We start from the raw sequence: 67,216 nt of genomic DNA on the forward strand, positions 1-67,216 counted from the left end.
TTCCTGTCTACCTCGAGTTAATGTGTTGGCCGTGTTGGACCAAGAAATAAAGCATTCAGAAAACTTAATTTACCGATTGGACATTCAATTACTGCTCTACTCACTACCTTCACCCCTAGACATCACATAGAGGTAACTTAATACGCCAATCCCAAATCAATCAGCGGCTCCTGATGCGGTAGCGCTACACAAGTTCTGCTTCATCCAGCCGACCCACTTTAATTTTGCAAACACGCACAAAAACAGTATATAAACTATACGCAATTGCGCAAAAATCATAGTAAAAACATTCCACTATTGGGCATAGGACAGGGCATAGCCACACCAGCGCTCATTAATGCAGCCTCACCAGTGCCCATTAATGCAGCCTGATCAGTGCCCATCAGTGCAGCCACACCAGTGCCCATTAATTCAGACTGATCAGTGCCCATTAGTGCAGCCCCACCAATGCCCATTAATGCAGCCTGATCAGTGCCCATCAGCGCAGCCACACCAGTGTCCATGAGTGCAGCCATACCAGTGATCATTAATGCAGCCTGATCAGTGCCCATCAGCACAGCCACACCAGTGCCAATTAATGCAGCCTCACCAGTGCCTATTAATGCAGCCTGATCAGTGTCCATCAGCGCAGCCACACCAGTGCCCATTAATGCAGCCTGATCAGCACCCATCAGTGCAGCCACACCAGTGCCCATTATTGCAGCCACACCAGTGCCCATTATTGCAGCCTCACCAGTGCCCATTAATGCAGCCCGATCAGTGCCCATCAGCGCAGCCACACCAGTTCCCATTAATGCAGCCACACCAGTGCACTTTAATTCAAATTGATCAGTGCCCATCAGCGCAGCCTCATAAGTGCCCATCAATGTTAGTCCCCTCCAGTACCTGATCTGCACAGCTTCTTCTGCCTAGGTCCAAGTGCAGTGCTTGTCCTGCAGGTGGTTCCTCTGGAGCTGGTCCTCTCCCTTCCTCCTAGGCACCACAGAGCTGGGTAACTAGGGCTGGAGGAAACTGGGGGGGGGGGTGAGAAGCACACCTGGCCGGCTACAGTCTACTAATATAGTACAGGCAGGCCTTCAACTGTATAGTCCACTGCTGTTTATTAATCCGCCTAAAGCCGAAAGTGATGAAATAGTCCGCCTTCTGTCTAAACAGCTGCACATCGGGAGATTAGCTTATTGGTGGACAGGGTTTGGGAGTCCGGGCTCTACCTCCGCTGTCGCTGAAACCGGCCCACTGAGCCATCGGCCCACCGGGAAACTCCTGGTAGTCCCAATGGCCAGTACATGCTTGCCTGCCACTGCTGATTCTACTGCAGGAAGGACAGAAATCAGGCTGTGATTTCTGGCTGTGATTTCTGACAGGGGTTCCTGGAAAACAAAACTAACTGAACATACTTACAAATGCTTTTACTGATACCCTATTTCCTATATATGGACTGCAACATTATTTTTGGCTGCCTGTCTGCAGTTTACCTTAAGAAATAGCCAGCATAGTTCAAATATAATCACAAATTGTCAAGACCTGCTCAAAGGTAGCCCAATTAATAGAAATGTTGTTTTAAAAAAAAATCCAAATAAAATAAAATAAAATATATTTGATTTTACTTATTTATTTAGTCAATAAAAAATGGCTATCGACTAGTGGATCTGACTACCTTCTCAAGATATAAACTTTGGGCCAGATTCACGTAGAATTCCGGCGGCGTAACGTATTGCATTTACGTTACACCGCCGCAAGTTTTACGGGCAAGTGCTTGATTCACAAAGCACTTGCCTGTAAACTTGCGGCGGCGTAGCGTAAATCCGTCCGGCGCAAGCCCGCCTAATTCAAATGAGGCGTGGATCATTTAAATTAGGCGCGTTCCCGCGCCGAACGTACAGCGCATGCTCCGTTTTGAGATTTCCCGCCGTGCTTTGCGCGAAATGACGTCGCACCGACGTGATTTTTTGAACGGCGACGTGCGTTACGTCCTTTCCTATTCACGGACGACTTACGCAAAAAAAAAAAACGCAAATTTGACGCGGGAACGGCGGCCACACTTTAACATGGCAAGTCTAAATATAAGCCAAGAAAAAGCAGGTTTAACTATACGCCGGGAAAAGCCGACTAGCGACGACGTAAGAGAATGCGACGACCGCGCGTACCTTCGTGGATCGCCGTAAACAGCTAATTAGCATACCGACGCGGAAAACGACGCAAACTCCACCCAGCGGGCGCCGAAGTATTACACCTACGATCCGAAGGCGTACGCCTGTCGGATCGAAGCCAAAAGCCGTCGTATCTTGGTTTGAGGATTCAAACTAAAGATACGACGCAGCAAATTTGAAAATACGCCGGAGTATCAGCAGATACTCCGGCGTATTTCTTCTGTGAATCTGGCCCTTTATCCCAGCGGAGCCCTGGAGAGATTTACAGGAAGTTGTTAAATCAAGGCCAACATTCATGACCTACAAAATGCTAAGTAACCTCAGATGATGAATGATAGACATGGCTCTGTATTTAGAATCCTGATATTAGGCCAACTTCTTTCTTTTTTTAATATTAAAACAAGTCATAACAAATGTTAGCAGCTGAACTGACTTGGGTCGTCTAATTGGAACCATGCGTGTATAGTTTGAAATGAAAGCGTTTTCCTCTACTAGCATCCTTCCTAATATGGGCATTACAATGAAAATATGATACATCAAAGTTTGGCTCCCTAAATGAGAAAAATGCACACATGCTGTCTAGCGGTTTTTAGGAATACATTATTTATAGTTTTGCATGGAACTTTAGACAGTTGTGTGGGACAAACAAGATAAACAGAATGGGATAAACCAATGCTTTTAAGACTGACTCAGTTTTAAACAAAATTGTGCAATCCATTGTGAAGGATTTACTCTAAAATGAGCAACAATCATTTTTTATATATTAAACCCTCTGTTGTAGGCCACTACTAGCCTCTTCTCAAAATATTACCCAAAACATCCTTTCTGCAACTCCCAAGACCTGTGGTTCTCTCGCTCCCTCATCATCTCCTTGAATGCTCACCTCCTGGACTTCTTTAGAGCCTCTCCCTTCCTTTGGAACTTCCTACCTCAATCTGTCCAACTATTTCACACTATTTCCTACTATGTCTGCCTTTAAGCAATCCCTGAAAACAAATTTCTCTGGGAAGCCTATAACGCTTCCACCTAAAAACTGTGGGCCAGATTCACATAGAATTCCGGCGGCGTAACGTATGTCATTTACGTTACACCGCCGCAAGTTTTAAGCGCAAGTGCTTGATTCACAAAGCACTTGCCTGTAAACTTGCGGCGGCGTAGCGTAAATCCATCCGGCGCAAGCCTGTGTATCATTTAAATTAGGCGCGTTCCCGCGCCGAAAGTACTGTGCATGCTGCGTTTTGAAATTTACCGCCGTGCTTTGCGCGAAATGACGTCGCACCGACGTAATTTTTTGAACGGCGACGTGCGTTACGTCCTTTCCTATTCCTGGACGACTTCCACAAAAAAAATTGTTTTAATTCGACGCGGGAACGACGGCCATACTTTAACATGGCTGGTCTAAATATAATCTCAAAAATATTACAATTTCACACCTTCCTGGAAAATGGCTGATAAGAAAAGAGGGTTCTGAAGCGATTACCAGCTGGGAACTGGAAAGGAAATCATGTAGACATATTCGCCAGCACACCGAGGATCATTTAGAAAAATGTCCAAAAAATAGTCCAATGGGGAACTTGTTCTGTTAACAACTTTCAAAGGTGGGATTCCTCCTAAATCTGATCTCATTGAGACACAGGTAGCAATAAAAATCTGAAACGGGTTTACCCTTCACCACGCTGAAGTTATCTGTTATTTTAAAATTGGCAACCATAGATTGGCAGATATCACTTTGAGAGCAGTAACAACATTAGGCCACATCCTGTAATTATCTTATTTGTGGAATAGGTGCTTCTGCAAAATCCAGTACTGGTAAATGCATATTCCACCTTTAAAAAATAATAAATGTATCTATACTGAATATTTCAGCCTGTAAAACATTACACCTGCAATCAATGGTTTAAAAGTGCAATGCACAGGCTCCTGCGGACTACTGTAGGCTTTAAAGTGATATTAAAGGCTCATATAGCCGGATTCAGAAAGACTTACGCCGACGTATTTACAGATACGCAGCGTAAGTGCACTGATGCGCCGTCGTATCTATGTGCCTGATGCTTGAAATAAGATACGCCTGAATTTTGGCTCCATCCGACCGACGTAAGTCTCCTACGCCGTCGTATCTTGGGCGCATATTTACGCTGGCCGCAAGGGGCGCTTCCATTGATTTACGCGTTGAATATGCAAATGACCAAGATACGCCGATTCATGAACGTACTTTCGCCCGTCGCATGAGTATATGCCGTTTACGTAAGGCGTACGTCCGGTGTAAAGATAAACCACCAAATAGGAGGCGCAGCCCATGCAAAGGTATGGACCTTGGAACAGCCGTTGTATTTTACGTAGTTTACGTAAGTCGTACGTGAATGGGGCTGGGTGTAGGTTACGTTCACGTCGTAGGCATTGAGCCGTCGCATCTTAGGGCGTAAATTCGACATGATTCTGAGCATGCGCGCGCATGCGCCGTTCGTTTGGCCCTTCATTTACATGGGGTCACGCTTCATTTTAATAGATCACGCCCACTACCTTCCTACTTTGAATTAGGCGGGCTTACGCCGGCCAATTTACGTTACGCCGGCGCAAGTTTGGGAGCGAGTGCTTTGTGAATACTGTTCTTGCCTCACTGATTTACGTTGGCGTAGCGCATATGAGATGCGCTACGCCGGTTTAAAAATGCGCCGTTCTACGTGAATCCTGGCCATAGTTTATTTTAAAAAAAAAATGTTGGGCCAGATTCACATATAATTGGGCTGCGCTGCAGCGTAACGTATCCCATTTACGTTACACCGACGCAAGTTTTCAGCGTAAGTGCTTGATTCACAAAGCACTTGCCTGTAAACTTGCGGTGGCGTAGCGTAAATCCGCCCGGCGCAAGCCCTCCTAATTCAAATGGGGCGGGGACCATTTAAATTAAGCGCGTTCCCGCGCCGAACGTACTGCGCATGCTCCGTCCCTAAAATTACCCGACGTGCATTGCGCTAAATGACGTCGCAAGGACGTCATTGGTTTCGACGTTAACGTAAATGGCGTCCAGCGCCATTCACGGACGACTTACGCAAACGACGTGAAATTTCAAATTTCGACGCGGAAACGACGGCCATACTTAACTTTGGCTAGGCCACCTAGAGGGCACCCTTAGTTTTACGCCGCGTATCTCTACGGAAACAACGTAAATTTACAGCGACGGGCAAAGCGGACGTTCGTGGATCGGCGTAACGAGTCATTTGCATATTCTACGCCGACCGCAATGGAATCGCCACCTAGCGGCCGGCCTAGAATTGCAGCCTAAGATCCGACGGTGTAAGTCAATTACACCTGTCGGATCTTTGTGAGATCTATGCGTAACCTGATTCTATGAATCAGGCGCATAGTTACAACGGACGGATCTCAGAGATACGACGGCGTATCAGGAGATACGCCGTCGTATCTCTTTTGTGAATCTGGCCCGTTATACTTACCTGCTTTGTATAATGGTTTTGCACAGAGCAGCTCAGATCACCTTCCTCACCTTCCTCTTTTTGGGTCCCCCTGCTGGTGCTCCTGGCTCCTCTTCCTTGTCGAGTGCCCCTATAGCTGCTTGCCATGAGGGCACTCGTGCATAAACCCTTCAGAGCCACCTGTTGCCCCTCGCTCTCTCCTAACTGGCTCTAATTGACAACAACAAAAACCAATGGCTCCCAATGCTGTGTCTCAGCCAATGAGGAGGGAGAGATACGGTAGAGCCTCTGCTCTTGTGCACATCACTGGATCGAGATGGGGCTTGGGTAAATAGGGCGGGGGGGGGGGGAAGCTGCACACAGAAGGTTTTTAACCTTTGTGCATAAAGTAAAAAACCTACAGCCTTTACAACCACTTTCAGGCTAAGAACTTCTAAGAGGGGTACTGCAGCAGCATGTGTGATGTGATGAAGAGCTTGCTGCTAGCCCCCCCCAGTCATGACCTGTCTGCATTGCATAGAAAAGCACAAAAACCAAGTGGTGACATCACTGGGTCTAAAATAAGGTATGTAATTAAAATGTAAAGGTTTTATTGAAAATTTTCATTAGCATGATGATGAAGAGTGCAATGGAGGAACCAAGGAAAGCAAACAGTTTAAACTTCAATTTAAAATCAATGATCAAAGCTAAAGCCAACATTGAATTGGAAATCTTTAAAGGGGTTGTAAAGGTACATGTTTTTTCACCTTAATGCATTCGACGATTAGCGGCCCCCCAGCCCCTTGTTTACTTACCTGAGCCCTGGAAAGTCCTGCGTCGCGAAATCGCTCGATCGTTGCCCGGGCTTCACGGCTCTTCATTGGATAGATTGATAGCAGCGCAGCCATTGGCTCACGCTGCTTTCAATCAAATCCAATGATGCGCCACTTTGGGGGGGCGGGGCCGAGTCATACACTTGGCGGCTATAGCCGCCGACTGTATCATACGGGAGCGCGCCCGCAAGCTAACCCCCTCGGGAAAGAGCTTCCCAGAGGGGGTTAGCTGTTGCGGGGAGAAGCCGCGAGAGCCGCCGTTGGACCCCAAAAGAGGACGTTCGGGCCATTCTGAGCAAAACAAACTGCACAGTGGAGGTAAGTATGATATGTTTGTTATTTTTTTGTTTTAAAACACAAACCTTTCACTTTAAGTCTGAGGAGTGCTTAAAGCCCAGGCCATGAGTATGCTAACAGCAAACAAAAACAATCACTGTACATCATCGTTATCCCATGGGAAAACTGTATTGGGGAGAGAACAACAGATAGCCAAATAGGCCCAATGCTGTTTATCTAAACCTAGAACTGCAATGTATAGGTCATATTTTGAAGTGTTCCCATAAGAAAGTCCTCTACATAAAGTTATGGCTTCTTCACCATAAAAGATACAAGCTCTTAAAATAGATTTTCTCATCTGAAAGCCCTAAGTAAGAAATGTTGCCTAGACATTGTACATTTATAGAATTGTTTGTATTAGATTCATGTACTTTCACTGAAATTCTAAATCTATACAACATTATATCATAGAAAATTACTGATGTCAATGGCAGTAACAAAAGTATAGCTCCTTTAGTAAATATCAGTAGTCTCAAATATAACATGCTATATTCATTTTTTATTTATTTATTGGCAATATCCCATAGATGTAAATAATTGAAATGTTCTTTTATTCTTTGCAAACCCCAGAAATGAATGAGTACTCTTGTATGCAAATAACATCAACTAGTATGTCACCAGTTTTTTCTACTTAATGGGGCAGATCCAGGTAGATCGGCGCATTCCTCCGTCCGGCGTAGCGTATCTATGATACGCTACGCCGTCGTAACTTTTTTTTTTGGTATCCTGAAAGGATTTCCACCGTAAGTTATGGCGGCGTAGCGTAACTTAGACGGCGTAAGGGCGCGGAATTCAAATGTATGTGATGGGGGCGTGTTTTATGTAAATACGTCTTGACCCGACGTAAATGACGTGTTTTTTTAACTGCGTATGCGCCGTCCGTGGGGGTATCCCAGTGCGCATGCTCGAAATTAAACCGGAACAAGCCAATGCTTACGACGGTGACGTCATTCTACGCAAATCCCTATTTGTGAACGACTTACGCAAACAACGTAAACAATTCAAAATTGGACACGGGAACGACGGCCATACTTAACATTGAGTACGCCTCATAATAGCAGCTATAACTATACGCCGGAAAAAGTAGAACGCAAACGATGTAAAAAAAAGCGCCGGCCGGACGTGCGTTCGTGGATCGCCGTATCTAGCTAATTTGCATACTCGGCCGGCGGAAAAATGCACCTATGATCCGACGGCGTACTATAACGTACGCCTGTCAGATCGAGCCCAGATGCAGTCGTATCTTGTTTTGAAGATACAAAACAAAGATATGACGCTGTAAATTTGAAATTGCGCGGCGTATCAATAGATACGCCGGCGTAATTCTTCTGTGGATCTGGCCCACTATGTCTAATTATTGGCCCATAAAAGTGATAGGTGGCTTCACTAATCTATAAAAAGATGCGGAAGAGAGTATAGTTCAAAACAGATTTCCGAGTTGAAGTATTTGAATAATAGAGTGCCTCGAGTTTTGGAATGTAGGGTCCCTCTATATTGTTTAGACAATGTGCAGACACATGTTGTGCCAGTAATGTTCTTCTAGAGACAGCTTTATGTGACTATATAGACCACAGGTAGACTTTTTTTGTGTAGTATTTAGTTCAAAGATGTTAACCTGCCTGGCGGTCTTCCCGAGTCTGACACGGGGTTAGATTTTCCTGCTGCGAGCGGAAACCCCGTGTCAGACTCGGGCTTGCCTCGCTAGATCCACAGGCAAAGTTACTTACCTTGTCCCTGGATCCAGCGATGCCACCGCGCTGTGTGAGCGAGCAGGACCTCGCTCGATTCACACAGTGCCTCCGTGTGACGCCGATCTCCGTTCCCTGCGACGTTACGACGCACGGGGACGGAGAACGGCGCCAAATTCAAAAAAGTAAACAAACACCTTACATACAGTATACTGTAATCTTATAGATTACAGTACTGTATGTAAAAAAAACACACCCCCCCTGTCCCTAGTGGTCTGTCCTGTGTCATGCATGTCATTTTATATAATAAAAACGTTTCTTTCTCCCTGCAAACTGTAGATTGTCCATAGCAACCAAAAGTGTCCCTTTATGTCAAAAATAGTTTTAGATCAGCTAAAAAACAGCGATAATAAATTATAATCACTTGCAGAATTGTGCGATAGCGATTTGTGGGGAAATTCGTCATAAAAAAAAAAAAATAATGACAGCAACAATTCTGCAACTGAGCAAATTTCAGTGATTTTGATTTGATTACATTATTGAATAATTTTTATTATAATTATATTATTATTTGTTATAATTATTTATAATTATTTATTATATTATAATTTATAATTTTGTTTTTAAAAAAATGTCATACCCGGGATGCCTATTAGAAGCTTGTTTGGTCAGATTTAAGTGAGTTATTTCTAAAAATGACAGACCTACAATATAAAACGCCAAATTTCCTTGCAAATAATGGTACCGCTTTTAGCATGTTTTTTCTGACAGAATCATACCGCCAGGGAGGTTAAAAAAAAATTATAACAGGGCTGCTATAATAAGCTGCTTTTAAAAAAAGTAGTATAATTTTATAACAAATGTTACTCAGAAAAAGTATTACCGTATTTATCGGCGTATAACACGCACTTTTTTCCCCTTAAAATCAGGGGAAAATTGTGGGTGCGTGTTATACGCCGATCCCTGCTGTCTGAGGGAAGAGGAGCGAGCGCCGCTGAATTACATAGAGCCGTGATCTCCTTCCTGTGTATCCGGCGCTCCGTCACGCACAGCCATGCCTCCTGGCCCCCGCATTGGACTACTGTACTATCTATCATATGAGCAGGGGCAGGAGGCGTGGCTGTGAGTGACGGAGCGCCGGGTACACAGGAAGGAGTTTGTGGCTCTATGTAATTCAGTTGCGCTCTCACTCCCCCTCTTCCCTCGGTGACAACAGAGATGATCTAACATTGAAAGGTAAAAACTGCAGATTGGCACTGAACAGGCAGAGCATTTTGATAAATTTATGGGCACTAATCAAACTGCATTGAAGATCAATGCTGCAGATGGGCACAGATCAGGCTGCACTGAAGCTGCAGATGGGCACAGATCAGGCTGCACTGAAGCTGCAGATGGGCACAGATCAGGCTGCATTGAGGATGCAGATGGGCACAGATCAGGCTGCATTGAGGATGCAGATGGGCACAGATCAGGCTGCATTGAGGATGCAGATGGGCACAGATCAGGCTGCATTGATGCTCAGATACCATTATTTTGCTTCTAAGTGGTTCATCTAAAAAAAAAAATCCTGAAACTTCCCTCTTAAAGTGGGGTGCGTGTTATACATCGGTGCGTGTTACACACCGATAAATACGGTAGTTATTGGACTTTTGAGGTACCCAGAAAAAAGGTCACACCGTACAAAGTTGAAAACACAGGAGAATGAACACCCCTATTTACATTTTATTAACCCACAGTTTTGTTTAAAAACATATATATATATATATATATATATATATATATATATATATATATATATATATATATATATATATATAAACCACTGACCATAGAGCGATTATAAATTTTACAAATACATATATGTATATACTCTATATTTTTAAAAGTATTGGGGCACCTGCCTTTACACACACATGAACTTTAATGGCATCCCAGTTTTAGTCTATAGGGTTCAATATTAGGTTGGCCCACCCTTTGAAGCTATAACTCGCTCATCCATGTCTTTATGGACCTTGCTTTGTGCACTGGTGTGCAGTCATTTAGGAACAAGAAGGGGCCATTCTTAAACTGTTCCCGCAAAGTTGGGAGCATGAAATTGTCCAAAATGGTATGCTGACACCTTAAGATTTCCCTTTACTGGAACTAAGGGGCCAAGCCCAACCCCTAAAAACATCCCCACACCATAATCCCCCTCCACCAAATGATTTGGACCAGTACATACAGCAAGGTCCATAAACACATGGATGGGTGAGTTTAGGGTAGAGGAACTTGACTGGCCTGCACAGAATCCTGACCTGTAATATCTAAAACCTATATACAAGGACCCAAGTATTGCAATTAGTGCCCAGTATCACTAGTACCTGCCATATTGATGTTATTAGAGACCACCCACTCAGGGAAATCACTGGATATTTGTAAAGTTGTTAACCAGATACATATGATATAATGAGTAACCTTCCTCGCAGTCTCCCGCACTAAAAGGCCAGAATGGGCTGCACATAAGAAAAAGAGGGGGAGGGTGAAATCAGGACATGGGAATTCCCATGCCCTGCAAAAGGTTTTGTCTATGGCTCAATTGCTCTAATGAAAGTGATTTCATTGAGCAAGCTCAACAGTTAATTGGCATGTGGATATAGTAAATCTTACCTCAAGAAGGCCTACCCTGGGGCCAAGGGACAAAATAGGACTCACCTTATTTATGGGCAAAAAAAAAAAAATCAAGAAACTACATAATTGATCATATTGTATTCCCAGCAACATCATACCTTTCTCTCCTCCCCTGTGGGGTCCCTCTCTATCTGCTCCGTTGCGCCTGCATGTGGAGGGTGCCTGGTGGTGTGCTCTTTGGGTGCCTTTATACCAGTGGCGGCTGGTGCTGAAAAAAAATTGGGGAGGCACAAACAAACTAACAAAAATTGAAAAAAAAAACATCAATTGCTGTCACTGTGCCATCAAATGTAGCCACTGTGCCCATTAAACGCTGCCACTGTGCCATCAAATGCTGCCACTGTGCCATCAATTGCATCCACTGTGCCATCAAATGCAGCCACTGTGCCATCAAACGCTTTCACTGTGCCATCAAACTCTGCGACTGTGCCATCAAATGCTGCCACTGTGCCATCAAACGCTGCCACTGTGCCTATCAAACGCTGCCACTGTGCCATCAAATGCTGCCACTGTGCTCCTCCAGGCATTCCCGGCCAGGACAAGTACTGCAGTGATGTGGCGGCCTTTTTTGGGGGCATTAGTTTGGCTTGAGGGGTAGCTGTGTCAGTTTCATTCCGGGACACTGTATTGTCCTGGAATGAATGTGCCCGGGACAGACCTGCAAAATGCGGGACTGTCCCGGGCAATCCAGGACACGTGGTCACCCTCCTGGCATGGAGGCGGTCAGCTTATGGCACTGCTGAGATGTTTTGGTGGCCCAGGTCGCTTTGATAGCGGCCATCAGCTCTTCTGCATTGTTGGGTCTGGTTTCTCTCATCTTCTTCTTGACAAAACCACACAGAATCCCTATGGGGTTTAGATCAGGCAAGTTTGCTGGCCAATCAAGAACGGCGTCGGTGATACCATGATCACCATCATGACCAGGCATTGGTACTTTTTTCCTGGCAGTGGACCAACACCAGCAGATGACATGGCTCCCCAAATCATCTTTTTGCATTTCATTTGGGAATCAAGGTCCCACAGTCTGGAGGAAGAGTGGAGAGGCACAGAATCCAAGTTGCATGAGGTCCAGTGTGAAGTTTTTACAGATCCGTGATAATTTGGGGAGACATGTCATCTGCTGGTGTTGGTCCACTGTGTTTTATCAAGTTCAAAGTCAGCGCAGCCTTCTACCAGGAAATTCTAGAGCAGGTCATGCTTCGCTCTGCTGACCAGCTTTATGGACATGCTGATTTAATTTTCTAGCATGACTTGGCACCTGTCCACACTGCCAAAAGTACCAATACCTGGTTTAATGATCATCATATCATTGTGCTTGATTGACCAGCAAACTCGCCTGACCTAAACCCCATAGAGAATCTGTGGGGTATTGTCAAGAGGAAGATGAGAGTCACCAGACCCAACAATGCAGACAAGCTGAAGGCCGCTATTAAAGCAACCTGGGCCACCATAAAACCTCAGCAGTGCCACAGGCTAATTTCCTCCATGCCACCTCACATTGATGCAGTAATTCATGCAACATCTCAAGGAGGAATCCTGTCCAGTGGCTCGGGGGTAGGTGTGAGGACAGCAGGAGCCAGTGAGCACATCTAGGAGATCTCCAAGGAGAAGACAGCCATGTGGACTGGTGAATGTTACTGTCAGGGAGGACTGAGAGGCAGTCTGAGGCCCCGTACACACGGCCGAGGAACTCGACGTGCCAAGCACGTCGAGTTCCTCGTCGAGTTCTGGGATGAAGCCGCCGAGGAGCTCGGCGGGCCGCCTTCTCCCATAGAACAACGAGAAAATAGAGAACATGTTCTCTATTTTCTCGTCGAGCTCCTCGGCGGCTCCATCGAGCCAAAACTGTACAGACGACAGAGTTTCTCGGCAGAATCCGGGTTTTGACCGAGTTTCTCTGTGAATTCTGCCGAGAAACTCTGTCGTGTGTACAGGGCCTGAGAGGACTGGGTGGGAGCAGTCTGTGATGGATGCAGAGTCAGTCTAGAAGGACTGTAGAAGCTTAGGGCTAGAGAAAGAGGCAGCTTCAGCCAGGTGGGCTGGCAGTGCCTGAAGAGGTGGTTCTGGGATCATTAGTCACAGAAGGACAGCTGGGCATTAGAATTTTGCTACTTTACCAAAGGGGCTTGTGGTCCCTGCCTGTAAAGGGCATTTGCTGATGTCTGACTCTATTGTCTATTGTCAGAACACCTAACAATGTGCCAGCTGATCCTGGGAGTTGTTGTGCTTCAAGTGTTGTGCAGCAGGAAGCTGAGGAGTGTATAGATAGACTGTATAAATAAGGTGTCCCTGGAAAGTTCTACTAAAGTCAATTGGACATCACATAATACCCTTAACCCCATACAAGTTCAATACCCTTAATTAAAAATACAAAAACCAAGCTGCAAAGACTGTTTCCTGAGTGCTGTGGAAAATTCTGTGTGCCTGGCTGTGCAGGGTGGGGGAACCCCTTATTCACAAGCGGCTCCTGTGGGGGTAGCGCTACATATATGTTATTTCATTTATTTATTTTTTCATTTCTTGCAGTAATTCATGCTCAGTACTGGGAAAATCTTTCTAAATACGCAGATCATTCTCAAGAAATTCTACTGTACTGTAAACAGCCCTAAGTACCAAATCTAAATGGATTCCTGAGACTTAAACATATGTAAACCATTACTGTACGCGTAGGGTTCTAGATAAAAGTCAGCTGCCTTAAGAAGAGTTTTCCTATCAACAAATCACATACTGTGAGCAAATATCTCTAAGGCAATTATTTGAACACAAATCTTAGATGGATTGGGTTTTTTTTAATTTTGGGTTTAACAAACAAGCATAACAAATTCAAAGCAGAATGTGTTAGTAGTGGGAATTGAGATCAGTGTTGTAAGGCAATAGTCCTATCTCCACTATGTTTTCCTGCTTGATTTTACATACATTTTCATATATCAGTAATTTACACGTGACTAGGGTAAAACAGATGTCAACCTCCCCCAACCCCGTGACAACCGCTACAATCCTGTAGCCCCATTACCAACTCTGAAATAATTAGACCCAACAATGTTTATTAACATAAAACCAATACAAGAGCATTCCTTTAAAACAGAAACATAATAATAACCCTGAAAATCACTTATCAAGGTTGCTGTTCTTTGAAGACACTAATGCCGCGTACACACGATCGGAATTTCTGACAAGAAAGTTCTACGGGAGCTTTTGGTCGGAAATTACAACCGTGTTTAGGCTCCATCGGACATTTTCTGTCGGAATTTCCGACAGCAAAAATTTGAGAGCTGGTTCTCAAATTTCCCGACAGGAAAAGTTCTTGTCGGAAATTCCGATCGTCTGTATGCAATTCCTACGCACAAAAAAACATGCATTCCCTGAATCAATTCGACGCATGCTCGGAATCATTGAACTTCATTTTTCTCTGCTTGTTGTAATGTTGTACATCACCGCATTTTTGACGGTCGGAATTTCAGACATTTGTGTGACCGTGTGTATGCAACACAAGTTTGAGCCAAAATTCCGTCTGAAAAAAATCCACAGTTTTCTTGTCGGAATTTCCGATTGTGTGTACGCGGCATAAAGCATCAAAAAAATTTTTTGTACCTGTGTAACCACTTAAAGGTCCCCAACCGCAACACACCAACTCAGGGACAATCCCAACACTCTACATTCACCGCAGATACCTCCATGTCCCAAACTCCCAGGATACCCAACATTAACTGGACTTTTACAGAGGACACCATGCCATGGATGGGTCCCCACTATTCAGTAACACTGTTACATTTTGAAGGCCTCCAAAGATCCCAACAGCCACACCACTACGACACCAATGCACATAAATCTAAACTTTGAGGGCGAGAGAGTGATAAGTTTCTTCTTTGTCCCTTGGATTCCAATCTTGGTACATAACCTCCTATCTCCTGATATGCTGTTACCCTCTCTCTGCTTGTCTCCGTTTACTCAGTCATGCCAGCCCTAAGCTTATTTTAATTTTTTTTGCTTCTGGCCTATCTGATTAAATACTTATATGGGGCATGTTTACAGTACCTGTCAAATGATTTGCATTTCATTTCATCCAGGCCTGTGATTTATACAGCTCTGTCACACAGCAGCCCTGTCTGGCAGGGCAGGAGGCCTTATATTCTCTGTTGCAGTTTAGTAACAGACACAGGTCTTGTCCCTCACCCACCATGTGAATGAACAGTAAAAAGAGAAGCAACTGACTGATAACATGGTGATAGTTACATTCAACTGGACTTGTTTTGTAATATTGAAGACATTTCTTAGCTTTTCTAATGTACTTCTCCATGTCTAATGCGTGTCAGGAGGGTATTCCAGCATTTATATCCACACAGGTAGCATAGACACCTCAATCCAGTCAATATGAAATGTGTAGATGTTGACAGTCCAAAAATATGAGGCTGAAAGCTGTGGAACATCGGGGCCTGGATTCAGAAACAACTTACGACGGCGTATCTCCAGATACGCCGTCGTAAGTCTGATTTCAGGCCGTCGTATCTTGGCACCTGATTCAAAGAATCAGATACATCAGAATTTGTCTAAAATACGACTGACGTAAGTCTCTTACGCCGTCGTATCTTAGGTGCATATTTACGCTGGCCGCTAGGGGCGCTTCCGTATATTTCCGCATCGAATAGGCAAATGAGGTAGATACGCCGATTCAGAAACGTACTTGCGCCCGTCGGATTTAGCTACGCCGTTTACGTAAGGCGTCGGTCCGACGTAACTTTACCCCTCATAAAGCAGGGGTAAGTCATGTTAGGTATGGACGTCAAAAACGTCGAAACAGCGTCGTATTTTACGTTGTTTGCGTAAGTCGTATGTGAATGGGGATGGGCGTAGGTTACGTTCACGTCGACTAAGAGAAAATTCGACGTGATACTGAGCATGCGCGCGCATGCGCCGTTCGTTAGGCGCGTCATTTACGTGGGGTCACGATTCATTTCCATACAACACGCCCCCTACCAACCTACTTTGAATTACGCAAGCTTACGCCGGCCAATTTACGCTACGCCGCCGCAACTTACGGAGCAAGTGCTTTGTGAATACTGCACTTGCCTGTCTAAGTTGCGGTGGCGTAGCGTAAATAGGATACGCTACGCCCGCACAAAGATGCGCCCAGATACGTGAATCTGGCCCGAGGTGAGAAAGTTGTGGAAGTGCCCTGTTCTAGTTACATAAACTGATATTTGTATTGCACAATGGCCACATTCACTTCTCCCAACTTCCTTCTCCCCACTTTCTATTCATTTTACCTCCATATTCTTCACTTTTTTGTACTTTTATGTTTGCTGTTACACGTTTGTCACCGTGTGATTAGTAGGGTGTGGGTCCTCTGGCCTACCCTGAAAGTCTTGGGAGGGGGTGCACATGGCCTTCTGGCTTAGTTTGCCCTCTCTCATGGGGTCTCACTTCGGGGGAGCTCCACCGAGTACTTGAGTGGGTCTGTTTCGGCAGACCCTTCAGAGAAAGGGGTCCGTCTGGTTTCGGCCAGATGGGCCTAGTGAGTACCTCAGTCCCCATCTGGAGCCTAACGCCGGGAATCAGGGTAAGGTCCTACCTAGGGAGGATTGATCGTGTAACACCCATTGCATGTTGTGTGTCACTCTTTATGTGTGTGCACTTTTTTGGCACCCATTGGAGTTTTTTTGGGTGTGTTTCACGCACCAATGGCTTTTAAATTTTTTATTTAAAATTAACTGATCTTTGTTGTCAGGAAGACCTCATAAATATTAATTCCTTCATAATACATCATTTTTTTAAGGTCATTAGTATTTTGATGAAAGAGTAAAAGAGAAATCAGGGAAGTGGTTTAAAAATATAAACATATTAAGCTTTAAAGGGGTTGTAAAGGAAATTATTTGTTTTCATAATAAGCATCCTTTACCTGCAGACATTCCTCTTTTCACTTCCTCATTGTTAGTTTTTGCTCAGAAGTTGCTCTATTTCTTCTCTGTTCTGTTCACTTCCTGCTTGTCTGATTGTTACTGACCACCGTGAAGGGAGGCTTTACTACGGTGGTCAGTAACGTGCTCACCCCCTCCTGGGAACTACATCTGTGCGGCAGGATGCTCTCTACATGTTAGAGACTTCAAAGGAGGTGTGGATTACTGGGCGTGCCGCAATGCATACTGGGAATGTAGTTCTTACATGAACGAGCGCTGCAAACCAGAAAGGGAATGAGAGAACAGAAACTAGAACGCCGGAGGTGATATAGATGAAGGAATTTAATAGGTATTTACTTGTTTTTTAACAGAATCATTACACTATTCTGTCTGTCTACCTTGCAGACATTAATTTTAGCCAAAAAAATTGTTTTCATTTACAACTCCTTTAATGATGTATTAATGAATATTGAAATGCATTTATTTGAGCCTGGAGTTCAGCTTTAAGTTAATTTCCATAATATAATCTCAGGTATTTTGTGGTGGGTGGCATAAATTCAAGAAAGTGGTGTCAGGAATAGGCTTGGCTTCCAGAAGTGCGCTAATTCGTAGAATATAGACCAAGGAAGAGGCACTCATGGTTTTCGTGGAACAGATTAGTATTGCAATGTTTGGATTTCTTACCTAATATGCCTAGAAGGTTTTTTCCTTCATACCTGGAAGATTGGTCCTGAACTTTATGACGCACACTATTTTGGTATTTCTTGTAATTGCTAATCATATGGCTCCACATACTCAGGGAAACATTGTTGTGTCTTTGGCTCAAGAAAAAACTTATATTTTTGGCATTTTGGAAAAATGCTAAAGTGTTCGGACAAGCTATTGTATGAACACCTTTTCCTGTTTGTTTGGCAGACATAGCAGAAAGTTCTAAGGTTTGCTTTTGAAAGTCAATATTATACAGTGGGTGTAGAAAAGAATCACCCCCTTTAAAATAATCACATTTTGTTGCTTTGCAGCCTGAAATGAAGACAAGCACAGTTTTTTGTTTTATCCAGCTATATTTACTCCAACATCCAACATAAAATAAATATATATAGAATCACTGAGTTGGAAAAAGGATCACCCCCCTATTGTCAGTATTTTGCTGGACCACCTTTTTCTTTAATTACAACCTTTAGTCTGCTGGGATATGTCTCTACTAACTTTGCACATCTAGAATTTTCAATATCTGCCCACTCTTCTTTGCAGAACTGCTCAAGTTCAGTTAAATGCAATAGGGACTATTTGTGGACTGCAAATCATTCCACAGATTTTCAATGGGGTTTAAGTTAGGGCTCTGACTAGGCCATTAACCTGTTCCGGACCGCCGCACGCACTTTTACGTTGACAGAATGACACGGCTGCTCAAATGGGTGTATATATACGTCCCCTTTAATTTGCAAGCCGTGTGGTCGTGCGCACGCCGCCGGTAGCGCGCTTGCGACCCTGTCGCGAGTTCCATTACCGTGCCCACGAAACCCGCGGACTCGATGTCCACTGGTGTCCCGCAATCAGGTCACAGAACTGAAGAACGGGGAGATGTCAGTGTAAACAAAACATCTACATCGTCCTTTCCGTGACATGTCACTGATCGTCTGTTCCCTGTCATCAGGAACAGCAATCAGTGACGTGTCACTGCAAGCCATGCCCCCTAACAGTTAGAATACACTTAAACTCAGGTCGGCGCAGATTCCGAGTTAGGTCGGCATATCTACTGATACGCCGGCCTAACTCCTACTGAATCTAGCTAATTGTTTGGTGTTAAGGCCAAATAATTACATTTTAGTCTCATCTGATCACCTTAAATGCACCTTGAAGGTTCTGAGACTACATGGAAAAATGTGTTATGGTCAGATGAGCCAAAAAATTAATTATCTGGCCTCAACACCAAAACTATATGTCTGGCAGAAGTCCAATACAGCTCACCATCCAATAACACCATTACAAAGAAGCACTCCCTAAGTCACACTTAACCCCTTCAGCGCCCCCTACAGGTTAACCCCTTCACTGCCAGTGTAATTTTTACAGTAATTAGTGCATTTTTATAGCACTGATCGCTGTAAAAATGACAATGGTCCAAAATGGTGTCAAAAGTGTCCGATGTGTCCGCCATAATTTCACAGTCACGATAAAAATCGCTGATCGCCGCGATTACTAGTAAAAAAATATATTAATAAAAATGCTATAAAACTATCCCCTATTTTGTAGACGCTATAACTTTTGCGCAAACCGATCAATAATAATATTTTTTTTTTACCAAAAATATGTAGAAGAATACGTATCGGCCTAAACTGAGGAAAATAAAAAAAATGTATATATTTTTTGGGGATATTTATTATAGCAAAAAGTAAAAAATATTGAATTTTTTTCAAAATTGTCACTCTATTTTTGTTTATAGCGCAAAAAACTGCAGAGGTGATCAAATACCACCATAAGAAAGCTCTATTTGTGGGAAAAAAGGACGTCAATTTTGTTTGGAAGCCAAGTCGCACGACCGCGCAATTGTCAGTTAAAGTGACGCAGTGCCGAATCGCAAAAAGTAACCTGGTCTTTGGCCAGCGAAATGGTCCAGGGCTTAAGTGGTTAAAGGACATTCACTTCTTTCTCCTTCAAACACTGTGCGGTCATTTTTGCTGGGGGCTTTTGGTCATTGTATCGTTGGAAGGTAAACATTCTTCCCATTGACAACTTTCTGGCAGAGGGCAGCAGATTTTCCTCAGGAGTTTGACAGTATTTTGCCCCATCCATTTTTCCTTCTATCCTGACAAATGCTCCAGTCAATGCCGCAGAGAAACACCCCCATAACAGGATATTACCACCTACATATTTTACTGTAGGATTGATTTTATTTGGATGATGAGCTGTGTTGGATTACCACCAGACATATTTAGCTTGATTCCGGTAGGTGGGCGCATCGTTGCGGCGGCGTAGCGTATCGTATTTACACTACGCCGCCGTAAGTTAGCTAGGCAAGTACTGTATTCACAAAGTACTTGCCTGCTAAGTTACGGCGGCGTAGCGTAAATGCGGCGGGCGTAAGCGCACCTAATTCAAATTAGGCTGAGGGGGCGTGTTTTATGTTAATGGGGGGTGACCTGACGTGATTGACGTTTTTTACGAACGGCGCATGCGCCGTCCGTGTACATATCCCAGTGTGCATTGCGGCAAAGTACGCCGCAAGGACGTATTGGTTTCGACGTGTACGTAAATTACGTCCAGCCCTATTCACGGACGACTTACGCAAACGATGTAAAATTTTCACATTTTGACACGGGAACGACGGCCATACTTAACATTGGCTACGCCACCTAGGGGGCATGTTTATCTTTAGGCGGCCTATCTCTTACGGAAACGGCGTATCTTTACTGCGACGGGCGGACATACGTTTGTGAATAGGCGTATCTAGTGATTTACATATTCTACGCCGAACGCAATGGGAGCGCCACCTAGCGGCCAGCCTAAATATTGCACCCTAAGATAGGACGGCGCAAGCCGTCGTATCTTAGATAGGTTTAAGTGTATCTCAGTTTAAGAATACACTTAAACTTAGGTCGGCGCAGATTCCGAGTTAGGTCGGCGTATCTACTGATACGCCGGCCTAACTCTTACTGAATCTAGCTAATTGTTTGGTGTTAAGGCCAAATAATTAAATTTTAGTCTCATCTGATCACCTTAGATGCACCTTGAAGGTTCTGAGACTACATGGAAAAATGTGTTATGGTCAGATGAGCCAAAAAATTAATTATCTGGCCTCAACACCAAAACTATATGTCTGGCAGAAGTCCAATACAGCTCACCATCCAATAACACCATTCCAAAGTCTAGATGTCCTAGTCAGAGCCCAGACTAAGGTTACTTTCACAATGAGGCGCTTTGCAGGCACTATAGCGCTAAAAAAACGCCTGCAAAGCACCCTGAAAAAGAGCCTCCTCTTTCACTCCAGTGTGAAAGCCCAAGGGATTTTACACTGGAGCGGTGAGCTGGCATGATGCTCAAAAAAGTCCTGTATAAACCGCTCCTAAAGCACCCCTGCCTATTGAAATCAATGGGCAGCGCCACAGAACCGCCGGCAAAGCGGCGCTGCAGCAACGCTTTGCGGGCGGTTTTAACCCTTTTCAGGCCGCTAGCGGGGACTAAAAGCGCCCTGCTAGCAGCCGAACAGCGAAGCAAAAACGACAGTAAAGTGCCGCTAAAAATAGTGGCGCTTTACCGCCAATTGCGCACCGCTCCAGTGTGAAAGTAGCCTTAAACTCCATTGAAAATCTGTGGAATGACTAGAAGAACTTGAGCAGTTCTGCAAAGAAGAGTGGGCAAATATAGCAAAGTCTAGATGTGCAAAGTTAGTAGAGACTAGGGATGAGCCGAACACCACCCTGTTCGGTTCGCACCAGAACTTGCGAACACACCAAATGTTCGTGTGAACTTTAGAACCCCATTAAAGTCTATGGGACTCGAACATTTGAAATCTAAAGTGCTAATTTTAAAGGCTAATATGAAAGTTATTGCCCTAAAAAGTGTTTGGGGACCTGGGTCTTGTCCCAGGAAACATGTATCAATGCAAAAAAAAGTTTTAAAAACGGCCGTTTTTTCGGGAGCAGGGAATTTTATAATGCTAAAAGTGAAACAATAAAAGTGAAATATTCCTTTAAATTTCGTACCTAGGGGGGGTGTAAAGTTAGCATGTGAAATAGTGCATGTTTCCCGTACTTAGAACTGTCTCTGCACAAAGTGTAATTTCTGAAAGGAAAAAAAGTCTTTTAAAACTGACTTGCGGCTATAATGAATTGTCGGCTCTGGCAATTCAGAGAGAATTCATTCATAAAAAATAAAAAAAATAGCATGGGGGTCCCCCCAAATTCCATTACCAGGCCCTTCAGGTCTGGAATGGATATTAAGGGAAACCCCACCGTCAATTTAAAAAAAAATGACGTGGGGTTCCCCAAAAATATCCATTCTAGACCCTTCAGGTCTGGTGTGGATTTTAAGGGGAACTCCACACCAAATTTAAAAATGGCGTGGAGTTTCCCCAAAAATTCACACCAGACCCCTTATCCGAGCACGTTAACCTGGCCGGCCGCTGAAAAGAGGGGGGGACAGAGTGGACCCCCCCGTCTCCTGAGACATACCAGGCCACATGCCCTCAACATGGGGAGGATGTTCCCATGTTGATGGGGACAAGGGCCTCATCCCCACAACCCTTGCCCGGTGGTTGTGGGGGTCTGCGGGCGGGGGGCTTATCAGAATCTGGAAGACCCCTTTAACAAAGGGGACCCCCAGATCCTGCCCCCCCATGTGAATTGGTAATGGGGTACATTGTACCCCTACCATTTCACAAAGGAAGTGTAAATAGTTGGAAAAAACACACACACACACACACACCGTAGAAAAAAGTCCTTTATTAATAAAAAAAATCCAGCGGTGGTAATCTACTCGGTCCCAGCTCCCTGCTCCAACGTTGTCTGTATCCAGCGATGGGTGATCTCCGGTCCAGCGATGAGAAGATCCATCCATAGCACAGCCACGCCGACCTCCTCTGTCCGCTGGACACAGCCCAGCGAATGACGCGGCTGAAGCTGTGACATTTCTTATATAGGGGAGCCCGGGCCACCCGTCACGTGACCACGCCCCCTCTGACGCAACCTCTGCTACGTCACTGGGGAAGCCCAGCCTTTCCCCTTGCGTCAGAGGGGGCGGGGTCACGTGATGGGTGGCCCCGCCTCCCCTATATAAGAAATGTCACAGCTTCAGCCGGGTCATTCGCTGGGCTGTGTCCAGTGGAGAGAGGAGGTCGGCGTGGCTGCGCTCTGGATGGATGGATATTCCCATCGCTGGACCAAAGATCACCCATCTCTGGATACAGACAACGTTGGAGCAGGGAGCTGGGACCGAGTAGATTGCCACCGCTGGATTTTTTTTTATTAATAAAGACTTTTTTCTACCGTGTGTGTGTTTTTTCCAACTATTTACACTTCCTTCGTGAAATGGTAGGGGTACAATGTACCCCATTACCCATTCACATAGGGGGGGCAGGATCTGGGGGTCCCCTTTGTTAAAGGGGTCTTCCAGATTCTGATAAGCTCCCCGCCCGCAGACCCCCACAACCACCGGGCAAGGGTTGTGGGGATGAGGCCCTTGTCCCCATCAACATGGGGACATCCTCCCCATGTTGAGGGCATGTGGCCTGGTACGGTTCAGGAGAGGGGGGGCGCACTCTGTCCCCCCCTCTTTTCTGCGGCCGGCCAGGTTAACGTGCTCGGATAAGGGGTCTGGTGTGAATTTTTGGGGGAACTCCATGCCATTTTTTTTTTAAATTTGGGGTGGAGTTCCCCTTAAAATCCACACCAGACCTGAAGGGTCTGGAATGGATATTTGGGGGGAACCACAGGTCATTTTTTTTTTAATTTACGGCGGGGTTCCCCTTAATATCTATTCCAGACCTGAAGGGCCTGGTAATGGAATTTGGGGGGACCCCCACGCTATTTTTTTTATTTTTTATGAATGAATTCTCTCTGAATTGCCAGAGCCGACAATTCATTATAGCCGCAAGTCCGGTTTTAAAATACTTTTTTTCCTTTCAGAAATGACACTTTGTGCAGGGACAGTTCTATGTACGGGAAACATGCGCTATTTCACATGCTAACTTTACACCCCCCCAGGTACGAAATTTAAAGTAATATTTCACTTTTATTATTTCACTTTTAGCATTATTAAATTCACTGCTCCTGAAAAAAATGCAGTTTTTAAAACTTTTTTTTGCATTGATACATGTCTCCTTGGACAGGACCCAGGTCCCCAAACACTTTTTAGGACAATAACTTGCATATTAGCCTTTAAAATTAGCACTTTAGATTTCTCCCATAGACTTTAACAGGGTGTTCCGCGGCTTTTCGAATTTGCCGCGAACACCCCTAATTGTTCGTTGTTCGGCGAACAGGCATTGTTCGAGTCGAACATGAGTTCGACTCGAACTCGAAGCTCATCCCTAGTAGAGACATATCCAAGCAGACTAAAGGCTGTAATTAAAGCTAAAGGTGGCCCAAATAAATACTGACATAAGAGGGGTGATCCTTTTTCCAGCTGGGATTCTGTTTTTGATTTTCCTTTTTCTGACATGTTGGTGTTATATGTTTCACTTGGATGTTATAAGTTGCATTAGAAAATACAGCTTGATAAAACAAAAACAGTGTCTTCACCGTCTTCATTTCTGGTTGCAAAGCAACAAAATTCGATTATTTAAAATTTTCATGAGACAACACTGAATAAATGACACTTTGCTACAATGTAAAGTAGTGAGTGTACAGCTTGTATAACAGTGTACATTTGCTGTCCCCTCAAAATAACTCAACATGTCTAAACTACTGGCAACAAAAGTGAGTACACCCCTAAGTGAAAATGTCCAAATTGGGCCCGATTAGCCATTTTCCCTCCCCGATGTCATGTGACTCGTTAGTGTTATAGGTCTCAGGTGTAAATGGGGAGAAGGTGTGTTAAATTTGGTGTTATCGCTCTCACTCTCTCATACTGATCACTGGAAGTTCAACATGGCACCTCATGGCAAAAAACTCTCTGAGGATCTGAAAAAAAGATGGCCTAGGCTATAAGAAGATTGCCAAGACTCTGAAACTGAGCTGCAGCACGGTGGTCAAGACCATACAGTGGTTTAACAGGACAGGTTCCACTCAGAACAGGCCTTACCATGGTCGACCAAAGAAGTTGAATGCAAATACTCAGCGTTAAATACAGAGGTTGTCTTTGGGAAATAGACGTATGAGTGCTGCCAGCATTACTGCAGAGGTTGAAGGGGTGGGGGGGTCAGCCTGTCAGTACTCAGACCATAAACTGCACACTGCATCAAATTGGTCTTCATGGCTGTCATCCCAGAAGGAAGCCTCTTCTAAAGATGATGTACAAGAAAGCCTGCAAACAGTTTGCTATAGACAAGCAGACTAAGGACATGGATTACTGGAACCATGTACTGTGGTCTGATGAGACCAAGATAAACTGAACGAAAGTCAAGAAGAGAGTGTATTCAAGTCACATCAGTTAAGTTTAAAATGACGTGCTACTCCCCCAAAAAATACTCTTTAATAGTGCTATAACTAATGTGAAAAAAAAATAAAAAATTATAGCACAATATATAGATGCTCATGAGAAAATTCCATATTGTCAATTCCGATGACCAGGTGATGTAATGTGACTTCACACAAATTTTATGTGTTGTTACACCCAGTGTCCACTCCATTGTGAATTACACAAAAGCTTACCAGAGGTTACATCAGCGGATACATCAGTGGCGGCCTGTCTATTTGGGCGCACAAGCCACCTGGATTCCAATGCGGGGTGGGTGTTGTTTTGAAGCACCTGATTACAGCCAGAGGCTCTAATAGGCTTAAAAATAGGATGGGTTCGGAGTGCAGTTAATGTGAACAGAGCCCACCCATGTATGTTACAAAAAAGAATGAATATTCACTGTTGAAACACTGATCCTCCTCCAGGAAGCGGGGGGTTTTGAGACCGTCATCCGATTGGCTGAAAGGACAGGCAATCCTATTGGACACCTAGGAGGAGGAGAGGAGACGCACAGCTGCCGAGGTGGAGGAAATGCCCGATGCCCACTGCTCTTGCCGATTGCCTATGCCTATGCCTGATGCCCGCTGCGATTCCTGATCCTGCTGCCGATGCCCACTGGCCAATACCCGCCACCTAAGCATACATGTTGCTCAGCCAATCAATCTCGCCTTAGGAATGAATGGACCACGTGCATAGTAGAAGCTGGACATAGCTGGGACTTATTCCTGGAAAGACAGAGCAGTGTCGCCCAGGATTGCACCGTGTAGAACTTGGGAATGGGGCTGAAGATAAGTTCTGTATTTTGATACGTTTTGGCCTTTCAGGGGGATGGGGGGAACATTTAAAGTAAAACTTCACTAAAAGTGACGTTGTTCTGGATCTCCTTTTTTACCACACACAAAGCATAGGCATGGATAGAGATTAAAAATTGCATCCAGATGTTTTTCAGTCATCATCGCCATAAAAAACAAGACACGTCTAATGTGATCTTGTGAAACAGAATGGAAAGTGTTCCAAGATTTTGTACTTTAGAATGTGATATCAGAGACAGCGGGTCTGAAGACTGTAGAGAGCATGTGCCAATGATTACAATACATCAACTGGAATGTGCATATTTTAGTATTAAGTAAGGAACAACCTGACCATCACTACATACAGGAGACAATAACACAGAGTCTGCCATTACTCATTTCCCATTCTGCATATACTAGTTACCTGGCTGTCATATTATTTTCAGGACTTTCTGTCCTGATATACATGCTTGTCACAAATCCACGGATCAAAGTATTGCAAGAGGTTACAGGACAGCCTTCTGATGAAATTTTAACCTCTTAGGCCGGCCAGCCATACACAAAGAGAATTTCTTTCCTGCATCCACAGGTTGCAGGAAACAAATTTGCTTAACCTCCCTGGCGGTATGATTATTTCAGATTTTAGGTGCTGAAAGCGGTACCATTATTTGCAAGGAAATTTGGCGTTTTATACTGTAGGCCTGTAATTCTTAGGAATAACTCACTTAAATCTGACCAAACAAGAGTCTAGTAGGCATCCCGGGTATGATTTAAAAATATATATATATATATAAATTATAATATAATAAATACTTATAAATAATTATAACAAATAATAATATAATTATAATAAAAATTATTCAATAATGTAATCAACTCAAAATCACTGAAATTTGCTCAGTTGCAGAATTGTCGCTGTCATTACTTTTATTTTTTTATGACGAATTTCCCCACAAATCGCTATTGCTCAATTCTGCAAGTGATTATAATTTATTATCGCTGTTTTCTAGCTGATCTAAAACCATTTTTGACATAAAGGGACACTTTTGGTTGCTATGGACAATCTACAGTTTGCAGGCAGAAAGAACAGTTTTTATTATATAAAAGAACATGTAGGGCACTGGGCAGACCACTAGGGACAAGGGGGGGTGTATTTTTTACATACCATACTGTAATCTATAAGATTACAGTATACTGTATGTAATGTGTTTGTTTACTTTTTGGAATTTGGCGCCGTTCTCCGCCCCCGTGCGTCGTAACGTCGCAGGGAACGGAGATCGGCGGCACACAGAGGCACTGTGTGAATCAAGCGAGGTCCCGCTCGCTCACACACCGCGGTGGCATCGCTGGATCCAGGGACAAGGTAAGTAAACACTGCCTGTGGATTCAGCGAGAAGCCCGAGTCTGACTCAGGGTTACCGATTGTAGCCCAAAAATCTCACCCCGAGTCAGACTCGGGAATACTGCCGGGGGGGTTAAAGGAGTTGTAAAGGAAAAACATTTTTTTTGCTGAAATGACTGTTTACAGGGTATAGAGAAATAATAGTTAACTGATTCCTTTTAAAAATGATAAAAAATTTATAAAACTCAATCATATAATGTACCTACAGTTTCAGTTTCGTTTTTGCATGCTGTTTCCTGCTTATGCGATGTACAGAGACTCAGAGCCAATACAGGGCAGTGATGGTTTGTAAAACAAAACTGATTAGTGTTGAGGGGTTTTAGACACACAGTAATCACACCTCCTTGATTAGTGACCACAGAGAGAAAGCTCCCATGACTTTTTTCATCAGGAAACAGACAACCAGAACAGAGAAGGATTACAGCAACATCAGAGCAAAAACGAACAATAAGGACATGAAACCAGGACTGCAGTAAGGTAAAGGAAGCTATTTAGCTAAAAAAATGTTTTCCTTTAGTGACCCTTTAATTCCCCCATCAACCCAGACAGTGTTGATGCAGGAATCCCTCTTGCCGGGCCATTGTCTTCTCCCAGGGGGAGGCGGGGGAAGCCAGGGATCATTGATAGCGGCTATAGCAGCCACTAGCAATAATAGCAGGTAAAACCCGGCATGCTGTTTGTACCCAAGTAGATCGATTGATCAACTTGGTACATTTAGCCTGCCCATACATGGTTCAAATCTCAGCAGAAACCAGATGAACAGCAGGAGACAGCAGGAACCATGCCTTAATGTCTCTACAAATCTGGTTAACAGAGGTGCTAAGAGGTGTTAAAAGTGGGAGGGGACAGTTTTAAAGCTAGTTAGATGTAAGCCGGAATTTCACTTTAAGCTCCTGAATGCTGCTATTATTTACTTATTGTATGCCACCACTGTGATGTGCCAAGAAATACAAATTACTGTTAGGTGTCAGTGGCGGTGCTTCCACAGTGGGCACAGGAGCGCCGCCCCCTCTCTCCTGCACCCGTCAATCAACAATACATAGATTCATGCATTGCAGGAATCTATGTATTGTCGCCGCTGCCGCTCACTATTCAGATGTCCGGCCATCTGAATAACAGCGGTGGGTGTGTTTTGGAAGTGTCTATCAGAGCCAGAGGCGGTATTTGAGGGGGCAAACTGGCGGCAATTGATGGGCACAGTGGCGACACTTGATGGCACAGTGGCTGCAATTGATGGCACAGTGGCGACAACTGATGGGCACAGTGGCTTAGTTTGATGGCACAGTGGCTGCATTTGATGGCACATTGGCTGTGTTTGATGGCACAGTGGCTGCAATTGATGGCACAGTGGCTGCAATTGATGGCACAGTGGCGACAATTGATGGGCACAGTGGCTGCGTTTGATGGCACAGTGGTTGCATTTAATGGCACAGTGGCTGCGTTTGATGGCACAGTGGTGACAATTAATGGGCAAAGTGGCAAAAATTGATGGGCACAGTGGCGACAATTGATGGTACAGTGGCTGCGTTTGGCACAGTGGCGACAATTGATGGCACAGTGGCTGCATTTGATGGCACAGTGGCTTTGCTTGATGGCACAGTGACTGCGTTTGATGGCACAGTGGCGACAATTGATGGGCAGAGTGGCAAAAATTGATAGGCACAATGGCGACAATTGATGGCACAGTGGCAACAATTGATGGGCACAGTGGCTGCATTTGGCACAGTGGCGACAATTGATGGCACAGTGGCAACAATTGATGGCACAGTGGCTGCGTTTGATTGCACAGTGGTGACAATTGATGGGCCCAGTGAGGCTGCAATTTATTTTTTATTTTTTTTGTTTGTTTGCGCCCCCCAAAAATTTTGAGCACCAGCCGCCACTGTTAGGTGTATACAGTTTTAGAGCTTCCTGGTGCATTATGGCAGCATACAATGGCTAGTGAAATTTAGTTAAAATCAGCACAAGGTCCATCGCCAACTGTCTTAATAGCACTTCTCATCCTTACATTGTGCAAAAAAAAAAAAAAAAACAGAAGGGGGGATCCGTTCCCTTCCATTTGGGAAGATTGGATTGGAGGGCCAATAGAGTAGAGTGAGCTGTGCCCCTGTCTGCTCTGCATATGTCATCTGCCCGCTCCATTCATTGTGGCCCGCGGTGGTTACCAAGTCGCTCCAGTGGCCCTCGCCCTTCAAAAGGTTGGGCACCCCTGATATACATAGTTACATTGGTCCAGGTTAGACCAATGTAACTATTTTTTAACATGTAGATACCTGGAATTATTTCTTAAAGTGGTAATAAATCCCCCATGGCTTACTTGTATCTACAGGTAAGCCTTTAACCACTTAAGCCCCGGACCATTTGGCTGGTTAAAGACCAGGCCACGTTTTGCGATTCGGCACTGCGTCGCTTTAACTGACAATTGCGCGGTCGTGCGACTTGGCTCCCAAACAAAATTGACGTCCTTTTTTCCCCACAAATAGAGCTTTCTTTTGGTGGTATTTGATCACCTGCGGTTTTTATTTTTTGCGCTACAAATTAAAATAGAGCGACAATTTTGAAAAAAAATCTATATTTTTTACTTTTTGATTTAATAAATATCCCCCAAAAAGATATAAATTGTTTTTTTTCCCTCAGACTTATTATAAACAGACACTCACCTGTCCAGGGATCCAGCGCTTTCCTCACCCGAGCCATTCTTTCCATTGGTGTTCTGTGCCTGGCACCAGCATCTCAACTTTGAGCGCAGCTTGCGGCTTCACAGCCATGTGCCCACTGTGCTATTCTTTGTGAATGGTCCTGTCATCTTCTCGGACCTGTGACGTGTCCCAGAAGACTGCGGGCGGGGTGGGGGGGGGTGGGAGAAGAACTTTTGTACTTTTTGCTATAATAAATATTTTCTTGGCAAACATTTGGCCATGCACTTTAAGCACACATGGGTTTTAAAATTTGCAGCAATGTGTTTTTTTTGTTCCATTCAAGTCTGAAGCACTTTACCACGGGGAAAGAGTGTATTTTAACCTTTATAAAAAGCCTGACCTTGCCAGATCAGATGAAAATATTTCAATGAAATGTCTGGAAGCAGTGGGGAAGAGAAGGATCAGACGTTTTTTGTGTCTGCTTTTTGTCTGGCGGCAAGAAATTTTGCTACTACAGTGCTGGATGTGCGCCACTGCGAGCATCTGGAATATGTTTAACCATACGAAAAAAATTCCAAGAACAATTTTAGAAAATCCAAGGAATGTTCAATTAAAAAAATGAGTGGGAGGAGTGATGAATCCCTAAATGAACATTCCACAATGTGTGCCAGCAAAACACATTCTAATAAGGCCAAGCAAATCATCTGGCACATATGTAAATCTGAATGGAGCTTTGTGTCAATTAGCCGGGCACAATTCCTTCTGCAGGATTAATACCCATAGTGTGCCAATAAACAACATCTGGCTCAACGAATGTCCCTGAAATCATTTCTCTAGTCAGTGAAGTTGGAACCATTGTGAGTGGATTGAGTGAAGGACCATTTGAAGCACAACTTCCCATTTATATATATATATATATAAATAAAAATCAATGGAAATATGAGTTCCATATTCTTCTATACAGACACGCCATTGTGTAGCTGTAGAAAGCGTGGGCTAGATTCTGAGAGAATTTACGCCGGCGTATCTATAGATACGCTGCGTAAATTCAAATCTGCGCCGGCGTATCTTCTTTCTGTATTCAGAAAGCAAGATACGCCGACATTAGCTTAAGATGCGACTGGCGTAAGTCTCTTACACCGTCGTATCTTAGGGTGCATATTTACGCTGGCCGCTAGGTGGCGCTTCCGTAGTTTTCGGCGTAGAATATGCAAATGACCTAGATACACCGATTCACAACTTTACGTACGCCTGGCGCTATTTTTTTACGTCGTTTACGTTAGCCTTTTCGGCGTAAGGTTATTCCTGCAATTAGGAGGCGCACGCAATGTTAAGTATGGCCGTCGTTCCCGCATCGAAATTTGAATTTTTTACGTAGTTTGCGTAAGTCGTTCGCAAATAGGGCTGGACGTAATTTACGTTCACGTCGAAACCAATGACGTCCTTGCGGCGTACTTTGGAGCAATGCACACTGGGAAATTCCACGGACGGCGCATGCACCGTTTGGGAAAAACGTCAATCACGTCGGGTCACCAAGAATTAACATAAAACACGCCCCCTCATCCACATTTGAATTACGCGCGCTTACGCCGGCCCCATTTATGCTACGCCGCCGTAACTTAGAAGGCAAGTGCTTTGTGAATACAGCACTTGCCTCTCTAACTTACGGCGGCGTAGCGTAAATACGATACGTTGCGCTGCCATAACTATGCGCGCCCCTACCTGAATCTAGCCCCATGTTTTTAATATTTTATATAAGATACTTTCTGCAAACGTTCAATATTAAGATTTCCATTGTATTCAATAGTGCCCTTCACACCTGAGCATCCAGTGCTTGACCCCCAAAGACGTACATAAGCGTTTGTTTTAGAGATTTCTCTATGACCGTTGGAGGCCCGGGCGCAACGATATGACGTCACGCCCGGGCCCCGGATGTAAACAAAGCTGCAATCACGGCTGGTTTTTTTCCGATCTCATGCTTTCCAGCCCGGAGGAGAGATGTGGGGCCTTATTGACCTTGCATCTCTCCATAAAGAGGACCTGTCGTGATAGATTCCTAGTACACGGGATGTTTACATTCCCTGCAATAGGAATAAAAGTGATTTAAAAAAAATGAAATGTAAAAAAAAAAGTGTAAAAAAAAAAAAGTAAAATAAAATAATAAAAAAAATTTTTAAAACGCTCCTGTCCCCGGTAGCTCGCGCTCAGAAGCGAACACACGTAAGTTCCTCCCACATATGTAAACGCTATTCAAGCCACACATGTGAGGTATTGCCATGTGCGCTAGAGCGTGAGAAACAATTCTAGCACTCGACCTCCTCTAAGGCCACGTACACACGGTCGGTCGGTCCGTCCGAAGGACCGTTCTCATCGGTTAACCAATGAAGCGGACTGGTCTGATGTGCCTACACACCATCAGTTAAAAAAACTGATCGAGTCCAACACGGTGACGTAAAACACAACGACGTGCAGGGAAAAATGAAGTTCAATGCTTCCAAGCATGCGTCGACTTGATTCTGAGCATGCACAGGTTTTTAACCGATGCTTTTGCATACTAACCATCGGTTTTGTCCTATCGGTTAGGCGTCCATCGGTTCAATTTTAAAGCAAGTTCTAAAAATTTTGACCGAAGGATAACTGACCGATGGGGCCCACACACGATCGGTTTGGACCGATGAAAAGGTCCTTCAGTCCGTTTTCATCGGTTTGGACTGACCGTGTGTACGCGGCCTTACTCTAAACTGGTAACCTGTAAAAAACATTAAAGCGTCGCCTATGGAGATTTTTAAATACCGAAGTTTGGCGCCATTCCATGAGTGTGCGCAATTTTAAAGCGTGACATGTTGGGTATCTATTTACTTGGCGTAACATCATCTTTCACATTACAAAAAATAATTGGGCTTACTTTACCGTTTTGTAATGTTTTTAATTCATGAAACTTATTGCGCAAATACTGTGAGAGATAAAACGTTGCAATGACTGCCATTTTGTTCCCTAGGGTGTCTGCTAAAAAAAAACATATATAATGTTTGGGAGTTCTGAGTAATTTTCTAGCAAAAAAATTATTAAAGTGGTTAAAAACACACGTTTCCATGCAAAAACACTCAAAGCTTCAAAATCAACAGAAAGGCAAGGCTTAAAGCGGAGCTCCACCGAAAAGGGAAAGTTCTGCTTTAAGGCCTCCTTTACCCCTAATCTTTATAAAACTTATTTTGGGGGATAGGAGCTGGGGCTTAGGCAATCCAAACAAAAATTCTTCTCCCACCCCCCGGCCCGCCCGCAGTCTTCTGGGACACGTCACAAGTCAGAGAAGACTGCAGGACCAGGCATAGCACAGCTCTCGCATGCACAGTGGGAACCTGGCTGTGAAGCCACAAGCTGTGCCCACAGTTGAGATGCCGGTGCCAGGGACAGAACACCAATGGAAAGAAAGGCTCAGGTGAGGACAGCGCTTGATCCCTGGACAGGTGAGTGTCTGTTTATTAAAAGTCAGCAGCTACAGTTTTTGTAGCTGCTGACTTTTAATAACCACAAATATGACTTGAGCTCCTCTTTAAGGAGGCTTTTGCAGTAATGTTCAGAGGTGGTATTGGAAGGAAATCAGCTATTTTGCAAAAAAAGTTTCCACCACAAACAGATCTCTCAACTTTGATTTTAGACTCCTGAAATGTTTTCAGGTTGTTATTTGGAAATGACATGTCTGTGTAGATTCTATTGTGACCTTTTGGGATTGTTGTGACTATCCCTAGGAAGTTCAGAAGAGGACCAGTTCTGTCATATGTTACTTAAAGTTAACTTGCCGTGAGAGACATAAAGGCTGCCAACTCCCCTTTCTGAAAATGCTAGTTGCCTGGCTTTCATGCTAACCCTCTGGCTTCAGTCTTTTTTTCAGAGATCCATAACAAATTTGCAGATAAAGAAGGGCAAATGGGGGGATTTACTAAAACTGGTACACAGAATCTGGTGCAGCTGTGCACAGTAACCAATCAGCTTCTAGATGGTGATGTCAAAACGTAGTGTCGGTGTTCTATCGTCTTGTGCCCTCCGTCGAAAAGTGCCCGTGCGTGCGCAGAATGGAAGAGCACTCCAGCTGATTTGCTGATCAGATGGAGTGACGTCACCATAGCGCATGCGCACATCGTATGAGGGTTTTTTTTTCAATGTAAGTTACCATTTTACGGGCACAATCGAAAGGTATACAAAGAGTGGAGAGACACCGTAGATGTCAGATTGTGCCTCGCTGTAAACCCGCTGTGCAACAGCGAGGCACAATATGACAAATAGGGTGTCCCTCCACTCTTTGTATACCTTTCGATTGTGCCCGTAAAATGGTAACTCACGTTGAAAAAACCCTCCTACGATGTGCGCATGCGCTATGGTGACGTCACTCCATCTGATCAGCAAATCAGCTGGAGTGGCCGTGAAATGGTATCTCCCGTCGAAAAAAGGCTCCTACGATGTGTGCATGCTCTATGGTGACGTCACTCCAACTGATCGGGAAACCAGCTGGAGTGCCGTTCCGTTCTGTGAATGCGCAGGCACTTTTCAATGCCGGGCACATATCAACAGAACACCGGTTCACACGGGGTGACCTGTCAGGCGACTTATCAGCCTGACAAGTCGCGCTCCATTTAGTACAATGGAACCATTCTAATAGGAGTGACTCAAGTCGCTCCAACTTAGACAAAGGTTCCTGTACTACTTTGGGGAGACTTCGGATCGGTTTGCATTGACAGCTATACAGAAGTTGTTTTTCAAGCTGTGCTAAAGTCGTGCTGTATGGGGTGGACGAGAGTCGGGCGACCTGGAAGCCGCCCCAGTGTGAACCAGCATTTCATTGAACAAGTTGAAGTTAGAAGCTGATTAGTTATGATTCACAGCTGCACCAGAATCGATGTGCACCCGTTTTAGTAAACCCTCCCCAAAATGTTTTGTTTAAGCTCCACTCTCTCCTCCATGTACCTCTTTCCTCCCCCTGCTATACACCCATCCCCATTCCATCCTTCCACACCCTGCCCAGCCCATGTGCCTTTCCCTTACCCACTGCACCTTACCTAAATGTAATACCTCCTAGGCGTTTGGTCTTCTCATAAGAAGACATCCTTTAACAACAGATGGTCACCTGTTATTGAGAAAATTTCAGATTCTTCATATGATCCTCTTTTGTTGTTTGACGAGTCATTTCTGTTAACGTAACTCAGATTTATTTATTTTTAAAGGATTTTCCAAGACTCAGCAGGCGTATGTCCATAATGTGGGACAGTCCTGCACAGTTTGGGACTGTTGGGAGGTATGGGAAAGGGTCAGAAATGTAACCAAAAAAAATGAAGAATAGGTCAGCAATGACAGACTCCATGGTTCTCCCATGACTGTTGCCTTTAACCTACTAGCATGTGACCAAAGTATTGGGTGCATAGGCGTGCGCACAGGGTGTGGGGCAGATTCCCCCCCTTTTAACCCCTGATATTTTACCAAAGCCCTCTAAAAAAAAAAAAAATAATAATAATAATAAAATAGTAAAAAAATAATAAACTAATAGTAAATAAAAACTGACACATCCACTGCTTTATTGACACCGTCAGTATATATACGCATGCACGCACCTGCATATGTATTTGAGCTTTGATGTGCATACTAGACATGTACGGGGTTTGTTTCATTCTGTTCCGAAGTAAAATTCTGACAAGTTTTCGTTATTCAGAAAATTGAATATTTCCGAATTAGAATAGTACCAAATTTAAATGAATCTGAAATAATGTAAAAAAAATTGGAGGCAATTCAAATTCAAACAGTTTTTGAATACTTTTAGAATTCGAAAAGTTTTAAAATTTCCAGAGAGAATTCAAGAGAATAAAATAGAATAGATTTCTATATTTTCTATTCTTTTTGGAAATTCAAAAACTATTGGAAATTGATTCGAAAACTTTTTGAATCAATTCGAAAACGAATAAACAAAATGAATTCCGAAAATGAATTAAACTAAACGAATTGAAAAAACAAAACAAATTTTTTCGATCTCCACATGTCTAGTGCACACCCTAATGCAATAGGCTGTGCACACCTATGATTGGGTGCTAATAGGATTGGTTATCAAAATAGTAAGGTCAGCAGTTGATCAAAGCTCCTTCGTTCCTTTATAAGTTTCAGTGGAAAAGAAGATGAGACTTGGAACTTGGAACTGGCAGTTAGATATTCCAAAGCATCTGACAAAGTGTTTGCATCCTGCATGTATGGCCAGTCACTACAAAACTGTCATTCTCTGATTACTGCAATTCTAAGCCAATCTGATCAATAATTGCAAGCACGGAATGTTCCTGAAATGAACACCAATACATACACTGTATTGTCAAAAGTATTGGGACACCTGCTGTTACGCGCACATGAACTTTAATGGCATCCAGTCTTAGTCCGTAGGGTTCAATATTGAGTTGGCACATCTGGTCAGCCAACCCCGCGTTTCGTTTATAGGTGTTTTTTGTTTTTGCCCATTTTTATTGAAACGCTTCTAAACGCAAACGCGGCAAAAACGCTGATAAACGCGGCATGTAAACACGGCAAAACGGGCGTTTTAAACGTGGGTTACTAGCTGTCAAGTTTAACCACTTCAGACCCGCGCTATAGCCGAATGACGGCTACAGCGCGGACCTGAAAATCCAACTGGACGTCAATTGACGTCCGCCCCTTTGCGCGTTCCCCGCGTGCGCTCCAAAGCGCGCAGCGGGGAAACTCTGTGTTGGCCGTGTCCCTTGGACACAGCCAATTACAGATCGCCGCGAACGGCCAATCAGAGTGGCCGTTTGCGATGCGATCTGTGCGGCCAATGAGAGATGATCTCATATGTAAACATATGAGATCATCTCTCATTGCCGTTTTACACAGAGACAGCGTCCTGTCTCTGGAGAGGAGACCGATCTGTGTCCCTTGTACATAGGGACACAGATCGGTCACCCCCCTCCCCAGTCACCCCCCCTCCACCTACAGTTAGAACACAATGCAGGGAATACATTTAACCCCTTCCTCACCCCCTAGTGTTAACCCCTTCAATGCCAGTCACATTTATACTGTAATTAGTGCATATTTATAGCACTGATCGCAGTATAAATGTGAATGGCGCCAAAAATGTGTCAAAAGTGTCCGATGTGTCCGCCATAACGTCGCAGTCCCAATAAAAATCGCAGATCGCCGCCATTTCTAGTAAAAAAAAAAAAACTAGTAAAAAATAATAATTCTGTCCCCTATTTTGTCGGCGCTATAACTTTTGCGCAAACCAGTCGCTTATTGCCATTTTTTATTTTTTACCAAAAATATGTAGAAGAATACGTATCGGCCTAAACTGAGAAAAAAAATGTTTTTTGTTTTTTTTTTAAATTGGGATATTTATTATAGCAACAAGTAAAAAATATTGTATTTTTTTCAAAATTGTCGCTCTTTTTTGTTTATAGCGCAAAAAATAAAAACCGCACAGGTGATCAAATACCACCAAAAGAAAGCTCTACTTGTGGGGAAAAAAAGGACGTCAATTTTGTTTGGGAGCCACGTCGCACAACCGCGCAATTGTTAGTTAAAACGACGCAGTGCCGAAAGCTGAAATTTCACCTGGGCAGGAGGGGGGTATATGTGCCCAGTAAGCAAGTAGTTAATCATTTAGGAGCAGTTGTCCCATGTACATGGAGCCTAATTTTCAGACTGTTCAGATTGGGAGGGAGGGTGAGGAGAAAACAGAAAGGGAGAGATTTTTTTTTAAATTAGTTATAAATGAAATTGCCTTTGATTTACAAAAATGTCACTCTTTCAGATTTTGTGAATTCAGTGGTATGTTCTAAAGTAGTATTTGTAAACACATTCCCTTTACTCCAAACCCGGGGTCTCCAAACTACGGCCCTTCAGTTGTTCAGGAACTATAATTCCCATCATGCCTGTGAATGTCAGAGTTTTACATTGCCTCATGGGACGTGTAGTCCTGTAACAGATGGAGTACCCCTGCTCTAAACTACCAAGACCAGATAAATTCATTCCCTATAAAGACCAGGACACAGAAAACCAAAGGATATTTTTTAAATAAATATATATTTGGTTTAGGCAGTATGCATGCCAATATACACATTAAAATATTCATTAAAAAAATAAATTATTTTGAAATAAAAAAAATAAAACACAGTCTCTTTCCTGTTGATAATGCCATCTATGCCATGGCAGAGGAAGCTTTTATTTTGGGCGATAACGCCTGTTTAAACCGTCTCTTTAAATCCTGCATATTAGGCGACTTTGGTCGTGGCATCATAGAGCCTCTCCTCTTCTCTCCAGTGCTGCTGGATTGGTGTTTGCTGATCTCTTTACACAGGTGATGGAACACGTCGCAAACGTCCTGACAGTTTTCACTGGTGGAGATCTCCACAAAGGAGCAGCCCAGTTCATTGGCCAGCTGGATTCCAGAATCTGAAGGCACCTGTCTGACATGGTGGAGGTCCCCTTTATTGGCCACAATAATAATGGGTATTTTAGATTCCGAGTGCACCTTCCGGATGTGCTGGTGGAGGTGACGGATGTACTCGTAGCTCCTTAAGTCTGTGACCGAGTACACTAGCAGGAAACCTTCTGATGACTGAATAAATCGCAGCATGTCTGCAACCTGAGATACGTCATCTTCCACCTATGCAAACAAAAAAAAAATGATTTATAACCCAAGATCTGACAGATTTATATAGACTGAACAGCTAGATAGTTATGTGATCTAACATTCTGCTATACAGCGATAAAGAAAGAGGCATAAATGAGTAATAGTAATATATGTAGGATTAAAGCCAAATGTTTTTTTTTTTTTTTCAGTTTTGGATTGAATAGGGAATGGATAAAACCACTTTTTGCCATCTAAAGTCTATTAGGGAGAATTAGCTTCACTTCCGGTCATATATACACACACACACACACACACACACACACACACACAATAGGAAGTGACAGACAATTTCTCCAACTTAAGGGGGCAGATTCACATAGAATCCGCGGCGGCGTAGTGTAAGCCATTTACACTACGCCGCCACAACTTACTGGAGCAAGTGCCGTATTCTCCAAGCACTTGCTCCGTAATTTGCGGCGGCGTAGTGTAAATGGCCCGGCGTATGGCCGCGTAATTCAAAGGGGGCGGCTTGTATTTAAATTAAGGCCGCCCCCGGGCCGATCGAATTGCGCATGCGCCGGCCGTAAAAATAGCCCAGTGTGCATGCTCCAGCTCACGATGGAAAACATCAATGAAGCCGACGTGAGCATCATTGACGTAAAGTCCTATTCGCAAACGACTTAGTAAAACAACGTAAACGATGGAAAAAGATGACGCTGACCCGACGCCATACTTAACATGGCATACGGCGGACTGATGTAAGGTTACCCCTCATATAGCAGGGGTAACCTTACGCTTACCGAAACGACGTAAACGACGACGAGGTGGCGCAAAATCGTTCGGGAATCGGCGTATCAGGCTCATTTGCATAGTAAAATGAGAAATCAACGTAAACGCCACCTAGAGGCCAGCGTAGAATTACATCTAAGATCCAACGGTGTAAGTGACTTACACCTGTCGGATCTACGCCGTATCTATGCGTAAATGATTCTAGGAATCAGACGCATAGATACCTGGGGCCAAAAACAGAGATACGACGGTGTATCTTGAGATACACCGTCGTATCTCTTTTGAGAATCTGGCCCTAGATGACCATAAACGTATATATATATATATATATATATATATATATATATATATATATATTTTTTTTATATTTAATAGGTTCCTCCATCCATGCTATACAGTGCACATGGAAAAATCGCCCACCATGCCCATTTTATTTTGACAGCCTGCCAGCTGTCAAAATACCCAAGCAGCAGCTGTATGCGGTTCGATTTGCATGCTGTTCAGCCAACAATTTTCCGCCTGGCTTCTTCAATTTTTTTTTAATCAAAGGAGATCAGAAGGGAGGGGGGCTGACAAGACCACCCACTAGACTCATCAGTCACGCTCAAAGGAACGAATGTCTCCACTGGAAGATTCCCCCTCTATTCCTGTTCTGGTGGCAATTTCAAATTTTGGATTTTTCCTCTTTTTTCAGAGAAAGTAAATCTCACCAATTGAGTCACAGACAACCTCAAAAGCCTGACAAGTGTTCTAACCCTCCCCCAGGCCAACCAAAAACTAAAATAAAACTTTGGCTTTAGATACACTTTAAAGCCTAATTCCTGACAAATCTTTTTACATTTTGGTTAGCGCGATGAATGATTAAAACCTTTTTTCTTTTTTAAATATGCACGGTTTTGGGTTATTTTTACTATATGAATTTTTTATTGCTATCTGCAACCCCAGTAAGGCCCCTTTCCTGTGAACCTCCGCTTGCTCAGCGGGGATCGCTCCGTTGATCCCCGCTGAGCCGGCGGATGACAGGGCGGTCCCTGCACACTGTGCAGGGACCGCCCTGTCTTTTCTCCGCTCTCCCCTATGGGGGGGATCGGATGAACACGGACCGTCTGTCCGTGTTCACCCAATCCGATCCGCCAGACGGATGGAAAAGTAGGTTTTTCCTTCGTCACACTTTGGCGGATCGGAGCGGGTCGGATGTCAGCGGGCATGTCACCGCTGACATCCGCGGCTCCATAGAGGAGCACAAAGCGCCCGTTCAGGTCCGCAAAAAAAAACTGGCAGGCGGACCTGAACGGCTCGCCCGTGTGAAAGAGCCCTAAGGGAGTTTCTCCTTTCCCTCCCGTCCTACGCAGTCACCCCAACAGGAAGTGAGGGGAATGTCTTTATCAGAGTCAAACAATAAAACCCCTTTCACACTGGGGGTGCTTTTCAGGCATTTTAGCGCTAAAAATAGTGCCTGTAAAGCGCCTCTCAAGCCACCCCATTGTGAAAGCCTGAGTGCTCGTGGGACAGGAAACAATGTTCTGCCAGCAGCATCTTTGGGGCGGTGTATACATCGCTCCCACACACTGCCTCTGCCCATTGAAAAGTCTGCAAAGCACTTTGGCAGCGCCACAACACAGGCCCTATTAACCCTTTCTTCAGCAGCTAACAGGGGTTAAAAGCGCCCTGCTAGCAGCCAAAAAGCCTATTTGGCCACCTGCTGGCTTTAATACCGAGAACTGAGAGATCATGTGACTGCTGATCATCAAGTTCTCAGTCTTCAGTGAGCTGACTGTCATTCACCACTTTCTGCTCTGCCCCTCCAGTGCTCACTGGAGCACCGAACTGTGGAGGGGGTGGGAGCAGCTGGCTCAGGTTCTCAGCAGTGCACAGAGAGGCTGAGCCAGCTGCTGGTCAGGCATCTCGGTGGCTACCGTCATTATTGTCAGGATCCTTCCAGAGCCTGGACTGGCTCTGTGACGTCAGACGACAGCAGGCTTTAGTCTAGCCTGCTGTCAGCTGAATCTGGGTCACAGGAGTGCAGAACAAAGTGCCCTCCTGTGACTCACAGAAATATGGCCAAAATAGCTTTAGCCATACTTCTCCTTTAACAGCATATTTTCAACAGAGAAATGTAATTGTATGTGGACTGATACATAAAAGAGGTGTGCTATAAATGATTTGTTGTGGGAATTGTGCCAGCCTTTTGTAAAATGAAGCATAATGCCTCCATAGGCATGATGCATAAACCCAATACCTAGAAGTTTCTCCGACAATCTCTTCCTCCCGCTGAGACAGAGATCGCCAGAAAAACTGTAAAAAAATGAATTTTTTACATTTGGGCAGCAAATGTACACATAGATTTCAGGTCGAGGCATTGCTTTAAACTTCTGATTCCATATTAGGGTCTGTTCACACTAGAACATGGTGTTGGAGACCCACGTTCTGTGACAGTTTCCCGCACCACATTCTTCCAATCACTGTCCTTGCAATTTGCAGCAGGTGTCAGCAGGGCTGATCCTAGGGCCACAGGCGCCTGGGTGCAGAAATATTTTTGGCGCCCCCACATGGGCGTCGTCATTTTACGAACTCCTCCCCTTTACAAATGTTTCTATGGCAATGACTCAACCACAGAGATGCTCCCCTGCGAAGTCTTCATAACCCTGGGATCCTTACATGATCTCTTAACAATAAACAAGATACAGAAAGAGAAGCAGAGTACTTTATTGGGACCTGGAAGGGGGACTCTGTGATGGAGAGAGGGCTTCTGTTAGAGAGTCTGTTAGATGTTTGGCGCCCCCACCTCTGCAGGCGCCTGGGTGCAATGCACCCTGCCCAGGATCGGCCCTGGGTGTCAGTGCAAAGTTAAGGACAGCCCAAACGCAGGTCGCCGCACCGGATCGCATGGTACAAAGGTACCATGCAATCCGGTTGCAGTGCATTTCCAGAAGGAGTGCATGCTCTATTTTTGGTGCAGTGCGGTGCGATTTCAGCCCATTCATTTTGAATCGCACTGCACAGAACTGCATGTGAATCGCACAGGAACCGCACAGAGTTCCTGTGCAATTCACATGCAGTTCCTAGTGTGAATGGGCCCTTAATGAAATTGAACTTGCAGTGCATAACACAAATAGATTTGCATGTTTTATAGCACAATACAATCTGACTACCTTAGGATATAGTTATTTGCAAGTGTCTGTCATACCGTTAGAGAACTGAGTCACAGGAATCAGTGACTCATTTATGTGGTCCCTATAATTTATCATCTTAAAACAGATTTCACAGGGGCTGGAGACAGAATGACACATTTGTGAAAATCAGTACACATGCTAGAAATGAGTCAGACAGAGGTTATCGCACCCGACAGACAATAATAATCTGTACATATGATACATGCCGTAAGAGTCTCACCTTAACATAGCCTGGTGTGTCCTGGATCTGTAACGCCATATGTTCCCCTTCTACAGCCACCAGCCTGGAGTATAAGTTTCCTGTTTGACAAAAAGAGAAATAAGCCATATTCAGGAAAATGTCAAAATGGGAATTTGACAATTTAAAGTGTATCTAAATCCAAGAACGAAAATGTAATATATTGCAGATCACAAGTCCTTGGATGTGGTGGCTGAAAAAATATATACGTTATCAATGGGGATCCCCATTGATAACGTCAGCCTATGACGAAACGCGTCTGGGACGTGCATTCAGTGACGCTACCACGCTCTATTAGAACGAGGAAGGGCTCTCGTTGCCGGCCGGCACTTGTTTTTATGCTTGCTGTTTTTAGAACAATTGTAAGTAGATTTTTTTATATTTAATAAACACCCTCAAACGGTATCACACTATTAGTCTGTTTCTATTCTGGGGAACTACGTGATCTTTGAGCGTAAGGGCTGCCACTCTATCTCTGTGTGGAGGATTGGATTCGCTGGATAGCAGGCTCTTCTCCCCTGGAGATTTTTCCCTTGGATGACTGTGATTAGGATTCCTCTGGATCGGTTACCAACATAAGAGCGGTGTATCTTGCTTAAGGCTATTCCCTCTTAGCCATCTGGTAAGAGGCTATCTATGTGGTGGTGGCTTCACTGATTTGTAATACCTCTCACTGTGGTGTCATCAGAATCCAGCTGTACAGTTTCCTGCTGCATATTCAGTGTCTTTTTTTTCATCAGGACATTTATTTTGGACTAATTCATTTACCAGTTAATTTTTATTTATCAATATCTGATTTTATGTTTTAATTTATATTGAACATTTTTTTCCAGTTTCATAGCTGGCTATTAGAGTTGGCGCAATTTTTTCTTTTCCTAATGACTAAGCACTGATCCAGTGTGAAACGTGTCGGCTGTTTTCCTTATTTTTGCTGCTTTTTGTAGTGCATTTTATCATTTATTTTACAATAAAGACAACTCAAGAGTTCTTTTGGCGTGCGGCTGTCCATCTTTTTGAAGTTTCCACTATTTGCCTTGTGCATTGCCGGCACCCTTGGTTTCCTGAGAGGTTCTTGATTGCTCATTATATCCACCTGGAGTGGTGACTCCCTTTCCCATTTGATAGTGTCTGCATAGTTATGGTGCCAACACCACTTGGCAGAGCCAGCTCCATGACACCAATGATCTTTTTAGCTATCTGTAGAGGGGGCATTCCTCCCACCAATGTAAGGGGCAATTTCCCACTAAACTTGTTTCACCAGGGGTTCCCCAAGACCAGAACATTCTTTCTAGGGATCCTTTGGGACAAAAAGTTTGGAAAAACCATAGTACAGTGACTTTATATTGTCACTCTAGGACAGGAAGGAGGAGATTCACTAAGGCTGGGTTCACACATGTGCGAATTGAATGCTGGTTTCTCCACATCCAATTCGCATTACAGGCGAGTGTGACCGGCTCTCAATGGAGCTGGTTCACACAGTTTCTAGAGTGGCCATGGAGCGGATTGCAAAAGGGTCCTGTGCGTGTTTGGGTCCAGTTCCAGTTTTAATTTATACAACAATCTGGGCATGAATTGTACCTGGGAAGTCAGGGGAAACAATTATGATCCGAATATGTTGGGTGCAAGCCACGGCTCGCTGCCGATATCGATGGAAAAGGAAGAAAAGGCTGCCCACTGCCAAAACGACCCAACGTCAATTATTGCTCCATCAGAAAATCAAATCACAGCCATCAAGACAAGGACACAGGCGGTGACGCGTTTCACACTGCCAACACTGCTTCTTCAAACCAGAAGCCTTTTCTTCCTTTTCCATGAATCCTACCCAGGGCCGTTTGAAGGAATTTGGGGGCCCCAAGCAAAATGTCTGCTTTGTAAATTTTTGCAAAAAGCTTTCATACATATTACCTGATTCAAAAAAGAAGCAATACGATGGAAATAGGATGGTAAAGAAAGAAAATGGAAAGAAGGCTATGGTAATTGTTTATTATACATATCATCCAGCCAGGTAGGGTTATGGTCAGCAAGCTACCATATTTTTCATACAAAATGGGTGATGACTGCCGACCCCCTTACCCCCCCCCCCCCCCCATGTTCTTTTTACCCCCCTTCCTACCTGTACCATGCGGCAGGAGACTCAGTTTGCTGTTCCCGGCCGCAAACTGAATGGAAGTGAGCACTTAGTGTGTGCACTTCCTGTCAGTCCGCCCGGGAACAGGAAACTGAATCTCCTGTACTGCGCAGTACCCGGCCAGACTGCAGGAGGAGGGATTCAGGAAGAGGAGCTCGGCCACGCTACAGGCTGCAACATTCATAGGAAGCGTTGGCACGGCAAGGGCACGCCCTGCTGGGGCCCCAGGCCAGCTCGGGGGCCCCAAGCAATTGCTTGTTTTGCCTGTCTCGCGACAGGCCTCATCGTACCTGAACCAGTGAACAGACACGCACCGAACCCCAGGCAGGAACCCGCAGCCGCACATATGTGAACCCAGCCTAAAACTGGAGAGTGCAAAATCTGGTGCGGCTCTGCATAGAAACCAATCAGCTTCCAGCTTCTTTTGTGTCAAAGCTTAATTGAACGAGCTGAAGTTAGAACCTGATTGGCTACCATGCAGAGCTGCACCCGGTTCTGAGTGCAGCAGTTTTAGTAAATCTCCCCTAAAATGTGTTACTGGCAGGATCACCAAGTAGAAATAAAAGAAAACTAAGCTATAAATAAATATTCCATATACAGCCAAGGTTGTCAAAGGTGGGAATCAGCCCCAAATTGTACAGAACATTAATCCACAAGGGAAATGGGGAATGGTGAAGCACTGGGATTTAGTCATACCCAAAAAGTAAATACGTCAAATACACATAAATCTCATAAAAAAAATAAGTTTTTTTAAAAAAAGGCCAAAATATCCCCTCCTCTCCAAATGTGTGTGTGTGGGGGGGGGGGGGGATAACACAACATTAAAAATGCATGACACATAACATATGGAAAGCAAATACAGAATAATGCAATAGAAGAAAATCGAAACTTAGAAAATGAGAACTAATGCAGCCACCACATCTAAGGACTAGTAAAAAGCAATAAATTATATTTTTATTTTTGGTGTTTAGGTGCTTTAATCAGGTAAAAAAAAAAACTCACCAGTATTGCTTTCATAGTCTCCAATGAATCTTTTAGTAAGAAATCGAACAATCATCGCTGAAAGAAAAAAAAAAGAAACATTTTAGCAATTTGGTACATTATAGCACAAAGAAACAGTTTGGGGTTGGTTTACTAAAACTGGAGAGCACAAAATCTGACGCAGCTCTGCCTAGGAACCAATCAGCTTCCAGAGTATTTTGTATGAGCTTAATTGCACAAGCTGAAGTTAGAAGCCGATTGGCTACCATGCACAACTGCACCAGATTTCGCAATCTAAAATTTTAGTAAATCACCCCCAATATCACATGACTATACATGAGAAATTCCTACAACTGGATGAAATATAATGGAGTCTATTATCCGCCTCTCTTCCATGTTTGTAGAAAGTGCCTGATATAAAGTTCTAAAATAAAAGGCAAAATGTTCTACTGTATCTAATAGTGTATTATGTGTTACATCAAAGGAAGCTGTGTACAAGGCCAGCCTGGTGTCACTCGTGTGATCCACATACCTTATAACACCGGACTAAGAGGTGAATTTACTAAGACTAAAGCAGCCAAAATCTGAAGTTGCCATGCATGGTAACCAATCAGCTTCTATCTTTCATTTTTAAAGCCTAACTGAACAAGCTGAAGATAGAAGCTGATTGATTACTATGTACAGCTTCTCCAGATTCAGGTAGCTGCGCCCCTTCTTACGGCGGCGCAGCGTATCGTATTTACGATGCGCCGCCGTAAGTTTGAGAGGCAAGTGCTGTATTCACAAAGCACTTGCCTCCTAACTTACGGCGGTGTAGCGTAAATGAGGACGGCGTAAGCGCGCGTCATTCAAATGATGTGGAGGGGGCGTGTTTTATGTAAATTAGGTTGACCCCGCATATTTTACGTTTTTTTATGAACGGCGCATGTGCCGTTCGTGAAAGAATTCCAGTGCGCATGCTTGAAATTACGACGCAAATCGTCATTGCTTTCGACGTGAACGTAAATTACGTCCAGCCCTATTCGCGAACGACTTACGCAAACAACGTAATAAATTCAAATTTTGAAGCGGGAACAACGTCCATACTTAACATTGGCTGCGCCTCCTAATAGCAGGAGCAACCTTACACCGAAAAAGCCTAACGTAAACAACATAAATAAATTGCGCCGGCCGTACGTACGTTTGTAAATCGGCGTATCTAGGTAATTTGCATATTCTACGTCGAAAACAACGGAAGCGCCACTAGCGGCCAGCGTACTATTGCACACAATTATACGCCGCCGCATTCAAGTTACGTCGGCGGAGGAAGCCGATTTTTTGAGCGGATCTGCCTTTGAGAATCGACGTAACGATACGCCGGCGCATATTTGAAATTACGGCGGCGTATCTGGAGATACGCCGCCATAACAGCTACCTGAATCTAGCCCTGTCTGCTCCTGTTTTAGTAAATCCCAGAAGAGGATGTGCAACCTTTGGGATAAAGTAAACCTGTCATAAGAGAAATCTAGGGGCTGCGATTGTTCGCAACTCTAAAAATGCTCACTGATTGGCTGTCATGTTAAACCTCATTTTTCAATACTTTCAGATGCTAATTTGCAGCAAGTATACAGATCAGGAAATTCAAAAGTTGTAATTTTAAATACATAAATAGAATAAAATTGCATACTTGTTACAAATAAGTGGCTTGACGAGCTTTTTGAAAACTCTGAAGGAGAAGTAACGCCACTCCGTACACCACGGGAAATCTAAACTCTTCTGCAAGAACCCAGCAGATGCATATCTACTAATATATAGCTGGATTCACGTAGATCAGCCTAACGTTAGGCAGGCGTAGCGTATCTCATATACGCTACGCCCCTGTAAGTTAGAGAGGCAAGTGCTGTATTCACAAAGCACTTGCGTCCTAAGTTACGGCGGCGTAGCGTAAATGTGCCGGCCTAAGCGCGCCTAATTCAAATTGTGAAGAGGTGGGCGTGTTTTATGCTAATGAATCGTGACCTGAGGTGATTGACGTTTTAAACGAACGGCGCATGAGCCGTCCGTGGACATATCCTAGTGCGCATGCTCCAAATTTCGCCGCAAAGACTTATTGGTTTCGACGTGAACGTAAATTACGCCCAGCGCCATTCACGGACGACTTATGAAAACAACGTAAAAATAAAAAAATTTGACGCGGTTCCGACGTCCATACTTAACATTGGCTGCGCCATCTTTTTGGTGGAATAACTTTAGGCCTGAAAACGCCTTACGTAAATGGCGTATCTTTACTGCGACGGGCAAGCGTACGTTCGTGAAAAGGCGTATCTCGCTAATTTACGCATTCTAGGCGTAAATCAGCGTACACACCCCTAGCGGCCGGCCTAAATAGACAGCTAAGATACGACGGCGCAGGAAGACTTACGCCGCTCGTATCTTAGCAATATTTAAGCGTATCTCAGTTTGCGAATATGCTTAAATATACGACGGCGCAGATTCGGAGTTACGACGGCGTATCTACTGATACGCTGTCGTATCTCTACCGATACGCTGTCGTATCTCTACCTGAATCCGGGCCATAGTATACAAGCATCTCTTTGTTCATCAGTGTTCAGATTGATGAAAAGATTCTAATAGGTCGCAGTGTATTACTAAAGTTAGAACATGGAGAGCATTGGAAACGACAAGAATCGCCCCCTGGGTATTCACTGCAACAAAAATAAAGCCTGCTACCTGTAGTGTGCCGCACCCGACAACATGTACGTTGTATATGGGAAGCCGTACAAAACTCCAACAAGTTATCATTGGGCACCAGACCCCCTATAAACATTTAACATCTTCATCCACAAGCAATGTTATATTCCAATTATTTGTACACACATCTGGAATGACTCAATTTGCCATCCAACTCATTAACAAAGAAAATTCACAGAAAGGAGTATTAAACCCAAAACCAACACTGTAATATATTGCAGCTTATCAATCATTACATGTGTTGGCTGCATTTGTTTTCTTTTTTTTGTCTCCCCCCTCTGTTTTTCACCTGGTGATCTGGCCACTTTATTAGTGTGCCCCTACTCTGGACGAAGGAGTACAGGGACACCTTGGGACAGAAGCACTGTTAATCTGGGGGGAGGGCAGTGTAAGGCTCGATTCGCACCTATGCATGTTGCTTTTGAGCGTTTTTGCAATGCTTTTTGCGGTGCTTGCTGCGTTTTTTGACGTGCGTTTTTACCGCGATTTGCGTTTTTTTTTTTTTAGCCAAAATTTTTTTTTTTTTTACATGTCCTTTAACCTCCCTGGCGGTATGATTCTGTCTGGAATTACGTACCAAAAGCGGTACAATTATTTTGTAAGGAAATTTGGCGTTTTATACTGTAGGCCTGTAATTTTTAGAAATAACTCACTTAAATCTGACCAAGCAAGAGTCTTGTAGGCATCCCGGGTATGATTTTTTTTTTTAAAACTAAATTATAAATTATAATATAATAAATAATTATAAATAATTATAACAAATAATAATATAATTATAATAAAAATTATTCAATAATGTAATCAACTCAAAATCACTGAAATTTGCAGTTGCAGAATTGTTGCTGTCATTATTTTATTTTTTTTATGACGAATTTCCCCGCAAATCGCTATCGCACATTTCTGCAAGTGATTATAATTTATTATCGCTGTTTTCTAGCTGATCTAAAACCATTTTTGACATAAAGGGACACTTTTGGTTGCTATGGACAATCTACAGTTTTTAGGCAGAAATGACATTTTTTATTATATAAAAGTACATGTAGGACACTGGACAGACCACTAGGGACAAGGGGGGTGTGTATTTTTTACATACAGTACTGTAATCTATAAGATTACAGTATACTGTATGTAATGTGTTTGTTTACTTTTTTGAATTTGGCGCCGTTCTCCGTCCCCGTGCGTCGTAACGTCGCAGGGAACGGAGATCGGCGTCACACGGGGACTGTGAATCGAGCGAGGAGGTCCCGCTCGCTCACACAGCGGGTGGCATCGCTGGATCCAGGGACAAGGTGAGTAAACCAAGCCTGTGGATCCAGCGAAAGGTAAGCCCGTCCAGCCCGAGCGTGACTCGGGTTTACCGATCCTAACATGTAAAACCAACCCCGAGTCACGCTCGAGTTTACCGTCAGGGGGGTTAACAACCAGCTATAAACAGGTTAAAAAAAAACGCAAATCGCGGTAAAATCGCGGTACTTGCGTTTTGGATGCAGGTCCATTGAATTCTATTGCATGCAAAACGCTGCTTTTTGCAGGAAAAAAAGTCCCTGACCCTTTCCAAAAACGCAGAGGCACAAAAAAGCATTAATGTGAACATGTTCCATAGGAAACCATGTTAAAAAATTTCCCTGCATTTCTGCAAAATGCATCAAAAAAAAGCATTAGTGTGAATGGAGCCTAAGATCTATTAGCAGATTTTGATACACTAACAAATTGAATTCAAACTCCGGCTAACACTTTTCATTCAGTTAACAGCAAAACAGTGATGAATTGATATAGGGGGTAGGGGGGGGGGGCAACTGGATCCGTGACAAACATATAAAATAATAATAATAATAATAATAATAATAAAAACATCTAATATTACAAATATATATATATATATTAAATGTATATTGGCAAGTAAAATTTTGCCAGCCATTTACATCATATAAAACAATAATAATAATAATAAAAATATCAAATATTACAAATATACATATATTTAATGTATATTGATTGGCAAGTAAAATGTTGCCGGCCATCATCTGTAAAAAAAAAAATGATCCTTTGGGATAAAGGTTTTACATAAATAAATAAAAGCTGACCGCTGTCAGCGTAAAATGGTTTGTCTCAACCTTCTAACTACTACATCTGCAGGAACCGATTGTTATGTTGAAAAACAGCAGACTTACTGGCCAAATCCCCAGGGTAAAATAAGGGAAAGAATGTCTAAGCAAGAAAACAAATGCAGCAAACGCATCTAAGAATTGGTAAGGGATAATATAGTAAATGTTTGCTTTTAGGTTGACTATTTCTTTAAAGTTCTATTGTACATGGGTAGCAGACAATAAAGATTTTGCACAATGCGTACTGTGTCTGCAATGACGTCATACACCTGCACTGAGTTGCTGCGAATTGAGTAGAATATTGGAACATCCATACACCTGCACTGACGTCATACACCTGCACTGACGTCATGCACCTGCACTGAGTATTGATTGCTGAGAATTGAGTAGAATATTGGCACATCCCGTGTATGCAGAAATCAATCATCTACTAAAGATGATCAATAAATATTAGATCTTCCTATCGCTGGGGATGACAATTTAGAAAAGTGTCATGTGATACAGATAACAATAATTCAGATAATAGAAGAATAATAGGGATAACAATGATGATCGATCCCATCATCTCCGGTTCTGTGAATTCTCCTATAGGATATATACATAGGCACGGATCGCCTGGTGATGGGTGATCCTGGTACTCACCGGTCTTGCCCACACCCTCGGCCCCCATCACTGCCATCTTAATGTCCCGGACGGTGAAGTAGTCGGCGGTCTCCGGGATGGGCGCTAGAAGGAAGTTCCCGGACATGGTCGGTAGCCGCATTGGAGGAGAGATCCCGGAGGAGTCAGACTGGGCGATGCATCCAAGGGGGATCGGGATAATGTGCACAGTGCGGGATCGGGCGGTGTGTATGTGTGCTCCATCCGGCGCTCCTCCTCCTCTTATATCTCCGCTCACACACTCTCATCTCCAGGAAAGGCGATGAAGGCGGCCCGGAGGACGGACTCTTATGACGTGCAATGACGTCACCCCCGCCGATCGTCATCACAACACAGCCTGGGGAGCCGCCGGGGACTATGGAGCACCCTGACACTTGGCGTCCTTCATACAGGAGGAGATCCGCATTCCTCTGCATGACCACAGGTGATGGCATGCATTTTTATTGCAAGCGGTGGAAGTGTTTATAGATTTCCCTGTGCTGTCATTATGTCACATATTCCTGATCACTGGGAACTCGTCATGTGTACAATGTTTCCAGCTAATCCTTTGTGTATAGACATCTTAGGTTTATTTTATTATGAGCAATCAGAATGCAACCCGTCACACACATTGGAGGAGATTTACTAAAACTGGTTGACTCCGAATGGGGCGCAGCTGTGCATGGTAACCAATCAGCTTTCTAAATTCAATTTGTTCAATTAAAGGGGTTGTAAAGGAAAACATTTTTTCCCCTAAATAGCTTCCTTTACCTTAGTGCAGTCCTCCTTCACTTACCTCATCCTTCCATTTTGCTTTTAAATGTCCTTATTTCTTCTGAGAAATCCTCACTTCCTGCTCTTCTGTCTGTAACTACACACAATAATGCAAGGCTTTCTCCCTGGTGTGGAGAAAGCCTCTTGAGGGGGGAGGGGGCGAGCAGGAGTGTCAGGACGCCCACTAACACACAGCTCCTTTCTCTATCTGCAAAGTAGAGAGTGTCCTGACTTGCCTGCTCGCCCCCTCAAGAGGCTTTCTCCACACCAGGGAGAACGCCTCGCATTACTGTGTGGAGTTACAGACACCAAACTATGGAGCTTAACCCTGGACTACCAAAATCTAGAGAAAGTTGTATACTGTATACAGTTTTCTCTGCTCATGATATATACTCCGGAGTCCCACCTGCTGCACACATGCAAATCCAATGTCCTTTTTCCAACCATTTTCTAATCTTAAACTGGATACACACTATACAGTTTTCTTTAGACTTTTTCCTTTAGATTTACTAAAACCATATAATATGAGGTCAAACCTCAACAGTTTAAATTTGTATGCAACCAGGCAGACCCTTGCAGTGCTTGGTTTTGGTAAATCTAAAGGAAATCAAACAAAAAACATTGTATAGTGTCATGGGCGTCCACTGAAATGTTTTCAGGGTGGGGCGCTTCGGCAGCCGCGATACACAGTCGCATTTAACCCTTTCTTTAAACGCTAGCGGGATTTAAAAGCGCCCTGCTAGTGGCCAAATAGCACAGCTAAAACGATGGTAAAGAGAATCTTTAGCGGCGCAATACCGATAAAGCGGCCAGCTGGCAGTGTGAAATAGCTCTTGAGATAATTCAGCTTCACTCCATGCCCATATAAATATAGCCTAGAGAATGTACAGACCCCCCTTCAGCACAGATGGACCCTCCTTCAGAACAGACCCCTCCATTCAGCACAGATTACCCCCCCCCCCTTCAGCACAGACCCGCCCATTCTGCACAGACCCCTCCATTCAGCACAGATGGACCACCCCTTCAGCACAGACCCCCCCATTCTGCACAGACCCCTCAATTCAGCACAGATGGGCCTCCTTCAGTGCAGACCCCCCCATTCTGCACAGACCCCCCCTTCAGCACAGATTGACCCCCCTTCAGACCAGACCCCTCCATTCAGCACAGATTACCCCCCCATTCTGCACAGACCCCTCCATTCAGCACAGATGGACCACCCCTTCAGCACAGACCCCCCCATTCTGCACAGACCCCTCAATTCAGCACAGATGGACCTCCTTCAGTGCAGACCCCCCCATTCTGCACAGACCCCCCCCTTCAGCACAGATTGACCCCCTTTAAGCACAGACCTCCCCTTCAGCATAGATGGACCCCCCTTCAGCACATACCCCCTTCAGTACAGACCCCCCTTCAGCACAGATGGACCCCCCATTCAGCAGACGGACCCCCCCTCCTCCTATCCGATTCAGTACCTCAGATCAGCCATCAGTGTGGCAAAGGCAGCAGGTTCCCTCCCCCTGTGTACACGTAAACACTGGAGGGGGAGGCGGCTTCACTCTGTTCGCTGTGCCTGTGTGACATTCGGCCCAGGACTGCTCAGACAGCCCTGCGGCCGCAAGACTCTTCAACACCTTCTCGATTTTCCAGGGGGGGTCAATTGCCCCCCCTTTGCCCTATGGAGCGGACACCCATGTATAGTGTGTATCCAGCTTCACACCATGGCAGCGCCTCGCACTATCAACGAATGTAGACTGAAACATGCCCCAACCACTGTGCATCTGTATGGAGTTAAAGGGGTTGTAAAGGTACAATTTTTTTTCCCTAAATAGCTTCCTTTACCTTAGTGCAGTCCTCCTTCACTTACTTCATCCTTCGATTTTGCTTTTAAATGTCCTTATTTCTTCTGAGAAATCCTCACTTCCTGTTCTTCTGTCTGTAACTCCACACAGTAATGCAAGGCTTTCTCCCTGGTGTGGAGTGTCGTGCTCGCCCCCTCCCTTGGACTACAGGAGAGTCAGGACGCCCACTAACACACAGCTCCCTTCTCTATCTGCAACGTAGAGAGCATCCTGACTCTCCTGTAGTCCAAGAGAGGGGGCAAGCATGACACTCCACACCAGGGAGAAAGCCTTGCATTACTGTGTGGAGTTACAGACAGAAGAACAGGAAGTGAGGATTTCTCAGAAGAAATAAGGACATTTAAAAGCAAAATGGAAGGATGAGGTAAGTGAAGGAGGACTGCACTGAGGTAAAGGAAGCTATTAAGGAAAACATTTTTTTACCTTTACAAACCTTTTAAGATCTGTATCATTCCCAGTGGTAATTCTGTTGTAGACCTGTGCAAATCTATCTCAGTTGACTGCCCAGGAATACAGGCACAGAAGTCATGAATTAAAAAAAAAAAAAAATGTAGACTGCAAACTAAGGCCCAGATTCACAGCGGAGATACGACGGAGTATCTCAGATACTCCGTCGTATCTCTCAGAGTATCTATGCGACTGATTCATAGAATCAGTTACGCATAGATAGCCCTTAGATCCGACAGGTGTAATTGTTTTACACTGTCGGATCTTAAGATGCAATACCGCGGCCGCCGCTGGGGGGAGTTTGCGTCGTAAACCAGCGTCGGGTATGCAAATTAGGAGTTACATCGATCCACGACGGTTTTTACGCGTTCGCTACATCGCCGCTAGTCTAGTTTCCTGTCGCAAAGTTAGTCGTCGTTTTTGGTGCCTTAACTTTACACAGCACACGTATGTGCTGTATAAAGTATGGCCGTCGTTCCCGCGTCGAAATTTAAAAATTCACGTCGTTTGCGTAAGACGTCCGGGAATACGGAAGTACACTACGCACGTCGCCGATCGAAAAAATTACGTCACTTCGCGCAAAGCACGGCAGGAAATTCAAAAGGGAGCATGTGCAGTAGGTTCCCGGCGCGGGAGCGCGCCTAATTTAAATGGCACACGCCCCTTTGAATTACGCGGGCTTACGCCGGAGGCCGCCGGCATAGGTTTTCATTGCAAGTGCTTTGTGAATCAGGCACTTGCGATGAAAACTTGCGGCGGTGTAACGTATCTACGATACGTTACGCCGCCGCAGTTCTACGTGAATCTGGCCCTAAGAACTTTTGTATTGAATTTTGTTGCAAATTTGTTTGATGTTTGACCCTTAGAGCCGGTTCACACTGGGGCGGCACAACTTCGGGGCGACTCAGCAAGGAGTCCTGAAGACGACTTCAGAGGCGACTTGCAAAATGACTTCTGTATAGAAGTCAATGCAAGTCGCCTCCGAGCCGCCCCCAAAGTCGTACAAGAACCTTTTTCTAAGTCGGAGCGACTTGCGTCGCACCTATTAGAACGGTTCTATTGAATAGAATGGGACGCGACTTGTCAGGCGGCTGAGTCGCCTGACGAGTCGCCCCAGTGTGAACCGGCTCTTATTGTGCTAAAACGAATAAAATAATATTAAATGCCATAAGAACCTGATTCTACCACACATAAAAATACACCTACTTCGAGTGTGTAGGCGGTTAGTTATAGGCCAATTCTAGTTGCCGACATGGTTGAATGAATACTTTCCTATCCTTAAAAGGTATGTCATTCAACGTCCAAAAATTGAAAGGTAGTTGGGTTGGCGCTGGTAGCGCTAACAGCTGGACACCTGGTGACGCAGTACCCTCATCTCACACATTTGTGTTGCAAGCAAAGAATCCAGCTGCATCCAGAAGACAACAAATAGATGCTAATCACACAGCAGAAATAGCTTGAAGGTTGCACATTTTTCATCATCATACTCATACACCAGCCTAGACTAGTAAGTACTGTGCCAGGCTGATTTTGGGCACAAATATTGTAAATATCAGAAACCTCCTCTGAGAAGCCCTTTAACAAATAAGCCATAAACAATAGACAAGTGTTTGCACTTTGCTGAGACTGTGGATACCCTGGAATTTATACTGCACATGTGTCACATCTGTTTCTGGCTGCTTTTATCCAGCTGGACCTACAGCTAAGCCAGCACTTATCCTAAAGGAAGTTTGAGAGGTATAAAGACCAACATTTCTGTTTCCAAAAAGGCTAATTGCTTGGCTGTAATGCTAACCATCTCACTTCAATACTTTGGGGGTCATTTACTAAAGGCAAATCCACTTTGCACTACAAGTGCAAAGTGCACTTGAAATTGCACTTTGAAGTGCAGGCGCTGTAGATCCGAGGGGGACATGCAAGGAAAGTAAAATACAGCATTTTAGCTTGCAGATGATTGGATAATAAGACCAGCAGAGCTTCCCCTCATTTCAGATCTACCCCTCAGATTTACAGCAACTGCACTTCCAAGTGCACTTTTAGTGCAATTTCAAGTGCACTTTGCACTTGTAGTGCAAAGTGGATTGTCCTTTCGTAAATAACCCCCTTTGAGTCGCTGTCACTGGGGTTGACTTAACCCTCCTAGCGGTATTCCCGAGTCTGACTCGGGGTGAGATTTTCATACCAAAAGCGGTAACCCCGAGTCAGACTCTGGCTCGCCTCGCTGCAGCAGCAGACAAAGTTACTTACCTTGTCCCTGGATCCAGCGATGCCACCGCGCTGTGTGAGCGAGCAGGACCTCGCTCAATTCACACAGTGTCCTCCTGTGCCGCTGATCTCCGTTCCCTGCGACGTTACGACGCACGGGAGCGGAGAACGGCGCCAAATTCAAAAACGTAAACAAACACATTACATACAGTATACTGTAATCTTATAGATTACAGTACTGTATGTAAAAAATACACACCCCCCTTGTCCCTAGTGGTCTGCCCAGTGCCCTACATGTACTTTTATATAATAAAAACTGTTCTTTCTGCCTGGAAACTGTAGATTGTCCATAGCAACCAAAATTGTCTTTTTATGTCAAAAATGGTTTTAGATCAGCTAGAAAACAGCGATAATAAATTAGAATCACTTGCAGAATTGTGCGATAGCGATTTGTGGGGAAATTCGTCATAAAAAAATAAAAGTAATGACAGCGACAATTCTGCAACTGAGCAAATTTCAGTGATTTTGAGTTGATTACATTATTGAATAATTTTTATTATAATTATATTATTATTTGTTATAATTATTTATAATTATTTATTATATTATAATTTATAATTTTGTTTTTAAAAAAATTTCATACCCGGGATGCCTATTAGACTCTTGTTTGGTCAGATTTAAGTGAGTTATTCCTAAGAATTACAGGCCTACAGTATAAAACGCCAAATTTCCTTGCAAATAATGGTACCGCTTTCAGCACCTTTTTTCTGAAAGAATCATACCGCCAGGGAGGTTAAAAGAGAAGTATGTTTTTTTTTTTTTTTTTATTCATACGTACCTAGGTGGATGCTGCATCTTTTCCCCGGCACCTCTACACTGAGAACCGAGCGATCGAACACTGCCGGTCACTCGGATTCCACAGCTTCCCAAGCAGAGACTGTCAGTCAGCAGCGAGCGCGCTGAGCCAGGTGTCAGTCCAGGGATCTAGGTAAATCAAGACTCCGTGGTCGGGATGACGCAGAGCCTGGACCGACCCTGTGATGTCAGCAGAGAGTGGACTTCAGCCCACTCTCTGCTGAAAACAAGTCACAGAAGTGCTAAATGATTTGCACTCCTGTGATCCACAGAAGTACAGCAAAACAAGCTTTTCTTTTAATAAATACAAATTAGCTGCTCATTTTGCAAGGGACGTGTTCCCATAGCTTCATAGTAAAAATTCACTTTGCAATGAATACCCAAATACGTAAAAGGAAAATTTGGGAAAAAAATTTTTTTCCTTGAGTCTGATTGGATGACAGAAGTCAGCAAAGCTTCACCTCATTTACTAAGCTAAGGGAACATCTCTTTTAAGAATGTTCATTTGATGTTTTAAATTGTTAGTGGGGTCCAATAATGTAGACATATGTTTTAACAACAGTGACAAGAAAATTTGAATGAACAGAATGGAACATTTTTCTTGAAAAAATTTCTAACTGCGTTTACTTTATATAGTTTTCGTTAAAGTGGAGTTCCACCCATAAATATAACATTACATCAGTAGTTTTAAAAAAATGTCATTAGTCCTTTAAGAATTTTTTTTTTTTTTTAGATGCCTTCAAAGTGTCGTTGCTAGGCAGAATAGTTCATCTTCCCTCTTCCTGCACCTAGGTGCTTAAGCTTCACCGCACAGACTCCTGGGAATGTAGTGGGTGTAACTTTCCAGGAGTCTGTGCATTCCCCAGTCTCGAAGAATCATGTGACTTGGACAGTACAGGTGCTGAAACCTGATCTGAAACTGCTTGTGCAGCACTGAGCATGTGCGAGATCTGCAAGGCTGAAATCCAGGAAGTCATACAGTCTGGCTTCATAATGCCCACACTTAAGATGGCCCCAGTCAATTTCTATTTTATAAAGTGTCTAAATGCTGTAACAACCTAACAAAACAGACCTTAGTTTACAGACTAACTTTACTAGAATACATTAAGCTTGTGTATTACAGGGGTATTTATATTTAAAAAGTGAAATTGTGGCCGGAACTCCGTTTTAAGATAAGACCATTCATTCCAAAACAGAATGTTAATAGCAAACTCAATTTTGAAGTACTTTATAAGCATATTTGTCAAGTGATCAAATGTACTGAACATTTTTGTACAATTTTTTTGTACGAATATTTATTTAAAAATACACTAGTGTATGGCCAGCTTCAGTACAAGTAGGCAGATTACTGTAGAGCCTCTGACATTTCTCAGATTTTCTGACCTGCATACCCAGGTCAGTGACTCAGAAACTTCCAAACCTAGTGGGTCAGAGTAAAAGCTAGGCAAATTACATTTTTCAGAAGGAGCAAGCAATGGCAAACCCATTTATTCTCATAACATTTTTGAAATAGAAGCTATCTACAGGTGTGGGGTTAGCTTCCACTTTCCTCGTGAACAGAAACCTTGAGGGGCTCAGTTATACAAATACTGACCTCATAAGAACAAGCTCTGGTCTGCTGCCTTTTAAATCCCATTATTACTGACTACTAAATAAGATGGGTGGGTTCTCTGATAACTAATGTGTACGAGGGGTGGGCCAGGGCATGACTCACTATTGGCTGCTAAAAATGATGGGTGAGCTGATTGATGAGAAATGAGGTGCAGGAGGAGTCTGCCCAAAGCTGAACCATCTGAACTTTGGCTGATAGTTGAGCATTTTGGGCTTCCTGGAGGACATCACATGTTTTTGGTCATATATTTATTTTAGTAATGGTGTACAAATACAAGGGGGAAACTAAAGCGCTAGCCAATACTCCAAAGTGAGGGGTGGAAAATTAAACAACAAAATTAAAGTGAAAAATTAATGCTGCTCGAATCTAAATTGTGATAACAACAAACAAACAATATGAATAAGGTGAATGATGAGCGCAAACAATTAATGAATAGTGCACATAAATAAAAATTATATAAATGTGAAGCGTCCACTGTGAAAAAGATCTCTTAAATCTAGAGAAAAATACACCAAGGTAATACATTCATCAGTGAATCCCTGTGATGATTAAATGAATGATACCCAAATGATAAATCAAAATGTAAATCAACAATCCTCTATAATAAGAGGAAGTGAATACCCAAATGTGACAAAGTTCATAGCCAGCAATCACTATGATAGTAGGAGGAAATGTGATTAAAATGTCCCAAATGATGACAATCCATCCGTGCACATGTGATGAAAAAAATCCTTGTGTACAGCTGGGCTCACAGAGCGCTTACCTCCATATCATGAAAAACCAGCAAAGTGTATCCTCGGATGGGGTCAGTCCCAGAGGCGAGTGTCTCCCCGACTTCCTCCTCGCTGGATCAGCAGCCACGGTCCTATGGATCCTCGATGTGAGTGTAGGACAGAGACAGCGTCCTTCTCCCTGTGTTTGCAGTTGCGGTCTTCACCAAAATGGCGGCTCCGTTTTGCACATACACTAAAGGTGTCTCCAAATGGATAAAAAAGACTTCCAATAGTGAAGTATATCCATACAGGTTTTATTAAAGTAAAAAAAGGAGAGTAAACAATGGTTTCAGCTTAAGAGAAGCTTTACCAAACAATGATAAAAACAGCAATCCGGCTGTGTGAACGGGATAATACGTCACTTCCGGTCACGTCTTAGCAGCCTTACGCGTTACGTCACGACACGTGACTTCATCAGAGGCTCTGATGAAGTCACGTGTCGTGACGTAACGCGTAAGGCTGCTAAGACGTGACCGGAAGTGACGTATTATCCCGTTCACACAGCCGGATTGCTGTTTTTATCGTTTGGGACATTTTAATCACATTTCCTCCTACTATCATAGTGATTGCTGGCTATGAACTTTGTCACATTTGGGTATTCACTTCCTCTTATTATAGAGGATTGTTGATTTACATTTTGATTTATCATTTGGGTATCATTCATTTAATCATCACAGGGATTTACTGATGAATGTATTACCTTGGTGTATTTTTCTCTAGATTTAAGAGATCTTTTTCACAGTGGACGCTTCACATTTATATCATTTTTATTTATGTGCACTATTCATTAATTTTTTGCGCTCATCATTCACCTTATTCATATATTTATTTTATTTATTTTGGATACTTATATAACGTTGTCAATTTTACACAGCACTTTACATATATAATGAACATTCACATCAGTCCCTGCCCTCAAGGAGCTTACAATCGAAGGTATATTCAGGTGGCAGCTCAGAGAAACCTTTTCCTTGATGACGTTTAGAGGAACCACTTCCAAATATCAACTATACTGCTTTAATTTTGCATGTACAAATCCAGTAAACAAGTTTGTTCCCCGAGGTCCAGCTTTTCCACCCTATGCTTCACCATATGGCCATGCATAAAAGGAGGTCAGCCTATCCATCAGTTGCCTCTACCCTTCCAGTGACAACAACGTATTACTGTTCTCTGCATGTCACCTGCCAAGGGAACTGTTAAGCCCTGTACACACGATCGGACCTTTGTCCGACCAAACTCACATCACAATTCCGATGACATTCCATCGGAGTAAAAGAGAACATGTTCTCTACCTAAATTAAGATGGAATTCATCAGAATTACTCCGATGGGGCATACACACGGTCAGAATTTCGATCGTGTGTACAGGGCTTTAGAGGCAAAGATGAACACTTAGCTGTTGACTTTCGAACAAATGCAAAACTTGCATATCAGTAACAGTGATAATCCTTTTATTAGGCTGCCCATTTTTTTTTTAGAAGAATCACCATTGTTTGTGATAGTTGATGGAGCAGATTATGATGGTACCACTATGTTTACATGCTTGTGTAGCTGAAAGGTGCTCTTTAAAAAAAAAGCCCAGCTTCTGCTCCTTTAAATAGTTAAAATTCCCTGATCCCTGCTGATAATAGTATAGAATATTTAATCCTATATTCCCTGCACCTTCAAAACAAGGATCTACCATTCAATAGCTGCTACCCTATTTCTGAGTTGAATGATGCCAAGCATCACCCCTTCACATGGACTTCATCAGTTCAGTCACTTTTTGTTTAAAGAAAAAACAAATTATTACATCAGTACTACACAGTTTACACACAGTAGGGTACACAGTTTACACATCCATCTTCAGTTCAGTTTATTTTTGTTTTTGCATCCATTTTTACAAATCAATTTTTGTAATTGTTGAAGAAAATAATCATAGGTGACAAAAGTATGACCAAAAAATATACATTTCTAGCATAAAAATGGACATAAATGGAATGCACGTTTACAGATGTCATCCGTTTTTCAGAGAGTGTTTGGTAGTCACCTGGGATGTGATGTGTTGTCTCCTCTCTGTGTGTTTAACCCTAAAAAGCCCACAGCACCACAAACACTTAAATGGGTCACATTTAGCAGTAGAGATGGCCTGCCGGTTCTCGGCGAACTTTGCTCGTCCGTGGTCCGCCAAACGGGCAGACATCTGGCGATGTTCGCGGCAATCTGCAATGTTACATGGGTAAGAACTTTGACCTATGACACATTCATCAGGTGGTGCAGGACAGCCAATTGAGACATTTAAGCACATGGACATACCCCCTACCTTATAAATAGACCTGATCTGGCGGCCATCTTACATTCTGATTTTTGTCAGTCTAAAAGGTCCACAAAAGTCCTTTTAAGGACTGGTATAGGTGTGCTACTTGCTGTGCAGTATATACAGTAGGTGTCTAATATATTCATATACTTTTTGTCAGTGTAGGGAGAGGTTGGTGTTTCCAGCAGGAACAGGCTGTATTCAATCAAATAGCTATCTAAAAGGTCCACAAAAGTCCTTTTAAGGACTGGTATAGGTGTGCTACTTGCTGTGCAGTATATAGGTGTCTAACACATTTATATACTTTTTGTCAGTGTAGGGACAGGTTGGCATTTCCAGCAGGGACAGACTTTAGCGACACAAATTGCTACCTAACAGGTCCACAAAAGTCCTTTCAAGCACTGGTATAGGTGTGCTACTTGCTCTGCAGTACATAGGTGTGTAATACATTCATATACTTTTTGTCAGTGTAGGGACAGGTTGGCGTTTCCAGCAGGGACAGACTTTAGCGACACAAATCGCTACTTAACAGGTCCACAAAAGTCCTTTCAAGCACTGGTATAGGTGTGCTACTTGCTCTGCAGTACATAGGTGTGTAATACATTCATATACTTTTTGTCAATGTAGGGACAGGTTGCTGTTTCCAGCAGGGACAGCGTTTAGCAAAACAAATCGCTACCTAACAGGTCCACAATAGTCCTTTCAAGCACTGGTATAGGTGTGCTACTTGCTCTGCAGTATATAGGTGTAATATACACTTATAATATACTTTCCAATATAGAAAACATATTATAGTGGATTTGTATTGTGCAGCATTGTGACTAGCGGTGTATTTGGTTACTGCTGAATTTTTGCCTCTTTCGCTGCGTTACCTCTGCTACACACATTGACAAAATTTCATGAAAAAAAAGTTTCATAACTGGTGCGATAAACCAGTGGCCCCCCAAAACGACAGGCAGAGGAAGAGGCAGGCCCTTCCGCCGGGGGTCGTAGGGGTAGGGCAGGAGCACCAGGCCGGAGCCAAAGTTGGAAGTGCCACAATGTTCATTCGATTACGTCAAAGGACGCACCAGACTTTGTTGAGTGGCTCACCACCAACACCACCACCACCATATACCCTCCGCTTGAGTCACAGGAATTATTTTCCGATCCATCAGAATACATTTCTGATGCGCAGCCATTCTTGGCATTGGATCAGGAAGAGGAGGTAGCAACAGCCGGCACTCAGCAGTCTGACGACAGTACTCAGATCAGCCCAAGGAGGCTGGTGCCCGCTGTTGCTGCCTACTCCGAGATCTCTTGTGTTAGTGATGGGGAAGGTGACGTCAATGATGACGTGTCTACAGACGTCACGTGGGCAGGGCCGGACTGGGAATGAAAACCAGCCCTGGAAATAATTTCATACCAGCCCCATAACATTATTATACCAGCCCCACAGCATAACGTCAGAGAGAGAGAGAGGGGGGTGCAACAATATGAGAGAGAGAGAGAGAGAGAGAGAGAGAGAGAGATGCAATGCTCTGCAGGCCAAAACAACTATAAATGCACATTTATTTTTACCTGAAAAATAAAAAATGAATAAAAAATCCACGAGAGAGAGAGAGACAGAAAGGGGACTGCAATGGTGAGAGAGAGGGTGCATTGCTCTGTAGGCCAAAACACTTATAAACACAAATTTTTACCTGAAAAAAAAAGTTTGATTTAAAAAAAAAAAAAGAAATCCACGAGAGAGAGCCAAAGAGGGGCTGCAATGGTGAGAGAGAAAGGGAGGTGCAATGCTCTGCAGGCCAAAACAAATTATAAATGCACATTTTTATTTAAAAATAAATCCATGAGAGAGCAAGAGGGGCCGGGGTGCCATGGTGAGAGAGAGAAAGAGGGGTGCCATGGTGAGAGAGAAAGGGGGGTGCAACAGTGAGAGAGAGGGTGCGCAACGGTGAGAGAGAGGGTGCTCAACGGTGAGAGAGAGGGTGCGCAGCGGTGAGAGAGAGGGTGCGCAGCGGTGAGAGAGAGGGTGCGCAGCGGTGAGAGAGAGGGTGCTCAACGGTGAGAGAGAGGGTGCTCAACGGTGAGAGAGAGGGTGCGCAGCGGTGAGAGAGAGGGTGCGCAGCGGTGAGAGAGAGGGTGCGCAGCGGTGAGAGAGAGGGTGCGCAGCGGTGAGAGAGAGGGTGCGCAGCCGTGAGAGAGAGGGTGTGCAACGGTGAGAGAGAGGGTGCTCAACGGTGAGAGAGAGGGTGCGCAGCGGTGAGAGAGAGGGTGCGCAGCGGTGAGAGAGAGGGTGCGCAGCGGTGAGAGAGAGGGTGCGCAGCGGTGAGAGAGAGGGTGTGCAACGGTGAGAGAGAGGGAGTGCAATGGTGTGAGAGAGAGGGAGTGCAACGGTGTGAGAGAGAGAGAGGGTGCAACGGTGTGAGAGAGAGAGAGAGTGAAACGGTGAGAGAGAGGGTGCAACGGTAAGGGGGAGCGTGCAACGGTGAGTGGGAGCGTGCAACGGTGAGTGGGAGCGTGCAACGGTGAGAGAGAGAGTGAGAGTGCAACGGTGAGAGAGAGAGCAACGGTGAGAGAGTGCAACGGTGAGAGAGAGAGCAACGGTGAGAGAGTGCAACGGTGAGAGAGAGAGTGAGAGAGTGCAACAGTGAGAGAGTGAGAGAGTGCAACGGTGAGAGAGAGAGAGAGTGAGAGAGTGCAACGGTGAGAGAGAGCAACAGTGAGAGAGAGAGTGCAACGGTGAGAGAGAGAGAGTGCAACGGTGAGAGAGAGAGTGAGAGTGCAACGTAGAGAGAGAGAGAGAGAGCAACGGTGAGAGAGAGTGAGAGTGCAACGGTGAGAGAGAGAGAGTGAGAGTGCAACGGTGAGAGAGTGAGAGTGCAACGGTGAGAGAGTGCAATGGTGAGAGAGAGTGAGAGAGTGCAACAGTGAGAGAGAGAGTGAGAGTGCAACGGTGAGAGAGAGAGCAACGGTGAGAGAGTGCAACGGTGAGAGAGAGAGTGAGAGAGTGCAACAGTGAGAGAGTGAGAGAGTGCAACGGTGAGAGAGTGAGAGAGTGCAACGGTGAGAGAGAGCAACAGTGAGAGAGAGAGTGCAACGGTGAGAGAGAGAGAGAGTGCAACGGTGAGAGAGAGAGTGAGAGTGCAACGTAGAGAGAGAGAGAGAGAGAGCAACGGTGAGAGAGAGTGAGAGTGCAACGGTGAGAGAGAGAGAGTGAGAGTGCAACGGTGAGAGAGAGAGAGTGAGAATGCAACGGTGAGAGAGTGCAACGGTGAGAGAGAGAGAGTGAGAGTGCAACGGTGTGAGAGTGCAACGGTGAGAGAGAGAGAGTGAGAGTGCAACGGTGTGAGAGTGCAACGGTGAGAGAGTGAGAGTGCAACGGTGTGAGAGTGCAACGGTGAGAGAGTGAGAGTGCAACGGTGAGAGAGAGTGTGCAACGGCGAGAGAGGGGGGTAGCAAAGGTGACAGAGGGGGGGTGAACCATGCTATGGTGAGAGTCTGAGAGACTCTCACCATAGCATGGTGCACCCCCCCCCCCCCTCTCTCTGTCACCTTTGCTACCCCTGTAAAATTGGAATCTGTATAATAATCTCTCTCTCACCATTGCATGGTGCACCTACCCACCCCCCCTCCTCCCGAGATTATTGTACAGATTACAATTTGCAGGGGTAGCAAAAGCGACAGAGGGGGGGGGGGGCACCATGTAGAGGGGGAGGGGGGCACCATGCAATGCCTGGTGAGAGAGAGGGAGAGATTGTTATAAAATTACAATATTCAGGGGCAGCAAAAGTAGGTGACACTGACAGAGAGAGGAGAGGGGGGGCCCGGGGGGGGGGGGCTGCTCCGTGCAATGGTTCATTATACTGTAATTTGCAATTTATGTGTTCACCTGACCTGAGTTCCTGTGCTCCAACTCCGAGGGCGGCCGACGCCATTCACTCCTCCTGTGCCCTCACTTGTGACCTCCCTGCAGACAGACATAGTGGGCGGGGCTGGCGCCGCACAGGCAGATGGAAGTTGGAAGGGGAGATAGAACAGAAGAACCACAGCGTTCTGACGTTCTCCTGCTCGGCTCCTCCCCGCAAGGGTGACATGATCACGCTGATTCCTCCGCAGGCGTAGGATCCGATGAAAAGGAAAGTGTGGCGGCCGCAACCCGCCGGCCAGTCGCTTCTTTTCCTGACATGCATGACAGTGATGACACGGCGACACGGCAATCTATCCCTCCCTGCATAATTTATAAAGTGCGATGGCCGCGGCTGTGGCGATGGCGGCCGCAGCCCGCCGCTGTGTTAGCTGTAATGGAGACAAAAGCAGCCTCAGGGCACTGAATGCAGGCGGCCTACCGGGAATTTTCCCGGGATCCCGGTAGGCCAGTCCGGCCCTGCACGTGGGTGCCCACAAGAGAGCAAAAGGAGGGGAGTTCAGAGGGAGAGATGGACCAACAGATAGGGAGGAGAAGCAGGCCAAACTTACATTGCACAGGAGGGACAAACCAGACTCCTAATGTATCAGGAGCGAGCCATCAATCATGTACGGTCACATCTGGTGCTCCCAGGACGCCGGCCCATGGCTCTGCAGTGTGGGATTTTTTTAACGTGTCTGCTGCAGACAACAGTGTTGCCATCTGCAGCCTTTGCAGTCAACGCATAAGTTGCGGTAAGCCCAACACTCACCTAGGGACGACCGCCTTAGGAAGGCACGTGGCCTCCCATCACCGAGCCAGTGGGAGCAACGCCATTAGAACCCACAAAGGCTCTCACCGTCCAGCCTCTTCTCCTTCCCCTCTATGCTCACAATTGTCCTCCACTCCACCTTCCATCATGCCGTCCTTTTTCTGCAAAAAGGCAGGCTTCCGTGGCCCAAATGTTCGATCGTTAAAAAACGATGACTCCGGCTATATGTACTCTCAAAGTACCAGAGCTATATTGCCTATCATAGGCAATTAATACTTGTTACTACAAATACTAAATGTACTCTCAAAGTACCTGAGCTATATTGCCTCTCATATACAATTAATACTTGTTACTACTAATACTATATGTACTCTCAAAGTACCTGCGCTATTAGTTGCCAGTACAACTTTTGT

At 44.3% G+C, this 67,216-nt stretch overlaps 1 protein-coding gene across 1 annotated transcript; it reads right to left on the bottom strand.

Moving 5' to 3' along the window:
• Positions 1–37,970: 37,970 nt before the first annotated feature.
• Positions 37,971–51,601, bottom strand: RASL11A (RAS like family 11 member A). Its single transcript, XM_040340484.1, has 4 exons — positions 51,326–51,601; positions 45,870–45,926; positions 42,722–42,801; positions 37,971–38,572 (listed from the first exon to the last, which is right to left on the bottom strand). The coding sequence occupies exons 1-4, from the start codon at positions 51,444–51,446 to the stop codon at positions 38,105–38,107; spliced, it is 726 nt and encodes a 241-aa protein (XP_040196418.1). The 5' UTR covers positions 51,447–51,601; the 3' UTR covers positions 37,971–38,104.
• Between the last annotated feature and the right edge of the window lie 15,615 nt (positions 51,602–67,216).

The sequence above is a fragment of the Rana temporaria genome, chromosome 2 (assembly GCF_905171775.1).
Source record: "Rana temporaria chromosome 2, aRanTem1.1, whole genome shotgun sequence".
Classification (NCBI taxonomy): Eukaryota; Metazoa; Chordata; class Amphibia; order Anura; family Ranidae; genus Rana; species Rana temporaria.

Coding starts and splice junctions, on each gene's coding strand:
- RASL11A (XM_040340484.1), bottom strand. CDS start 51,446: ATGCGGCTACCGACCATGTCCGGGAACTTCCTTCTAGCGCCCATCCCG. Junction 45,927..51,325: donor CGAGGGTGTGGGCAAGACCG/GTGAGTACCAGG, acceptor TTTTTCTTTCAG/CGATGATTGTTCGATTTCTT. Junction 38,573..42,721: donor ACACACCAGGCTATGTTAAG/GTGAGACTCTTA, acceptor TTGTTTGCATAG/GTGGAAGATGACGTATCTCA.